General features: G+C 40.0%; 1 long non-coding RNA gene across 1 annotated transcript; it reads left to right on the top strand.

Annotated features, from left to right (window-relative positions):
• The first annotated feature begins 19,444 nt into the window (after positions 1-19,444).
• LOC121400604 lies at positions 19,445-48,169 on the top strand. Its single transcript, XR_005965845.1, has 2 exons — positions 19,445-19,677; positions 47,859-48,169. It is a non-coding gene; the product is annotated as an uncharacterized LOC121400604 (long non-coding RNA).
• Positions 48,170-72,089: the final 23,920 nt, after the last annotated feature.

Here is a 72,089-nt window from a genome sequence, read left to right as displayed (position 1 = left end):
CTGGGGCTAAGTTAGAGTTCAGAAATTGTTGTTAGGGGCCCCTAAGGTGTTTTATCATGTACTGGGGGGGGATGCTGAGGCGGCATATGGATTTAAGGGTATATTTATGGTATATTTGAGGGTTTGACTTACCATGTGGACATGGTCTGTGGACAGCACACAACTGCTGACAAAAAGACTTGAGTGGAGCTGTTCTGGGTTCTTTCAGCTCTTTTTTTAAGGTGGAGTGCATTTGACTGGAGCCCTGTAAACAGCCCTGTAAACATGCAGGGTTGGACTGGTGGTTGTAATGCCCACTGGAACTACCGCCGCACCTTCACACCTCCCTACAGGTGGCACCGCCCTACCCCCTCCCACGCGCAAATGAAACCCACTTTTAGCGCATCGGGGGAGATCAGCTGCCTGGGGGAACATCTGGGGTTTTTTCCGGTGTCCCACCAGCCCAGTCTGACCCTGCAGTCATGTACACAGCAAAGCCACAGCCCACCTCTCCCATAGATCATAATGCACTTGGTTCTAACAACTAAAACAGTGATCGTATAGTGGTAACAACATTTACATAAAACAGTATACAAAAATGGATATAGCATACCTGTAAACCAGCAGGGAAAAACACTGTTATGGTCATATAGAGTACCTTGAATTTGTAATCAATTGCAATGGGTTGAAAAAAAATTTGCACTGAAAGAAAAACACTTAAAAATTTGCCATAGGCAGCTTGACTTACATGAACTCAGCAGCTTCAAGATGCTGACATTTTAGATTCAAATTTTTCGTGCTTCAGAAATAATAGAAATACAAGTTTTTGAAAGCATAATTTGATTCAAATGTTGATAAATTATCCCCTTAGAGTTAGGAAAATGTTGTTAAGTATTAGAAAAATTTAAGCTGAAGACACAGAGCAGTTAGTAGCAGCTACTTGTTGGGGCTACAAAATACCCTGCCATAGACAATACTTAGAACTGTCTCAGCTAAAACACACATATGTCTTAGAAAAGCCATTATCAGTATTGTATGTTGTAGCCATGACAAGCAGCTGCTATTAGTAGCTATGTGTATTGGTTTAGTTAATGTGGAGAGATATGTTGAGACATAAGGATATCTGGATCTGGATATCTGGATTAATTCTTAGCAATGAGTCTGCAATCCCCCTGGGAGCTGCTTTAGTGAATGAAATGAATGAAAACTTTACACTTCAACATTACAAAAACGTTCACAAATAGAAAATAGAAAGTAACTGGGAAAAGTCTATTTCTTGTGATCTATCTGAAACCAAGTGCACTGAAAAAAATATTTTAAGGTGAACAACCTCTTGTTTACCTACAGGACAGGGTACAAATGGTTAGCTCCAAACAATAGCTGAGATCTCAAAATGATATAATTTATTAGAGAGCATCAAGATGGAGCAGAAGATGATTTTCAAGGAAAAAAAAACTTGCATTTTTGCCAGCTATAAAAATTTTGCAGTTGACCACATTTTGTTAAAGTTTGTTTGAATTTATGGTAAAGTTTGTTTCCTACAATCTACACCTAAACAGCGCATATGTCTGACCTGCTGATGTTTGTCAAGCCAAAACTGCTACACATCACCATAGGTAACTAGGGTAACTGCTAAGTAATCTTATTAGGTAATAGCAAAATTTATGATATAATGCTGGTATGCAAGATTCTTCGGTTTTCTAAAGTCAACCCAAAGTTCCCTCACAAGGAAACTTTGGGCAATTTTGGAAAATGGAACAACACGCATGCCATCCCACCAGTAATTCACATTCTTGCCGATGGGAAGGCCTTTCGAGGGGAATAGACAAACGCAGTGGCAAAGATTTATCGCTTGGCAACTAATCTCCTGATGTGCCACCAACCAACAGATGAGAGCAAATGGTGAGAAATTTTGTGAGATGCATTGAAGTCCATAGGTGGTTTTTCAATGCAACCTTTTAGTGCAAAATACACTGATGTCAATGGGCTTTCTTTAACACAAAATACATTGATCAATGGGCATTTTTCCCACAAATTCATACCTGGCAAAACATCACTCATTACTAATCACAACAGGAGGCCATTATGGAAGATTTTTATTCCCTTTGCTACTTTAAATAACAATTACAAGATGAAAATGCTGGATAAAGAATAAATACTTTCTTAAATGCCCATTGGAATCCAATTTGCAGAAATGTTCCTCTTTTAGCTGCATTATTTCATGGTAAAATTCCATGGGGGAGTAAGACTGATTCTCTTTTGAATTCACATAAAAAGTTTTCCACATTCGCTGATGTTTGTTTACTTGTAATGAGAATACTGAAGTGCATATTAAAAATGTTTTATCTCTGTATATTAATTTGCATTTTAACCTTCTTTGTCTGCTTATAATGTGCAATAATGCCTCCTACCTCCTGATGTAGTGAGTGCAGAACGATTGATTTACTGAAATGGAGTGGATTATGCATGCACATATGCACGCTTCATACAATTCTGTTCTCTTAATATATCCCATGGGAGGACATATGGTTTCACTGGAAATCCTTGGAATTCTTTATGAAGTTTCATTCCTTCTTGATCAGTTTTAAAGGGGATGAAAAGACTCCTTCCAAATTAAATATACATTATTTTTTTTCTCTGTAGATCTTCAGAAAATGAAGCTTTATACATTTTTTTCTGAGAACCCCTGCAGTGAAGGAGAAGGCCTCTACTCCGTTATGCCCCCTGAGTCCATAAGTTCTGACAGCTTCAACAGAAAGCCAGAAGTTACGTCTATGGCCACCTTTAAGCACAGAGAATAATTTTAATGGGTGAATCCTCCAGTCTAATTCAGGATCTACAGTTGGAATCAAAACTGTGCTACAAGCTGATAACAATTGGAATAATGCACACATTAGGCAAATGCAATGTCATTGCCATTTTAAGGAAATCAAAACAGGATTTGAAAATGAATGTAAATGTACTCAACAACAACTCAACTCCTCCAAATTGTTCTGCCATATAGATTAGAATATCACTGACCCTAACTCTTCTGCCTGCACAGTCAATCCTAATCCTAAGGAATTTGTAGTCAAGACTTGATGGAATGCTCCAAATAAAGATGTTGTTACATGCTTAAAGAATCCATTACTGTCCTCCCATGGGCCCAGTTTGGGATTAGACCGTTCCATATCACAGACCCCCACACAAATGAGGATTTACCAGGCAATAGGAGGAGATCCTATTACAGAGGCATAATTTGGTGTGGTGAGGAAGTTGGACTGTATAACAAGTAGTTGCACATTGCATGATTTGCTGGAGTAACACTTAACAATCAATCATATACCTGTATTGTCATTTACTGGTGTGTTCACGGAAAGCAAATATTTCTGTAAAATACTAAATCTGGAACAAAAAATGTTGCCTGTGATTACATTCATTTTTCCCCTTTGGGTCTAAATTATATACTTTTAGTTTAACTTTTATGTTTGTATGCATAACTCTATTTTAAAGTGCCAGATGGATACACAGCACTGTACAATCGTACAATGTACAATGTACATAGTACACACAGGGAGAATGAGTATTGTATTAAGTGCCATACATACAAAGTATAAATAGACAAGTGCTATGTGATATGATGCACAGTAGGAAGCAGGTCCCTGCCCCGTAGAGCTTAGATTGTAAATTGGTGAATAACATACAGGCACAAATAGTTGTGCAAAATGCACCATGTTTGGGCAATGACCCTTAAGTGTTCCTTACAAAGGAATTCACGGATGGAATTTCATAGGTAAGGAGCAGCAAGATATAAAGGTATAAGACGAGAGAAGGCAGTGGGTGTGGATGGTAGCAAAAGATGGTGGCTTTGAGAGGAGCAAAAGAGATGGCCAGCAATGTACAGTGAGATAAGTGAAGAAATGTATTGAGGAATGAAGAGCTTTGAAAGATAGCAAAATATTTTTTTTACGTTATTCTTTGCTTAATAGGCACCCATCCTAAAGATTTTTTGGATGTCTTAGTAGAGAGCAGGAGGATCCTAGCAACATGGGGGAATCTTAGGAGAAAGCAGGGGAATCTTCTAAACTCTGATTTTTTTTCTGTTCAGAGTTTTAAAGGGAAAAAACTTCATTGTTTGCAGAAAAATAAACTCAAATTTTTCGTGAATTATTAAACCCTGATGCTGCTTAAAATCCGATTAAAAAAAAGTACTCCATCTCAAACCTGCCGAGGTCATGTAGAAGTCAATAGCAGATGTCCCATTTACAATTGGAAGATATCATCATCTGCGATTGGTTTCATACAATAATCCAAAATTTGTGGTATTCGGGCAATAATAATTTTAGGTGTCAAATCCAAAATAATGTACGATTTAGATTTTTTCACAATTTTATAGAGTCTTTTCCCACACCAGATATTTTTTAGAGTGAATGTATTAATAAATACGGTAACAAAGTGCACGGGAGTTTGGATGAAGTGGTTTTAAGAAAATAGTGAGATATTTTCAGATTTTAGTAAATGACTCCTTTAGGGCTAGTCCACACGAGGAGATTCGGGGAGATTTTGTCGCCTGGCGACTAATCGCCTCGTCTTTTTGAGCGACTGAGGCAGTTCGGGGATATAGTCACTCAAAAGATGAGGCGATTAGTCGTCAGGCAACAAAATCTCCCCGAATCTCCTTGTGTGTCCTTACCCTAAGGGCTAGTCCACACGGGGAGATAGCCCTGCGTTTGCGGTCGCGGCGGCAAAGCGCCGCGCCAGTCGCCGCGACCGGCGCAGGCGACAGTTTTGTATGGGCGCCTATGTAAAAACGCCTGTGCTAACCACACGAGGCGATGCGCTTTTCAACAGTCGCCTGAAAAAGCCTGGCGAGGCATTTTCAGGCGACTGTTGAAAAGCGCATCGCCTCGTGTGGTTAGCACAGGCGTTTTTACATAGGCGCCCATACAAAACTGTCGCCTGCGCCGGTCGCGGCGACTGGCGCGGCGCTTTGTCGCCGCGACCGCAAACGCAAGGCTATCTCCCCGTGTGGAATAGCCCTAAGACTGATTGCAGGGAAGGTAGGTGGGAGTCAGACCAGTTGGTAGGAAATTGCAGTAATCTAAACGGGATAGGATATGGGCATTGATTAGTGTTTTAGTTGTTTCTTATAAAAGAAAGGGGGTGTATCTTGGCAATATTGCAATGGGAAAAGTGGCAGGTTTTCATAGTGGCATTAATATGATAAGAGCAGGAGATGAACTGGTTATAGAAACCCCAGGCAGCATGTAAAATTAACAGGGTTCATGCCATTAATAGTAATTGTGAAATACAAAACATTCCAGGAGTTTAGAGGCTAGGGGTAGGACTGAGACAGTTAGATAGACAGTTTAACTTAGTCTTTTTAAAGGGGTTGTTAACCTTCCAAACACTTTTTCAGTTGTTTTCAGATTGTGTACCATAAATAAAGACTTTTTTCAATAGCTTTCCATCTTTTATTTTTTACTGTTTTCCCAAAATTGAAGTTTAAAGTTTAATGTTCCTGTCTCTAGTGTTTCAGTCTGGCAGCTCAATAATCCAGGACCATTCCGAACTGTTACAATTTGCTACATTTAATTGATACATTTAGTTGATACATTTCTTGGCAGTAGCTGTGGAATATTAGCAACTATTGTATCTAACAGCAACCTTTAAAGCAGGGGTCAGCAACCTTTACTATCAAAAGAGCCATTTTGCCCCCTTTTTCCACTAAAGAAAAATAGTCTGGAGCCACATAACATAAAACAGATTATAAACACTAAATAGCAAATTTGACCCGTTTCGTTTCCTCAAAAATTTGCCGCTGGCGAAATGTCGCTGACGCCTATTAAAGTCTATGGGCATCAAAAAAATGTTGTCGTGCGGCGTCATTTTTCTGGCGAAACAAGGCAAAAAAAAAAAAATCGCTCATCCCTATATAGCCCTATTAAATGCTAGTGTTCTCATCTGTTTAATGTAAATTCTGTTTCTGAAGTTCAATGCTGATCTTCACTCTATTGTCTTGAGTTTGTGACCGCGTTAAGGACCGTGATGAATCATCTTGCTGTGGCTCGGTCTTGCCTGTCACTCCTGGGATGTCTATACAGCCCTCGCGCCTGCTGGCGCCTTCCTGAATGTGCGACCGCGGTAAGCCAACCGTTAACTTACCCCGGTCACACACTCAAGCAGTCGCCAGCAGGCGCGAGGGATGTATAGCCGACCTGATAGGCAAAGCCGCAAGACTGAGCCGCAGCAAGCAAGATGAAGAGCCGCATGAGGCTCCGGAGCCGCGGGTTGCCTACCCCGCTTTAAAGGGATTGTTCACCTTCCAGGCACTTTTTTTGGTTGAGTTGTTTTCAGATTGTTCACCCAACTTTTTTCAAATGCTTTCCACCTTTTGAGTTTAATGTTCCTGTCTCTAGTATCTCAGTCTGTCAGCTCAGTGATCCAGGAGCAGAATCTGAATTGTTACAATTTGCTACATTTAATTGATACATTCAATTGATACATTTCTCAACAGTATCTGTGGAATATTAGCAACTATTGTATCAATTCTAACAAATTCCTTTAATGAAACTCAGAGATTTTGCTCAGCAGGGACAAACATAACAAATGTATCAACTAAAGAGTCAGCGACCCCCCCCCCCCCAGAGCTGCTTTAGGTGAAAAAGGAAACTTTTTACTATTCTTTATACTTAATATTAGAAAGACAGTCACAAATAAAAAAAAAAATAATACAAAGTCAACCTAACATATCTTAACAGAACCAGCATCTATGAATTCACTTTACTATGAGAGGGCAAACTGAAGTAAGTACCAGATTATATATTTAACATCACTCAGGAACCCAGTTTGTCACTTGAGATGAGAACAGCAGGGGTTTGTGGCAGTCTTTGGGAAAGCAGAAGGCACTGGTAAGTCTGGCGTCCACAATGAGTTCCTAAACTAGTGCCTAGAAAACTTTCATATTCATTTAAGACTCTTTAGGGGGAATGTAATTAAAGTTGCAAAGAAAAAAAACAATTCACACCAATAAGAATAAAAATCCACATCTCTCAATGTAATATTGTTCCTTAAACTGTCATTGCACTGCATTGCGAATTTTAATTGTGCACTCTTATGAAGTGCCTGATGGGGTCATAATCTTTTGGAGCAAACAAGTTTTATTACATTTACTGCTCATTGGCGCAAACTACAATATTCGCAAACGGTCTTCCACTATCGGAAGTGGTCCCTAAGCAGTTTCCGGGTTTGCAAAAGCTATATTAAATTTGTGCAAAGCAAAATTTGTTTGGGCAAAGGCATAACTTTTCACATTGCAAATAGTTTTTTCATTACTGACTTATATTACATTCCCCTATATGCCTTTGGGTCATTGGCACATTAACTGGTTTTCAATATATGAAAAAGTAAAGATGGAGCCATCTGAAAAAAAAAATAAGGGATGGTGCTGGGAGAGCAGTTCAAAGTTCTGGCCAGAACTGAATATTATGTATGATGCAAAATAAACTAGAAGAAGCCTTTAACTCTTGGAACAGCAAGGGTTAAAGATGCATTAATATAATGAAGTCTTAGGGTACAAGTTGGTTCAGTTGCTCACCTACTAGCTCGACCCATCAGGATCAGTGTTTCACAACAGCACTGAAATAATCCTCTGTCATTTGCCCACTTTGCGCTTTCTCCTGCACAGCAACTTATGGGTGTGTCCTGGCACTGCTGCAGTCCTGCTACCTGGTCCAGATACTCTCTCTAGGGTACTTGTAACTCCTTTTATAACCTCTCCAGTCATGGCTGTAACACTTTCCTTGCACGTGCTGTTCCTGAGCCTGCCCATGTGCTCCTTCCATCTGCTGTTCACATGCAGACTCCACATCACTGCACTCAAACCCCAATGCTCAGTTCAGGCTGTATTCCATAGGATACCATGTTATACAGTACATTTCCTAGATCAAGGAACTGCCATACATCTACCATTACCCCACTGCTGTTCCCAGTAGAAAATACAAATTTAATTCACAGATAACTCAAAATGTCTGCCCAACTTTGCATGTTACATATACAGTAAATATTACTGACTCTGTTTACTGACAATGTTTCCAATGTACAGTAGCTTTATCAAACAGGTTGTATATTTACAGTAGAAGGTAAATACAAAATGGTTACATATTTCCAGTGTAAAAAATAAATGTGTTGAGGGGCGTGGCTGGCCATGAGACTGGCTGCACGCCATTTCTAGGAGCTCCGTGCTGGGACCTAGCAAATCCCGAATATTAGCTTTCTATCATCATATTTCCAGTAGTGCTCGGGATTCTATTGCTTTGGGGAGCCTTCTCACCCAAATTATGGGCAAAAAGAAGCAAAAGGAGCCTAAGAAGACGACGATCTCTCCATATTTGCATCGCACGCCAGGCCTAGAGACCAGGGGCGCAAAGCAAGATGGCGCTACGCCCTCTCCGAAACACTTAGACCCGTCGGACGGTCAGTCTCTTTCTCCCCCTTCACCAGAGACCCTTCAATGGGATGACGGGGAAGACTCCCCCGAACTTACCCCGCAGAAGGATGATCCAGTTGGGGATCCCGGAGCCGAACCGCTAACCGCTCAGGTACTGCGTACGCAATTAGCGCAATTACAACTGCAACTTACTGATACCATAACGCAGGCCGTGAGGACAGCTGTCTCTGTAGCAGTTAAAGACCTTCAGCGGGATATTGGTGAACTGGGGGAGCGCACTGATAAATTGGAGACATTTACAGACGATATTGCGCAGAGATTGGCAAATATGGAGGAAGATAATAGTTACTTGAGAGACGAAGTTATTACGCTACAAAACCATTGTGAGGATCTGGAAAATCGCTCTCGCAGACAAAACCTGCGGTTTAGGGGAATCCCTGAAACTATTGGGTCGGCGGATTTGCCCCTTTTCTTACAAGACTTTTTCAAGTCCTTATGCCCTGATCTCCCTCTAGAATTGTGGCGACTGGACAGGGCGCACAGGTCGTTGGCTTCGAGGCCTCCTGACACTAAACCCCCGCGGGATGTGATAGTCAAGTTTCACTACTACGAGAGCAAGGAAGCGCTTCTGACTAAGACTCGCTCCCTCACCGCAGCAGACTTTCGCAATATCAAGATCCAAGTCTATGGTGACCTATCGCCAATGACTTTGGCTAAAAGGCGGGAGCTCCGTCCTGTAACCCAAGCTTTGAGGGCCCAGAAGATTCCTTACCGATGGGGCTTTCCATTTAAATTGGTTGTTACGCACAACGGAAAATCCCATACATTACACAGTCCTCGTAATGGGAAGAGGTTTATGGCTTATTTGGGTCTCAAATCAAGAGATTTCGAACCAACTGAGACAACGAACCGGGAACGTCCTCCTCTGAGCCCACAGTGGTCCAAAGCCTCCAGCTCACCTCGGGCACCTAAGCTTGCTTTATCTCCTTCGCCACCTTGATTTGAAAGAGAAGGTACCCCTCTTCCATGGATCTAGCTATCCTGTGATTGCCTACATGTCCTGGCACTGGCCCTGAATTTGGAGGGCAGTTAGTTTCTCCGGAGTGGCACCACTTTCCCCCATTTAGGGAGCCTTTTGTGCCTCCTTTTCCTCTCTTGCTGGTCATTTTGAGAGGCTATAGTTCTTTTTTTTGATCTGTACGGGAAGTTTTGACCCCTATTCTACGAACGGAGCTTCAGTTTTCTTTTTGCCTTATGGGTCTGGAACGCTACGACAACAAAGATGTACAGGTTTTTCCTAGACTTTTTTTTGTTTTTTGTTTTGGGACTCCCCTTTTTTGTTTTGGGACCCCCTTTTTGCTCTTCTGTTTTTTTTTCTCTCCCATTTTTTTATTTTGCTATTTGAGTGGGGGCTACAATTGCTTGTCGCTCTAGCTACGGCTATACTTGTGTTTATTGTACTTCTGATGTTTACACTGTTTTTATGTGTGCCAACTATATTGCTTAATATCTCTGTGAAGGTTTACCCTCTGGGTCGAGATGGTGTTCTCCTACTGACAAGGGGCCACGGCTTATTGGAAGCTATTGATTTCTCCCATAGAGTGCATACATCCGCAATGGCGATTTATAGTACCAATGGCTAGGATCATTTCTATAAATGTTAAGGGTTTAAATAGTATAGGGAAAAGCTACTTAGCGATTAAGGAGCTGAAGGACTTACACGCAGACATAGCATTTATTCAGGAGACACATTTTCAAAAATCGGGCCCTCAGCGGTTGTTTTCAAAGCATTATCCTACGGCCTACTATGCTTCTGGTGCTACTAAAAAAGCCGGTGTAGCCATATTAATACATAAGGATTGCCCACTAGCGGTGGAGACGTCTCTATCTGACCCAGAGGGATACTATATCATTTTGAAAGGTAAATATGCTGACCTGCCTATACAGCTGATTAATGTTTATGTGCCTAATACGAATAAGCTTAGATTCCTGAAACGACTTCTAGGGACTGAATTATTTGACCCATTGATGTACACGGTGTTTGGTGGAGACTTTAATTTAGTGTATTCGCAGCACTTGGATAGGTCGCATCCTTCCCTTGACCATACTATACAATCCCAATCTGTAGAATTTAGGAAATTCCTGCGTCAACACTCTTTCTTTGATTCTTGGAGGATTGGTCACCCCAGTCAGCGCCAATATACTTTTTATTCGTTTGCTCATAAGGTACATACTCGAATTGATTATTTGTTTATTTCGCATCCTTGTTTGCATTTAAAATTTACCACTGACATTGCTCCGATTACGTGGTCTGACCACGCCCCAATTAGTTTGACCCTACACATAGCCAAATTGCCCCCTAAGGACCCTCATTGGCGGTTGAATGAAACGTTGTTACACGATCCTGAGGCTTTCCGTTCCATAGAAACACATTTAAGAGAATATTTCCAGCTTAATGCAGGCTCCGTATCAACGCTGGCAACACTATGGGAAGCTCACAAAGCGACAATTAGAGGCCATATTATTGCTCTTTCCACACATAAGAAGAAACAATTTTCCCAAGCTCAATTCTCTGCTTATAAAACCCTGCAGGACTTGGAGCTCCGTTATCATGAGCACCAGACGGATTCCTTATTGAATCAATTAATCGCCCAAAGGAGGGAATTAGCAAACATTAAACATCGGGCTGCTGAGAAAGCGCTCATATGGACCAGGCAATCTTATTATGAGAAAGGGGATAAGCAGCACACGTTGTTGGCCAATAAATTGAGAGAGCAAACTGTACGTTCCCGGATTACTTCCATACACACTGATTCTGGCCATTTAACTTACAATCCAACCCAGATTGGGGACCAGTTTCGTAGTTTTTATTCCAAACTGTATAACCTGGAGGCCGACCTTCCTCCTTTAGATCCGACCCTTTTTCAAACTACTTTGTCTGATTTCTTACTCCATACCGACATTCCCCATTTTAATGCTGAAGATCTGGAACAACTTAATAGGGTGATATCAGCTGAGGAAGTTCTCTCAACCTTGAAACACCTACCTAACGGCAAGGCCCCTGGCCCTGATGGCCTACCCTATAGTTATTACAAGTTGTACAAACATATTCTGGTACCGTATTTAGTCCCCTTGTTCAATAGCTATTTGCAGGGAACGCCAATACCCACTACCGACCTTACTTCATATCTTACTTTACTCCCTAAAGACGGCAAAGATGCTCAGTTTTGCTCTAATTACCGACCTATTGCTTTGCTTAATTCTGATTTGAAGCTTTTCTCAAAATTACTGGCAAACCGGTTGGCCCCGATCCTCCCTAGAATTATTCATAATGATCAGGTGGGTTTCATACAAGGTCGGCAAGCGGGTGACAACATACGCAGGACGGTTGACCTTATTGAAATTGCCAATAAACGTAACGATCAAGTGCTTGTGTTGAGCTTAGATGCCGAGAAGGCGTTTGATCGACTGAGATGGCCTTACCTTTTTTCTCTGCTGCGGCATCTTAATTTATCCGGCCCCTTTCTGACGGCTCTTACCAGCCTATATAGCTTCCCGACGACTTACTTGAAATTTCCTGGCCAGACTGATAAACCTATTTCGATTAACAATGGGACCCGACAGGGTTGCCCTCTGTCCCCCCTGCTTTATGCAATCAGCATTGAGCCGTTGGCCAGCTATATTAGAAACAGTCCGGATGTTACGGGAATCTCTGTCAAAAACTGTAACTATAAAATTGCATTATTTGCTGATGATGTATTATTAACGCTGACCAGGCCTGTCATTTCCCTTCCAAATCTGTACACAATATTGGAGAAGTATGGGGCGCTCTCGGGCCATAAATTGAATTTGAGTAAAACTGAGGCTTTGCCCTTGAATATCCCACCGGTCGGCTTGAATACTCTGAAGGCTGATTTTCACTTCAACTGGAAGACATCTTCCATAACCTACTTAGGTACTCAGATAACCCCACATTACAATGCTTTATTTAAATATAATTATGCTCCTTTGATACTTCAGACTAAGAAATTGTTGACGAAATGGGCTGGTCACTCCCTATCCTGGTTTGGTAAAATTGCTTCTATTAAGATGAGTATCTTGCCTAAATTCTTGTATTTGTTTGAAACCTTGCCAGTAGCAGTTCCCTCTGGTGTTCTTAAAGAAATTCAGACTATCTGCCACCGATATATATGGAATTACCGTAGACACCGGATATCGTAATCAGTACTGCTTTCGCCCACCGATAGGGGAGGCCTGGGAGTTCCATCTTTTGCCAAATACTATGAGGCCTCGCAGCTGAGGCAACTCTTGGCATGGTCACATTGGGTACCCTATACCACCTGGGGGCAAATCGAAAACCAGTGGCATGATAGAGGGCATTTAAATGCGTTTATCTGGAACCCGACTGGGTCTACCCCATCCCTGCAGGACTTTCTTTCCTCTACAAAGCTAACTCTGCAGATATGGGAAAGGCTTAGATGGAAATTCAAACTCTCCTCCGATCGGCCTCTAGGCACGATATATCTCAATAATGCCTTTTTTCCACCCAGCCGTTCAGTGGACTTTTGTTCTAGATGGTCTGAAACTCGTATACATACTGTCCATGATCTATTGGACTCAAAAACTAAACGGATTCTACCCTTGGCTGATCTAACTAGGAGAGCTCCCCACATTCGTTTGCATCTATTTGAATATTTCCAGGTTAGACATTTTGTTGCCCCGTATGGTACCAGTGCACAACATACCACACTGACCGAATTTGAGAAAGTGGCCAGAGACGGCCTCCCCCAAAAGGGTTTGATATCTAGAATATATAAAATGCTACAGATGAGCCCGACTCGCCACTCATATGTGCTGAAATGGGACAATATCTTACCTCAGCCATTGACTGAAGCAGAATGGTTTGCTATTTGGCAAAATGCTAAAAGTATGGTTACATGTGTTAAACAGCGAGAGAATATCTACAAGATATTGATGTTCTGGTACCATACCCCGCAACAACTAAACAAATTTTTCCCTGATCATCCGGATGTTTGCTGGAGGGGATGTGGGGAGGTAGGTTCGCTCCATCATATTTTTTGGTCTTGTCCTATTTTACAACCTTTTTGGGAGGAGGTGACGAAGCTATTGAGCTTAGTCTTAGGCCAGCCAGTTATGAAGGGCATTCCTACTTTTTTACTTGGGAAACCACTCCCCAACATCAGGCGGTCTGTTCAGAAATTAGTAAACCACATACTGACGGCAGCTCGCCAGGCAATTGCAGCGAAATGGAAGATGTTTCAATCACCCACCCTGGCTGAAGTGCTTACTAGAGTGGAATCTAATAGGAATTTCGAGTCTAGGATTGCTTATATCCGGAACACTATGGCACAATTCCTGGAAATATGGTCTTCTTGGGACCTGCGGAATGTAACTTAGGTGTAGAGTTATTTGTTCATTATTGAATACCAAACCAGGCTGGGGAGTTCTGGTCTGTGACCTCAGCCCTGTTTTGTCTGTTTTCTTGCTTGGTCTGCTTCTTCACTTTGGTCATTGTATTGGCTACCCTTTTATATCCCATGGGTAAAATCTGACCGGCAAGTTTATATAAATACTTAAGTATGTATGTATTTCTTATGTTTTTTCGTATATCTTATTTTATATATTGCTGACCCACTCATTTTCTTTTCCTTTTGTTGTTTTCTTTTTCTTTTCTTTTCTTTGAATGTTTTTCTTCTTTGTATATTCTTTTTTTTGATGAAAACTTTCAATAAAACTATTAGTTACAAAAAAAAATAAAATAAATGTGTTTTTCTCTCTTTATTAGTATGCCTATATTATTCTGCCTGAACCCAGTAGCCAATCAGATGCATAGTCAAACAACTGAACAGGGTTTTACTTTGCAAGAACCTTCTTAATTCTCATCATGTGACTGCATCAGGCAGTAAAGTGTCTGCTTGAATTTTATTTTTTACTACTAATTAGACAGTAATGGACAGAATGGCAGAGGGGTAGCTCTAATTATAGAGATAAACACAACTTGACAGTAACAGATTTATTTAAAAAAACACCGCCCAGAGTGCCTACAGTGTCTAGCAGGGATGAGTGAAGCAGAGGGTGCCAAAGTAGTATGATGACATGTATTACTGTCTTTAACTGCAATTACAGCTCCATATTAGTTATAGTCACTTTTCTGTCTTCTAAAATTCCCAAGTCTAGGCCAACTCTTCAAAAGGATAGATCATACGCCATGTGCAGATTTATTAAATTAATTGCAAACAGATTTGCTACAACGGTAAGAGTGCTCAATTCAATTAGGTAGAATAATTTTATTTAGTGAGTCATCTTGAGAATTATTTTAAGCAGTCGTCACAACATCTTGTATTCAGTCTTACCAATTGTTTGTCTGTTTATTGTTTTGCCTTTTGGTTTTGTTTTGCACTAATTTCTCATTTATCACGAATAAGCAGATGTCCATTAGTGAATGGTCATGACTATAATACTAGCATAGGTGATGATATCAAGCATATCTGCGTCACCAATATACAGTATGTCTCTTAATAGTTCATAACATGCTAATTCTGTGTTTATTAGTTGAAATTTATTATGCTTAGTGGTGTCTCATTTGATGTAACTCTAATATTGAAAAATAAAAGCCAAAGAAGCTGAAATTATAATGTACATTAATATATCAAGGAGTGCAGAGACGTGAAGACAAATTATTTATATATTTTTCAATTATTCCTTTTTTTTTGCATGGTGTCAGATGAGGGTCACCACATGAATGACCTATATATAGTTCTTATTAGGTATATTACCATAAGAAATACAATTTATATCATTAACAAACACATCTCAGGCACATCTATCGCACTTTTATGTATCTTTTATGTTCTCATTGCTTTGAGATCAGATGATCATAGTGTTGCAAAGAGCATTGTCTAAGAATACTAGCAACGGACCTGAACAGAAGTAGCAGCCTTTAATTTATCAACTGAAATGACAAATGTGTGCCTACTGTGTGCTTGACCCTATTTAATCAGTAATTAAAGATCCTCGTCTCCAGGGTGAGACATCTACTAGCGTAAAGCCTCATTACATTTATAGGCAAAGTGAAAGCCTCATCTGCCACAGAAACACAGGTACTGGGGACTGGACAATAATAATAATAATAATAATAGAAAGGAGGCAGCTGTGTGTGTGTAAATCACATTCGTATGTGACTTGCATATAAGTATCCATATACATATAAAGAAAAAAACAGCATAAAATGCAGGAAAGCCTAAAATCAGGGTTTAACTGTAGTCTGTGAAGTTGACGACAATGCAGATGTTTTCTGCAATTTCATTTCAACCTTAACTGACCATAATATGTCCATAGAACTTATACTGTATATAAAAAAACACTAGAAACCACATTTGATAATAGCAACTTTGACATGAATGTTAAAATATATATCTTTTTTTTTTATTTCTACTCAGGTAAAGCATTGCTTTAGTAAGGCAGGAACTATCTAAAGCTGGCCATAGATGTTGAGATTTTTAAAAGATCAGATCCTGATCGTGAGACCACGATCTTCTCGGAACAATCGTACGAATTGACCATCAACTAAAAAGACCAATTTGCCAGGAAAACAAAGGGGAGCTGCCTGCTTGGCCCTGCAAACATAGATAGATTGCACTGGACCGACAAAGATTTTTTGACCTGGCCGATCAATTTCCTGACAGATGTTGGCCGAAAAATCATAAGATGTACAATCGTTCGAATCCCACTAACTGCACGATAATTCCGAAGGATTGGTCGGACTTCCCTAAAATTGGTCGTTCGGCAAGAAGAATCGTCGCGTCTATGGGGAGCTTTATTTGTAGACAGGGGACAGGACGTCCTGAGGCGGCTTGTGACTGCCGGTCCCCGCTCTTTTTTTTGGAGCAGGGAGGAGATCGGGGGGGGGTCCTGGGGATCCACACGCTACTGCAGAGATGCACAGTTGCGCTCTCTGTGCTAGAAGAACTGAATTTCCAGTTTGAAAACCAGAAATTTGCCTCTTAAAGTGACAAGGAGTGGCATTTTTGCCACCCCTGGTAACCAGTGTGGTTCTCCCCCACTCTCTCAACTCGCCTTATTTCTGTAGCGCCCCTGGACACTATGGATCTGTATTAAATTCTTAGCACAAGCACTGATTCAGTCTTGCTACTTATAGACCAATGCACCAAATACATTGAATGGCTCCTTTTATTACCCTTTAAAATGTAATTACCCTCTAAAATTAGATGCCAGTCACACAAGATTGTTGCTGGGGTATTAAAACCAACATACATTGCCTCTTGCATGCAATCGTTGTGTTTTATTTAATACAACTGTGCTGTTTAAAGTCTCCAGTGTATGTGTGTGTGTATGTGTGTGTAAGCCAAACAATTTTTTTAAACGTATGGTCAAAGTCTAGGTGCAGGAAAGTTGACAGCTTTTCAAAGTTCTTTTAAAAATCTTTAATAAAAAATAATGATTATACTATAATGTAACCCTTTTGTGCACAGATTATAAAATCTACCCTACTGACATGGAAGTAGCAGTCAGTCCCATATATTCTATATCTCAAGATTGCAGGGAAAACTATGGAAAACCACAAGTTGAATTTCCAGCACAGAAAGGGTAAAATCCATGTGAAACAGGCTTTAAAAGCATCACATTATCTCTTATCATATTCACCGATTCCTGTATAAATCCACTATTCTGCTTCATCAATTATTTTGCAGCATGAATATTAAATGGCCAGTGTGATTTAGAATTAAGTATTTAATTGGTATGCTAATAATTATATCATAAAGCTTATCAAACAACATAAATTTAAGGAAACAATTGTTATATTTTTGTATTTCTTGCTAGTAATTATCTGAAAAAACTAAAATTTTTTGGAGGTTTTATAGATATTTGTATTTTTAGAGCACCTAGACTTTTTTTTAAGTTTTTACTTTTTGTATTTGGATCTTTTAATAACTTTCATGGCATTCGTGATTTTAGAGAAATAGCAGGGGGCAAACCCCCCCCCCCCCACACACACACACACCTTATTTCCCAGCTGTGCAGAACTCAAGCAGCTTTGTTTGTGTCCCTGTAGAGCAGTCTGCAACTGTGTTGAGCTTCGTATTGGATTTTATTTTTGCCTTTACATCCCTCTTAATGTTTCCAACTCCAGTAGCAGGGACAAAGATCATGGAGTCAGATTTAAACAGGGATTGTCATTGAAGGATTATTTTGCTGCAGCTTCTGGTTCTGCAGAGTTTGAGAAAGTATGTATAAAACAATACAAAAACTATAAAATCCACAATAAGATTACATGACAACACAGGACCCAGTGCAGTCTGCATATTCTGATTATTAATCAGCATTGCTGAATCAGCTTCTATGGCAGAAATTATTTCACTTGGGCTGTGTTGAAAATTTATGACAATCCCTAAGCAGCAGCTCAAACCTCAGTGAGCATGTGTACAGTCTTGGTCTTGCAAACATGTTTAACAAAGTTACAAGATGGTGACCCATGTGGCAAATTTTAGAAAGCATAAATAATTTGTTTTATTAGGCTTGTGGTGCAGTAAGTTCATGTTTATGTTTAGTATACAAAATACAGCATTTCTAGCATTATTCTATTTTACACTTTAGTTTCAGGAATAGAATTCCATATCTTTACCACTCACTGTAAAAAAAACCCTTCCAAAATTTTAGCCGGAACCTCCTTTCTTCTAATCAGAATGGGCGACCATGTGCTACCTGTAAAGACCTATTGCTAAATAAAGCATTAGAGAGATTATTATATGATCTCCTTATATATTTATACATAGTTATCATATCTCCCCTTAAGCGCCTCTTCTCCAGCGTGAACATCCCCAATTTGGCCAGTCTTTCCTCATAGCTAAGATTTTCCATACCTTTTACCAGCTTAGTTGCCCTTCTCTGCACCCTCTCTAATTCAATAATGTTCTGTTTGAGCACTGGAGACCAAATTTGTATGGCATATTCTGTACAGTGGAAGAATAACGACCTCCACTCATTCATTATTTTTTTAATTCCAAGATATTAAGGGATACATGTACACCTTATATGAATGCATTTTGTTGGTCAGTATCCAACCATTCTGATCACCAAAGCAATCGTGACATTGAGCTACAACCACCTTGGACATGGTGGTAGCTCTAGGGTTTCCTCAGAGGGTTACATCATCACTAGGAGAACCAGACCTGACGAAGGTGGAATGGATGCTAATGAAATGTTTAATGATTACTCCAGAAGTAATACAACCTCTGTGAAGAAAATGCTAGGTTCAACTTGCAAATGAACCTTGTGTCAAAACACAATTACACTTGTTTTGATACTCCAGTCACAATTGCAGCAGACACACCTCAGCGCCTGCAATTAAATATTATGTGAAAAACACTGCGTTACAGGTAACAGATATTGTCATTTGCATCCAAAATCAAACTTTGACCATTGCATTTGTATTTATAAATGATTCCTTAGAGTCGTACATTAAATCGCTTATTATAGTCTGCCGCTGCTTGATTGCATGCACCAAGTTCACAGAATAGTGGGAACATTGCCTATTTACTGCCTGCTGTGAAGAAAAGTAGTATGGAGGCTCTCCGTACAGGATGATATTACTATGGCTAACTTAATAATTATAAAGATGGAAAGTGACTGTAAGCTCTGTATATACATATTCCCTTTGATTAATCTACTGAATAACCTTAAAAAGCCAGAGATGTAGAGAGGCAAGGCATAGAGGTATTGCTCATAACCAGCCTAATGTCTAAAACATGGTATTTTAAAGGGATGGTACACCTTTAAGCTAATTTTTTGTATGATACAGAATAGCCAATTCTAAGCAACATTGCAATTGGTCTTCATTAATTTTTATAGTTTTTGAATTATTTGCCTTCTTCTTTTGAATCGTTCCAGCTTTCAAACAGGGGTCACTGACCACATTTAAAAACAAATAGTTTTATATTTACTATACTTTGTTTTCCTCCGTAACTGTTTTGTATTTTCTGTATATCCCCAGAGAAAATGTGGAAAGCAACAAGCTTGCAGTAAAATGGCAAAATATTGGCAGTGGATGTTATATGGCAAGTGTTTGCTGATGGAATCCAGATCAACTGTAGGTGCAGAGCTACAGGGAGTGAGTTTTGGTGCTGATCTTACACACGAGTCTAATCTGGTACAAAAAGATGCTCCCAGGTTCTATCCACTACCTCCTGTCTCCTCACTCCTCAGCACCCTGCTGCCCCTAGAGGATAAAGGTAGGAGTTGGCATGCAGTGAATCAAAATTTACAACACTAGTCCTGAATCCATCCAGGGATAAAGAATCCATAAATCATGTCAGGCTGGTGTGTGTGCAAGAGGCTCAGGCACTACACTTACTTACAGAAGGAATAAGGCAACTGATAACTTAAAATAAGGCAGCGAATGACAGCAAGAGCATGATAATAGAATGATAAGAGCTTATCTGGGAGACAGGGAACTTTAGATAGCTATATACTGTATAATACTGAGGGGATCATTTTTAAATGAGCAGGTGCTATAGTAGAGATATAAGGAAACACTTACATTTTGGGGAATATGATATTATTGGAAAGTATTGAATATGTTGAGAGAGTCATAACTATTACAAACATTTACAAATGTTAAGCCTTGTTTGAAATATGTCCTAATAAGAAATGCACAGGTGTTTACAACCTGCAGACCATAAGTTACTGTCTCACTGAATCCCTAAGATGGGCAGTGGCAAACCTGAAAGAAGTCTGTTTATAGATTGCAACCTCTTCTGCTCTAATTCTCTGTAACTAAGTGTTTTTACTGCATTGTTTGATAGTTTTTGGGGCATACACGACTGCAGGGATAACTAAGATCTCAGATTTTTGGCAGTTGCTTCTGTCTTATATCTGCTTTCCCTCTTTGCATCTGTCTGTCCACCTGCATATCTAATCTATCCTGTTTGTCTAATTTATTTGTCTTTCCTATCTACCTCTCCCTATTTATGTCTGTCTAATTTATTTAACCTGTCAGTAAATCTAATCTTTATGCCTATCTATCTCTCTGCTTGTCTGCATTTATCCGTCTTGCTGTCTGGCTATATTTAACTCTCATTTTTGATTGTCTGCCTGTTCATCTTTCTCTCGATTTTCTTTCTATCGATCCATCTATTCAGTTCCATCTCTTCATTTGTATCTAGCCATCCAGTTAATGTCGTTTTGAATATGTATCTTTGTGCATGAGGTCATGGCATTTCCAAGCTCACAAATCTCCTCTAAAACACTGGCAGTCTTTTACTAAGCATAAAATCTTATTCATTAAGTGAAAAATGATCATCAAGACACACATAGTATAGCAATTTGGCTGGTTAGGGATTTGCTAATGAACTAGGATTTTCGTGACACAGAGGTAAAGTTGATCTTTCTTAAAGGCCAGGTCCACAAGGGCTATATATAGTATTCACAAGATCTTATTCCACAGTACCTGCTGACTTCCCTTGTGAGTAAGTGGTTGCCAACATGAAACAAATTAGGAGAATTTAAAGTAAGAGGGGGAAGGGGTCAGGTTAGCAAGCCAATAAAAACTATTGGAAATCACTGGATTTTTACAGAATTTGTCACAGCTGGATATTATTAGATGATGATCTGCTTTGTTCCAGGATATCTGTTAGTATAAATGCTCCTGGGGCAAATTATTCCCGCACATCTGTATGCAAGCATGTACCAGTGATGCCATAGATCCCTATATGCCTGACTGGGCATCAGCCAAATGACAATCTATAAATAAGGAGGCTCCGTTCTTGTTTCATGTATGCATTTAAGCACCATGGAATACATTTTGGGAACACCCAGTTTGCAGCAAAACAATATATTGGTTTGTTTAACAACTTTACACTTTCACTTGAAGGGGCAAAGTCCAAGACATGTAATAGAAAGAAGCACTAAAGAAGTAGAGAATGTTATTCTGCACAGTATGCAGCAATAAGGATATTAAGGATATTTTAAGGTTACAAATAATATCATTCTTTTGTGGGCTTTTATATTCTCTCAAGTAATGAAACAGCATATGAATGAACAAGAACAGTTTCTTTTTCTAGATGTTTCAGTTTTTTTCCCTCATGTGCCCATCTATTTCTCTAGTCAAGCATAATAGCAACAAATCTTATGTTATAAGCTGCAGTGGAGGACTGGAGCTTACTTGCTTCTGTCCATTTTCAACCGTGACCTTACATACTCTGACGTAAATGAAGCCAAGTAGGATGCAAGAGATTGCTATTAATCGCCAGGGACATTTTGCTTCGGGCAAATTTCAACACAAGTACAATTTCAAGTACAATTTTTTTCCAGTATCAGCTTTAATCAGAAGCATTCGATTTCAAACTCTGCAGGACACAAAATCTGTGTGTAAACATAAATCCCACTTTTGGAAACCTAAATGAGAATATGATGAGTTAATTAGCGAGTAATGCAGACCAAGTAAAATATTTGAAAGGGCCGTTGGATCATTGGCAATAAGGTTGTTACCAGCTTAGTAATGATGGGTAGACACTAACTTCTTTTTCACAAAGCAGTGTATTTTCTACATGGGTCTAATCATGCAGGCTAATTAAAGTACGAAGTGAAGATAAAGCCTCATAAAAATGTTGAATTAAGTTTATCTTTTTCCTGTTCCCATCAGGAGAGAGTTCCTTATCTTTTTCTATCTAGCATCTTGCTTCTGCAGTGAAGAAATTCTAAAATTAATTACAGCGTCATGCTTTTTTTCATATACAATGATTTATTCAATTGTGGGTTTTATTAGACTTGCGCACGTTAGTGAATTTGCGTAGTTATGTCCGTAGCGAAAATTCGCCAGGCGTAAGGGTGCGAAGTAACACTAGTGTATACAATAGAGGAGTCTGGGTTCACAGGCTCACTTAATAACTGCACGAATGGTTCAGCTCAATCTAGTCAGTGGCTGACTCAGGATATGATTCAAAAAGCTTTAATACAAATTAATGTAAACAAGGCTCCAGGGCCTGATGGCATACACCCCTGGGTTCTAAGAGAGCTTAGTTCAGTTTTAGACCAGCCCTTATTTCTGATTTTCTCAGATTCACTGTCATCTGGTATGGTGCCTATGGATTGGAGAAAAGCTGATGTTATTCCAATATTTAAAAAGGGATTACGATCTCAGCCTGGCAATTATAGGCCAGTAAGCTTGACATCTGTGGTGGGCAAATTATTTGAAGGCTTGTTAAGGGATCACATTCAAAATTTTGTCCTAATGAATGGCATTATGAGCAACAATCAGCATGGCTTTATGAAGGATAGGTCATGTCAGACGAATTTGATTGCATTTTATGATATGGTAAGTAAGATTCTGGATAGTGGGGGGGCAGTAGATGTGATCTATTTGGATTTTGCCAAAGCGTTTGATACTGTGCCCCACAAACGACTGCTTTCTAAACTAAGGTCTGTTGGGTTTAATGAAGTCGTTTGCACATGAATAGGGATGTAGCGAACGTCGGAAAAAAAGTTCGCGAACATATTCGCGAACTTGCGCAAAAACGCGAGCGGTTCGCGAACCCCATAGACTTCAATGGGAAGGCGAACTTTAACATCTAAAAAAGACATTTCTGGCCAGAAAAATGATTTTAAAGTTGTTTAAAGGGTGCAACGACCTGGACAGTGGCATGCCAGAGGGGGATCAAGGGCAAAAATGTATCTGAAAAATCTGCCTGTGTGTGCTTGGAAGAGATAGTGTAGGGGGAGAGCTGTTAGTGATTTCAGGGACAGATGATAGTAAGTTTGCTGGCTAGTAATCTGCTTGATACTGCTCTGTATTGGAGGGACAGAAGTCTGCAGGGATTTGAGGGACATTTTAGCTTAGGTAGCTTTGCTGGCTAGTAATCTACTGTTCTCTTTAAACAACTGCCATACGTTGACCTTGTAGGCATTGTTTGCCCAGTTTTTTTGGACGCAGCCACTGAAGCACAGTTGCCAGAAAAAATATGCCATATAAATGCTGAAAATAGTAATTTTTCGCCATACGTTGACCTTGTAGACATTGTTTGCCCAGTTTTTTTGGTTGCAGCCACTGAAGCACAGTTGCCAGAAAAAATATGCCATATAAATGCTGAAAATAGTCATTTTTTGCCATACGTTGACCTTGTAGGCATTGTTTGCCCAGTTTTTTTGGTCGCAGCCACTGAAGCACAGTTGCCAGAAAAAATATGCCATATAAATGCTGAAAATAGTCATTTTTTGCCATATACGTTGAGTCAACGTATGGCAAAAAATGACTATTTTCAGCATTTATATGGCATATTTTTTCTGGCCTCTGTGCTTCAGTGGCTGCGGCCAAAAAAACTGGGCAAACAATGCCTACAAGGTCAACGTCGTTGACCTTGTAGGCATTGTTTGCCCAGTTTTTTTGGCCGCAGCCACTGAAGCACAGAGGCCAGAAAAAATATGCCATATAAATGCTGAAAATAGTCATTTTTTTGGTCGCAGCCACTGAAGCACAGTTGCCAGAAAAATTATGCCATATAAATGCTGAAAATATAAATTTTTTTGGTTGCAGCCACTGAAGCACAGAGGCCAGAAAAATTATGCCATATAAATGCTGAAAATATAAATTTTTTTGGTTGCAGCCACTGAAGCACAGAGGCCAGAAAAATTATGCCATATAAATGCAGAAAATATGCATTTTTTTGGTCGCAGCCACTGAAGCACAGTTGCCAGAAAAAATATGCCATATAAATGCTGAAAATAGTCATTTTTTGCCATACGTTGACCTTGTAGACATTGTTTGCCCAGTTTTTTTGGTTGCAGCCACTGAAGCACAGAGGCCAGAAAAAATTAAACCAGTAGGGTTTGCACCCTAGTTTGTAACGGTGGCGGAGGGAGGAGGACGCTAAAGGACAGCTGTGTGTGGAGTCATGAGGCTTGAAGACAAGGACAGCTGCATAGAAGTCAGAACAAGTCTTCCGGCGTGCAGTAACCCTCCGAGATCCACCCCTCATTCATTTTAATAAAGGTCAGGTAATCGACACTTTTGTGACCTAGGCGAGTTCTCTTCTCAGTTACAATCCCTCCTGCTGCACTGAAGGTCCTTTCTGAGAGCACACTTGAGGCTGGGCAAGACAAGAGATTCATGGCAAATTGTGACAGCTCTGGCCACAGATCAAGCCTGCACACCCAGTAGTCCAGGGGTTCATCGCTCCTCAGAGTGTCGATATCTGCAGTTAATGCCAGGTAGTCCGCTACCTGCCGGTCGAGGCGTTCTTTGAGGGTGGATCCAGAAGGGTTGTGGCGCTGCCTTGGACAGAAAAACATTTGCATGTCTGACGTTACAGACTGGCCAAAGGGCTTTGTCCTTGCAGGTGCGCTCGTGGCAGGATTACTGGCACCTCTGCCCCTGGAATGTTGATGAGTTCCTGAAGTGACATCACCCTTAAAAGCATTGTACAACATGTTTTGCAGGCTGGTTTGTAAATGCCGCATCTTTTCGGACTTGTGGTATGTTGGTAACATTTCTGACACTTTATGCTTGTACCGAGGGTCTAGTAGCGTTGCGACCCAGTACAGGTCCTTCTCCTTAAGCCTCTTGATACGGGGGTCCTTCAACAGGCATGACAGCATGAAAGACCCCATTCTCACAAGGTTGGATGCAGAGCTATCCATCTCCGCTTCCTCATTATCAAGGACTGCATCATCCACGGTCTCCTCCCCCCAGCCACGTACAAGACCAGGGGTCCCCAAAAGGTCACCACTAGCCCCCTGGGAAGCCTGCTCCTGTTGGTCCTCCTCCTCCTCCTCCACAAAGCCACCTTCCTCCTCTGACTCCACTTCTGGCACCTCTCCCTGCGTTGCAGCAGGTGCCTGGGTTCGTTCTGGTGATTCCGACCAGAAATCGCGCGCTTCCAGCTCCTCGTCACGCTGGTCTACAGCCTCATCTGTCACTCGTCGCACGGCACGCTCCAGGAAGAAAGCGAAGGGTATTAGGTCGCTGATGGTGCCTTCGGTGCGACTGACCATATTTGTCACCTCTTCAAAAGGTCGCATGAGCCTGCAGGCATCGCGCATAAGCACCCAGTAACGGGGGAAAAAAATCCCCAGCTCTGCAGATCCAGTCCTACCACCCAGTTCAAAAAGGTACTCGTTGACGGCCCTTTGTTGTTGCAGCAGACGTTCCAACATAAGGAGCGTTGAATTCCAGCGAGTCTGGCTGTCAGAAATCAAACGCCTGACTGGCATGTTGTAGCGCTGCTGAATGTCAGCAAGGCGTGCCATGGCTGTGTAGGAACGTCTGAAATGGGCCGACACCTTTCTGGACTGGGTGAGAACGTCCTGGAATCCTGGGTACTTGGAGACAAAACGTTGGACTATTAAATTTAACACATGTGCCATGCAGGGCACATGTGTTAAATTGCCCAGTCTCAACGCTGCCAACAGATTGCTTCCATTGTCACACACCACTTTTCCGATCTGCAGTTGGTGTGGGGTCAGCCACCGATCGGCCTGTGACTGCAGAGATGACAGGAGTACAGATCCGGTATGGTTTTTGCTTTCCAGGCACGTCATCCCCAAGACAGCGTGACAACGGCGTACCTGGCACGTCGAATAGCCTAGGGGGAGCTGGGGGTGCACAGGTGTGGAGGAGGAGAAGGAGGACCCAGCAGCAGAGTAAGAAGAAGAAGAGGAAGAAGACGAGGTAGAGAGCGATGGAGGAGTAGAGGTGGTGGCAGAACCGCGTGCAATCCGTGGCGGTGACACCAACTCCACTGTTGTTGTTGAGCTACCCATTCCCTGCTTCCCAGCCATTACCAAGTTCACCCAGTGGGCAGTGTAGGTGACATACCTGCCCTGACCATGCTTGGAGGACCATGCGTCAGTAGTCATATGGACCTTTGGCCCAACACTAAGTGACAGAGATGCGGTAACTTGGCTCTGCACATGTTGGTACAGGTGTGGTATTCCCTTTTTAGAAAAAAAATTGCGGCTGGGTACCTTCCACTGCGGTGTCCCAATTGCTACAAATTTGCGGAAGGCCTCAGAGTCCACCAGCTGGTATGGTAAAAGCTGGCGGGCTAAGAGTGCAGACAAGCCAGCTGTCAGACGCCGGGCAAGGGGGTGACAGTCAGACATTGGCTTCTTACGCTCAAACATGGCCTTCACAGAAACTTGGCTGGTGGCAGATGACTGGGAATGGGAACAGGTGGTCAAGGTGGAAGGCGGAGTGGAGGGTGGTTCAGACGGGTCAAGGAGAGCAGAGGTAGAGCAGTAAGATGCTGGACCAGAAGGAGTGTGGCTTTTAGTTTGCCTGTTGCCTTTGAGGTGTTGCTCCCAAAGTGCTTTGTGCTTGCCGCTCATGTGCCTTCGCATAGAAGTTGTACCTATGTGGCTGTTGGGCTTACCAAGGCTCAGTTTCTGACTGCACTCATTGCAAATTACAATGCTTTTGTCAGAGGCACACACATTAAAAAAATCCCACACTGCTGACTTTTTGGAAGTGTGCGATCTGGCGGTAACAGTAGAAGTTGGCGGCATTGGCGGCAATGGCGGGTGCGTTGGCCGGCTGAACACAGGTGCCGATACATGTTGTTGCCCTACTGATCCCTGCGGGCTGTCCTCCCTGCTTCTTCTAAGTCTTATTCTCCTACTGCCTCTCTGACTCTCCGTCTCTCCATCTGAACTACCCTCCTCTTGCTCTCTTCTACTAGGCACCCACAAAACATCAATCTCCTCATCATCATTCTCCTCAGATGCATCAATTTCTTCTGACACATCACAGAAGGAAGCAGCAGCGGGGACCTCCTCCTCATCACTCATTATGTCCATCTCTATCGTGTTCTCTGCCAGAATTAAATCTGGTGTAAGGTCCTCATCTCCTTCATCTTCTTCTGGCAATAATGGTTGCGCATTACTCAGTTCAAGAAACTCATTGGAAAATAACTCCTCTGACCCCAGTGAAGAAGGGGCACCGGTGGTGGAGGAAGTGTTACGTGGGGTGGCCATAGCAGTGGAGGATGAGGAGGATGTTGTGGTAAAGTTAGAAACGGTAGAGGATGGGGTGTGCTGTGTAAGCCAGTCAACTACCTCTTCAGCATTTTGGGAGTTCAGGGTCATTGGCTTTTTAAAACTGGGCAATTTGCTAGGGCCACAGGATTGCATAGCAGCACGGCCCCTAGCACGGCCTCTGCGTGGCGGTCTGCCTTTGCCTGGCATTATTTTTAAAAAAACAACAACAACAAAAACTCAGTTGGTTTTTCTGGAAACGATAATACACACAGCTAGATGGCAGTTTGAAGAAAACAGTGTGCAAATAATGCCTACAAGGTCAACGTATACACTACTACAGTGGTGGATACGGATTACGTAAAATATATGAATGCTGCTTGAAAAAAAGTAACTCAAGTGGTTTTTCTAGAGACGATAATATTATCAATATTTAGACAAAATGTGAACAAGCTCACACAGCTAGATGGCGGGTTGAAGAAAACACTGTGCAAATAATGCCTACAAGGTCAACGTATACACTACTACAGCGGTGGATACGGATTACGTAAAATATATGAATGCTGCTTGAAAAAAAGTAACTCAAGTGGTTTTTCTAGAGACGATAATATTATCAATATTTAGACAAAATGTGAACAAGCTCACACAGCTAGATGGCGGGTTGAAGAAAACACTGTGCAAATAATGCCTACAAGGTCAACGTATACACTACTACAGCGGTGGATACGGATTACGTAAAATATATGAATGCTGCTTGAAAAAAAGTAACTCAAGTGGTTTTTCTAGAGACGATAATATTATCAATATTTAGACAAAATGTGAACAAGCTCACACAGCTAGATGGCGGGTTGAAGAAAACACTGTGCAAATAATGCCTACAAGGTCAACGTATACACTACTACAGCGGTGGATACGGATTACGTAAAATATATGAATGCTGCTTGAAAAAAAGTAACTCAAGTGGTTTTTCTAGAGACGATAATATTATCAATATTTAGACAAAATGTGAACAAGCTCACACAGCTAGATGGCGGGTTGAAGAAAACATTGTGCAAATAATGCCTACAAGGTCAACGTATACACTACTACAGCGGTGGATACGGATTACGTAAAATATATGAATGCTGCTTGAAAAAAAGTAACTCAAGTGGTTTTTCTAGAGACGATAATATTATCAATATTTAGACAAAATGTGAACAAGCTCACACAGCTAGATGGCGGGTTGAAGAAAACACTGTGCAAATAATGCCTACAAGGTCAACGTATACACTACTACAGCGGTGGATACGGATTACGTAAAATATATGAATGCTGCTTGAAAAAAAGTAACTCAAGTGGTTTTTCTAGAGACGATAATATTATCAATATTTAGACAAAATGTGAACAAGCTCACACAGCTAGATGGCGGGTTGAAGAAAACACTGTGCAAATACTGCCCACAAGATCAACGTATACACTACTACAGCGGTGGATACGGATCTCGTAAAATTTATTATGGCTGCTTGAAAAAAGTCACTCCGGTGTTTTTTCTGGAGACGGTAATATTATGGATATTTAGACAGAATGTGAACAAGGTCACACAGCTAGATGGCAGTTGGTTGAATAACACACTGGGCAAAAAATGCCTACAGGGCAAATAATGCCTAAAAGGTCAACTTATACACTACTACAGCGATGGATACGGATTACGTAAAATATATTATGGCTGCTTGAAAAAAGTCACTCCGGTGTTTTTTCTGGAGACGGTAATATTATGGATATTTAGACAGAATGTGAACAAGGTCACACAGCTAGATGGCAGTTGGTTGAATAACACACTGGGCAAAAAATGCCTACAGGGCAAATAATGCCTAAAAGGTCAACTTATACACTACTACAGCGGTAGTAAAATAAAAAAAAGTAAAATAAAAAAAAATGAATATTAAAAAAAAAAATTAAAGTTGGTGCTGCTGAACTACTAGGAGCAGCAGATTAGCACACCAGTCCCACTCCCCAACACTGCTAGACTAATAGCACTGGGCTCTTATAGTAGTAGTAGAAGTAGTAGTAAAACAACAAAAAAATAAATAAAAGCAGTCCTTACAAGGACTACTGTTATTGCAGCAGTCAGCAGATGAGATCAGAAGCAGGACAGCTGCCCACTGCAGCTACATACAGAGCACTGCAGTAGAAGGTAGATTACTAGCCAGCAAAGCTACCTAAGCTTAAATGTCCCTCAAACCCCTGCAGACTTCTGTCCCTCCAATAACAGAGCAGTATCAAAACGATTACTAGCCAGCAAACTTTCAACTGTCCCTGAAATCACTAACAGGCAGCAGCTCTCTCCCTACACTATCTCTTCAGCACACACAGGCAGAGTGAAAAAACGCTGCAGGGCTTCGGTTTTTATAGGGAAGGGGAGTGGTCCAGGGGAGAGCTTCCTGATTGGCTGCCATGTACCTGCTGGTCTGGGGTGAGAGGGCAAAAAAAGCGCCAACAATGGCGAACCCAAAATGGCGAACGTCGCGCGACGTTCGCGAACTTCCGGCGAGCGCGAACACCCGATGTTCGCGCGAACAAGTTCGCCGGCGAACAGTTCGCGACATCTCTACACATGAATAGGAAACTGGCTACAGGATCGGGTACAGAGAGTGGTTGTTAATGGGACATTCTCTACTTGGAGTAAGGTTCTTAGTGGGGTCCCCCAGGGCTCAGTATTGGGTCCACTTTTATTTAACTTGTTCATTAATGACTTAGGGGAGGGTGTTGTAAGTAATGTATCAGTGTTTGCAGATGACACAAAATTATCCAGCCCAATTAATTCCATCCAGGATGTGGCATCCTTGCAACAGGATCTTGACAAACTGGCAATCTGGGCAGCTAAGTGGCAAATGAGATTCAATGTTGATAAATGTAAAGTCATGCACCTGGGATGTAAAAATATCCAAGCCACTTATACCCTTAATGGGACTGCACTAGGCAAATCCATTATGGAAAAGGACCTTGGAGTCCTTGTAGATGTTAAACTTGGCTGTAGCAAGCAATGCCAGTCAGCAGCATCAAGGGCAAATAAGGTCTTGAGCTGTATTAAAAGGGGCATAGAGTCACGGGAGAAGGGGGTCATTCTTCCACTGTATAGAGCACTTGTAAGGCCCCATCTAGAATATGCCGTACAGTTTTGGTCTCCATCACTCAAACAGGACATTATTGTATTAGAGAGGGTACAGAGAAGGGCAACTAAGCTGGTAAAAGGTATTGAAAATCTTAGCTATGAGGAAAGACTGGCCAAATTGGGGATGTTCACGCTGGAGAAGAGGCGCTTAAGGGGTGATATGATGACTATGTATAAATATATAAGGGGATCATATAACAATCTCTCTAATGCTTTATTTACCAGTAGGTCTTTCCAGCTGACGCGAGGTCACCCATTCCGATTAGAAGAAAAGAGGTTCCGCCTAAATATTCGGAAGGGGTTTTTTACAGTGAGAGCTGTGAAGATGTGGAATTCTCTCCCTGAATCAGTTGTACAGGCTGATACATTAGATAGCTTTAAGAAGGGGTTGGATGGCTTTTTAGCAAGTAAGGGAATACAGGGTTATGGGAAATAGCTCATAGTCCAAGTTGATCCAGGGACTAGTCTGATTGCCATTTTGGAGTCAGGAAGGAATTTTTCCCCCTCTAAGGCAAATTGGAGAGGCTTCAGATGGGTTTTTTGCCTTCCTCTGGATCAACTGGCAGATAGGTAGTTAATAAACATAAAAAAAAAAAGGTTGAACTCGATGGACATGTGTCTTTTTTCAACCTTACTTACTATGTTACTATGTTACTATGTTACGCCAGCGTTCGTTATTGAATTTGCGAAGTAACGAAAATGCCCAACGCTAGCGAATTGACGGTAGCGTTCGGCGCTTCGGCGCTTAGTGAATTTGCCCCATAATGGGAGAAGTCCCAATGATTTTTTTGATGTGCGCTGGGTTTTTGGCAATACCCGGAAGTTTTCAGAGTTTTCGGGCATAAAATCCGAAAATATTATGAAAATTGGATGAAAAATCAGAAAAAATCATGAAAATCGTTTTTTTCACGATTTTTCCCGCAAAAATGTTTTCAAGAAGGTGCATTAATAAATAAGCCCAAAAAACCCGTGCAGATTTGGTCTGCATTTTTTTCAGAAAATATTGAGATAAATTCGGACTTCGGATAAATAACCCCCTTAGTGTAGAAAATTATTTAAGCATTAAATAAACATAATAGGCTATTTTTCCTCCAGTAAAGATTCATTATTTGTTAGTTTGGATCAATTATTACAAAGTAAAGGGAAATAATTTTAACACATGTAGATTATTAACACGTAGATTATTTGACTTAAATAGGGTCTATGGGAGACAACCAGAGCTATTTGGATAACGGGTTTCCAGATAATAGTTCCCATACTTGTACCTGCCAAGTTTAATTACGAAGGCCACTACGGCTGGTAAATAAAAAGGGCACATCTCGTAGGGTGCTAGTAATAAAATCATCTGTGAACGAATATCTCAAGCCTTTAAGGACATCACTGTAACCAATTCAAAATGTAGCTCAGATATGTCATATTTTTCAATAAAAGTACTTGTGCCTGCACAGTAGCTATACAATACATGTTCTGGTCTACACTCTAACAATATCCAGATTTGCTTAGATTTGTAAACCTACTAAACATTCAAGTTTTTGAAAATCTAATTAGAATTCGTGAAAAAAAAAGTCGAATTGTGGCATAAATTCGAACATTGATAAGTCACCCCCTAACTGTAAGTGAATTCTGAAGTAAAGAGCAGTCTACGATATATGACAGATCCCACAGCCACAACAGGGCCTGCAAATGGTCTGATTTATGGTTCAGTAGTTGCATTGCCCTGTACTCCAGAATGTCCCTGTCAAGCTTATCTGTGTCTTGCTCCTCTTCCTGCCTGTTTGCTGTAAACTAGTCAGTATGTATGCACAATGTGGAATGGATCAGCTCAGGTAGTGGGTCCTGATATTTGAAGTTTGAGTTTTGGATGAGACACACCACTGGTACTCGGGAAGATAATGGAATATAAATTTAATTTTAGAGAAGCTGAATTGTTAGAAGATAGACTTGGGAAAGAACTGGGAAAGAAGACAGGAAAAAGGTAGGAAGACAGAAAATAAATATTAGTGATGCTGAGAATTATAGTGGGTCAGCTGTGTGTAGACTTCAATATGTGTATTTACCGTGGGGTGATAATGATAGTATAGTATATCATGTAATCTGAAAGGAAAGAAAGTATTTCTCTGATAGAGAAAATGGAGAATTGTTGTGCGCCATATTCTAGATGGCATAAAAATTGCCACTTACCACTCCTCTATATAGTGGAAGAATAACCACCTCCATGCATTCATTTTTTTGATTTCAATATATTAAGGGATCCATGTACACCTTATATAAATGAGTTTTGTTACAACAGCGCCACCTGCTGGTCAGTATCCAACCTTTCTGATCACCAAGCAGTTGAGGAAGTTGTGGAAGCTAGGAAGTGGTTCAATCCATTCATATTAACAGCAAATGTATCCCATACAGGTAGTTATTCACTTTGGTAACAACATGAAACAGGTTGTTATTCTTTGCTGGCCGTAAATAAAAGAAATAGGTATAGCTTTTTATACATGATTCAGCTTGTATAGGGGGGCATTCCACAAATGGATTAGATGTTTAGACAGAATGGTTGCTTAAGGGTTGGGGAGAGGGAACCCTTACTCATTATAAAATGCTGACACTATAATAACTTTTCCCTATGCATAGTAAAGTAACATTAATGAAATAATTCAGCATCTAGCTCCTGACGTTCTCGACTAAAAGGCAATTAGGTTACAGTGTCCTTCAGGGGCGGGCGTCCCTCAAGCTATAAATTCTGCAAGCCTCTAACAAATAAGAGGGCTCTAAAGTCTGTCAAGCAAAAACATATGGAAACAGGCTGCATTTCAGGGTCCATTAGTTGCCGACTTTCAACGTTGACGCCATCAGCAGAAAGGCTGCCCTGTCTCTCCATAAATTTTTCTCCATTTTCTTTGCTTGTCAAAGGGTCCCCAGGCCCCAGCACATAGTACAGGAAAAACACACCAATGGTTCCGTCCTTACATAACTTTTTTATTGTCAAAATGTACTTAACATTCTTTAAAACCTGGTGTTTAACATTTTACAAAGCCTCCAGTTCATAAGTGAAGGATGTTACGATGGAGATGAAAAATATATCTGACATGATGGATAGTTAAATGCAGGACCGGAAATCTATCATTCTAATTGTTTGTATATAAGCTAAGTGCAATGCGCAAAAACTATTCCAATAATTTCTCTTATCGTGTCCAAATGGAGCAAATGCATTAGGCCTGCACTTGAACAAAGCTAATAGACCCAGTATTTATAAGAAATTAAAACAAAGCAGCAATTTTCCGTATTGATTGGCCACAATTTTTACCTGCTCTCAAAAATGTGTAGGGCACAAATGTGTATTTTTTTAATAATTGATATGTTGTAGAAGCATTGTTAGAGCTTTTCATATGTGTACAATATGACAGCATTTTCCACTGTAAGATTTCTCTGTGTCTGTAAGTAAATGATAACCTGCTGGGCTTTAAGTCCAGCTGAGAAGTCATTCATGGTTGAAAAACATGGTGCATTGTGTGATGATACAAGGCCTTCCCATTTTAAACATAAGCATGCTGTTCTCTAATGTAATTCTGAGAATCAATGCTGCACCACATAATGATATAATGTGATTACAACGATACTTCCCTTTGTAATGATTATTACTATTCCTATGTTAATAATACTTGTGTTTTTGGCTAAGGTGATTCTAAGAATAGTGAATAATGAAGAGATGGTTCATTGGCTTCATTTAAAGGCATAGTCTACCCTAAAATGAAGTTATAGTTTAATGTAGACAGCATTGTTGTAGGTAACTACAACAATGCTCTGACGCTTATTATTTCAACTGCTGTCTGTTGCTGTGGTTTAAATCCTTAGGAACCATAAGGCAGTCTTAAAAGAATGGAAGAAGGAGAGGCAATAAAAAGTAAGAATCAAAATAAAACTGAACACTCTGATTTGTTTCTTGGTTGCTAGGATTGTTAGAGTTGGTGACCCTGACACTAGACAGACTTTTTACTTACTGGTGGGAAATAGGCAAACTAAGAATACCAATTATTTAAAAACATACAGAACAAATACTGAAGAGTAATGTAAAAGAAGAGTATTTAACTCGGGGCATCATCCCAAGAGGTCTACGAGTACAAATTTTTCCCTCGTTTGAGGATACTCCACAGACCTTTAAAACTCAATGGGAAGGGGCACTAAGTGAATGCTCTTGTAAACTTATGTCCCTCCTCAAACAATATAACATTGAGGAATTAGAATCAATTAAGATACAACAAAAAGGACTCTGGGATCAAATTAAAGAATATGAACCGAGTGAGGAGTTCAAAAAGATGGATAGTGACTTAAAAGGTTTTATGGACAAACTCAATGCAGAAGTTATGCAGGTGAAAAAACGTAAATTTGAGAGAGACACCCTTGACTATGAGAATAAACACGTCTATTTATGGAACAGTTCGAAAAAATGGAATCAGGTCACTCAGAACAGGAAGGGGAACACGAGGGGTTTTCAGAGGGCACAACAGAGATCGGGCACGTTGGGAAATTCGGATCGGGACACTCATTCTGAAAGTGAAATGAGTGGTTCTGACACATCAACCTCTACACAGAAACAATTGGACAGGAAAAAGCGTAAATTTAACACTGTTTTTCACAAGGAACAGGTCACGTCACAGGTGGTGCAGGAGAGAAGCGTTAAAGCTTCATCCCTGCCTAATCCTTCACAGAGCACATCAGCATTTTCTGGCACGAGTTTTTTACAGTCACTGAGCCTGTGACGAGCACAGGCAATAGCACTTTTGAATCATCTTATGATGACACACAAATTATTAATCTTTCTAATTTCACTCTCACCCCTTTTTTCACTAATGTACTACGGAAAGGCCTCACCTTTGTACCGTCTAAATCAATTGACCACTTTTCATTAGTCAAGGATGTTCACCTCTTTGCACGGAAATTACTTCTAAAATTACAATGGTCCAAGGCTAATCGCCAGACGGAATTGGACTTAAGCCAATTTAATCTAAATGACTTTAAAACCTTAAAAATCTTATTTGAACTATGGGATGATCCCCGAGTGGAGGAGGAACAAAAGGTGTTACAGGATATACAGGATTTGTGGTTAGAGAGTTCAGGGGATAACCTCAGGTTACCATCTTGCAAGAAGAAGTCTTGTAGGTATCCCAGCACCACTGAAAATGGAGCTGTTGACACCTTCGTACGAAGGGTCACTGAGGATATTTCATCTCTGACTACAAAGGTTAGACATTCTAATCTCACAAAAGAGGAAGATAGTGCATTGAGACTATTGAGGGAGAACCCTGATATAGTCATTAAACCATCAGACAAAGGTTCTAATATTGTAATTATGGACTCCTCTCAATATGTTTCAATGTGTAAAAAAATCCTGAATAATAAAAAATGGTATCAACCAATCCTACTACCAAAGGTACAAAGATACAAGGAAAACCTGTTTAATTTGATAGATCAAGCACAACGTGATGGTATCATTGACCCAAATACCACGGATTTCTTGAAGGTCAAGTGTCCCCGGACGCCGACGTTCTATGCCCTCCCGAAGGTCCATAAGTCCATTCATGAACCTCCGGGGAGGCCTATAGTGTCGGGTTGCGGGTCCCTCACTGAGCCAATCAGTGGCTACATTGATTTGGTCTTACAGCCATTAGTGACACAACTAGACTCGTTTGTTCTAGATACCTCTCACTTGTTGAGAGAAATAAATGGATTGACACTGGGCTCTGACTGCATTTTGGTAGGCCTGGACGTTGAAGCGTTGTATATGAGCATTCCACATTCATTGGGCATAGAAACTATAAAAAACGTTTTTGAACGTATACACCAACCACTCTCTGAGGAACATTCATTCATATTGAAAGCACTAAGTTTTGTGTTACACCATAATGTGTTCATCTTTAATGGTGTGTATTATTTACAGCGACAGGGCGTGGCTATGGGCGCTAAATGCGCACCGAGCTACGCAAATTTATTCCTGGGAGAGTGGGAGCGCTATGTTTTTTCGGCGGAAGAATACGACGAGTATCTGTGTCACATTTTACGGTGGCACAGATATATCGACGATATCATGATCATTTGGCAGGGCCCTGAACGAAAATTAAAAGAATTTGTGGCTAAATTGAATATAAACAGCTTTAATTTAACTTTTACCATGAATTACCATTACAGCAAATTGGAATTCCTGGATATAGAAATAAAAAAGGACGAAAGGGGCCAGCTTTCCACCAATCTCTTCCGCAAAAAGACAGCAGGGAATAGCCTTTTACATGCTGAATCGATGCATCCACCCAAATGCATAGAGGGCATCCCTAAGGGACAGTACCTCAGATTACGGAGAATCTGCTCCACAGAGGAGGATTTTAAACGGGAGGCTTACCAACTGTATCTAAGATTCAAAGCACGGGGATATAAAACACGTAGCTTACGTAGAGCCTACCAATTTGCCTTGTCTCGCAGCAGGGACGAGGTGTTATATAAACACCAACAGTGTGACACCTCACATGTGCGGCGAAAGGATGAAGATAGGACTAGATTCATCCTAACATATGGTATGAAAGATCAGGAAGTCCGTGCCGTGATCCAAAAACATTGGCATATTTTGTTTAATGACCCGAATATAGGGAAATGGGTTACTACCCGCCCCTTATTTGGCTATAGAAGGAACAACAGTATAGGGGACCTGCTGACTCGTAGCCACTTTCAAAAGTATTCAGGAGCATCTTGTTGTAAAACACCAGGGAGCTATAGATGTGGAGGCTGTGATCAATTCCAATATATTAAGATATCGAGGGAATTTGGCAATAGGAATGCTAAGTATAACATGTATCATTATACAAGCTGCACCACGACCCATGTCATTTATTTGTTCACATGCCATTGTGGCAGTAAATATGTGGGCAAAACAAAGAGACCTCTGAAAAGACGCATTTACGAACACATGCGTGACATAAATAATTGTAATTTACTGTCATCAATTGCCAAACATATTTACTGCATACACAATGGTGAACATAGGGGGTCTTATTTCCAGGGCATTGACCGCCTGCATGGTGACATAAGGGGCGGTGACCTGGATAATAAGCTACTCCAAATGGAAACTAGCTGGATTTTTAAGCTTAATACATATAGGTCTGAATATGGACTCAATGGCCAATTGAATTTTCAGGCATTTATAAACAAATGAAGATATACAGGTACAGTCTCCTATGGTTTCATTGAAACAACATTTTTTCTCCTTCCCCCTTTTTTTCTTTCCCTTTTTTCCTTTTTCTTTTTAATTTCTTGTTTAGGTACAATTTTGGTTTTTGTTTTTTGCTTTTGTTTTTTGTGTTTTGTTTTTGTTTTTGTTTTTTGTTTTGTTTTGTTTTTGTTTTCATTATTTTCCATTTTGCTATTTTTTTTCTGCTATTTTTTTGCTGTTTTCGTTGTGTGTTGATTATTCTAATACATTTAAAATAGATCCAAGTTCATATAACTTGATTGATTATATATGCATATCATTATGAATATAAGAAGAAAATCTGATACACTTTTCAATTTGATTGAACCATGCCATATACGTAGTCTAGATGTAACAGAGTGATTTTGAGGATGTTTATTGTGAATAAACTATTCGTCCTATTGATTGAAGTGTCCATAAGATACATTTTATCTAGGACATATTCTAAAGGATACAAGAAATATTATGGCAGAAAGTGAAAGGAACATTTGTAACTCTGCCTGACAAGCCGGGTTCTTTGGGACTTGCAACAAAGTAATGACATGGAAGATAATTCACTCTGGTCATGTGACGACAAGCATAAAACGACGTCACGTCCGGCTCTCCGCCTCTTGACAAAGCCACGTTTGGTGGCGAAACAGCTGTCGGGGTTTCGCGCTGCTAGCTGAGTAAGACGGGATCCCTCTCCCGACCGGGGACTTGGAAGGCGCCGCAGGGCTCTCCAGCAAAGCACACTTACAAGGGAGCGTTGAGTTACGCACGGTGCAGACGCGATTACAACGGTCTGTATAAATCTATTTGGGCAATAAGAGGCTGGGATTGGCAGGACTTATTGGACTGACACGCAAGGTGACTGTCACAATTTGCATCACCTTGGGCCGTGGCCGCACTGCGACCGCTGGTAACGGCGGGCGGCCATCACCACTGAAATCATACAGCACTACACGGCTAATTCGGCCACAAGTAGAGCCATCCTGAAACCTCTCCCCGATCTACTCCGCTCCCAATACATGGAGCATTGACCCTCACCACACCCGACGTATGGGAACTGCTTATCAGCAACGAGCAAGTTGTAACATACTGTGGTGAAACATTGTAATTGATTTGGACGGTGTGGATTATATATGGCTTATCTCCTTTCCCTGTGACCAATTGGAGTTGAAGTACCTACATTTACATATTGGAGTGGAATTTTGGCTGTTTAGCCACATCACATAAGTGAATATCCATCATAGTTATATATAGGAGCTCCTCAGAAATTGGTTATTTAGGGTACAGGGATCCCTACACCCAGCGCAGCGCCATTTCTATGTTTTAAGTGGTTTTAACAAGTATGTGGCATGGTAGTTAATAAAAATTGCATTTTATCTTAAATCACAACATGGTTATGTGACAATTCTGTATAATTTGGGCCTATGGGGATAAGTCCCATTTTGATATTTTGTGTAGTTATAATGTAAAAGATACTTAGAAGAGATAGATCTATAATACGGTGCATTAACATAAAGATGAATATTCCCTTAGCAGTGTAGGGGTCTATAGGGTTAACTTCCACTATTTTCTAGAAATCCCCTAGTGTGGCCAGCTAAGAGTTTGGTCTAAATTGGATATGGGAGGTGGAGTGAGTCCTTTTTTTCCCTGTGAAGTCTGCCCTGGCAGTTCCAGATTTGGCCAGGAGGTGTCACTGTTGCATAAGCCGTTTTAAAGAAGAGGCACCATGTGCTCAGTCTCTTTGCCTTCCACCTCAAGAGGAGTTGGATGCTGTGGGAACATAATGGAATTTAGGCCCAAGAGATGGTGAGGCTCTTGGACCTTGGAGGGTCCTTGGACTTGGACTCAGGGTACAGGGCACCCGAGCAATTTGTAGAGTTCGACCGGGAGAAGATAGCTCGCGGCAGCAGAGGAATGTAAGGGAAAGCCTGCAGGAGGATTTCTATGAAAGAGGCTTGGTGTGCTTACTCTTCTGAAGTGTTGGCTGCTTGGCCTGAAGATAAGGAAAAAGGCTTTGGGGCAGATTTACTAAAGGTTGAAATTGCAGTCGCTAGCGAAAATTCGGCAGAAATTCCATCCACAGGAACATCGCCAACTTACTAATAGACATAGAGGACAATTAGAGTTTTGCGCCTTAATGGCAGGTGAATTTTTGCTCAGACGAATGATCCTTACTCCGCAAATTCACTAAAGTACGAATTTTACAGAACGTTACCTTTTTCGCCAGAGTATCCTTCTTCAGCTTAGACCTGGTGATCTGATAAGATGAAGCTACATACTCCTTAATCTTATGTCAGTGACATCATATCCTTTACGCTGAAAAGTTACTAAAATGATGAAATAAAACTGCCATCTTTTCATATTTTAAAATGGGATTGTCTTTAAAAGTTGTAACTATTACAAATTTTTGTTTTAACCTTTTTTTAAACATTTGAGGGGCACGCCACATTTGTTTTAGGGTGGGCTTGTGTCTAGGGCATTAGAGGATCTCTTTTGCTTTCTTTTTTTATCTTTTTTTTAACATCTCTAATAAAGACATATACATGACCTTTATGTACCCGCCCTATTCAAATTGACCTAAGTGCAATTGTACTAACAAAGTTTCACTAGGCAGAAACGAACGTTAACACTAGTGAAACTTCGCCAGCATTAGGCTGCTGAGACACAAGTTCGCATTTTAGTGAATTAATATAGTGATAGCGAAATTTTCTCCTGGCGAAGTGGCACAAAGTTTGGCGAAGCCCTTTCGTGAATTTGGCATGGTCCCTGGCATGGAGATTAAACATTTCTTTGTAGACAATTTGGATTCCTGTGGGAGCAACTGCCTTGTCTAAAAAGAGAGGTAATTTGGGACAGGAAGCGCTAGCTGGGGTAATATTCAGATCTCTTGGGAAGGGACTGAACTGTAACTATATTTGTCCACCCAGAGTGGAGTGTGGGTCTGTGTCTTGGGGTTGAGGCTTACCACATGGGTACCCCAGTGCAGAGTTTATATTGTGTGAATTGTAGTTATATTTACTACTCTTTTCAAGTTATTTAAAGTTGTATTTGCTGCAGCTTGTGTGGTTTATTTGTGCTAGTGGAATTCCCCTGAGTGTAATTCAACAGTGTCCACTAGGTGGAGGCACTGTGTTAAAAAATCCCATTATCTTCCATATAGCAAAGGGGATTCAGGTGCTTAATTGAGAAGAATTAAGATAGACACAAGGTGTCATGATTGGGTTACAGTAGTACTTTTCTATAAATATGCTGTGGTTTACACTGATTCGCCTGTCCCCCCCCCCCACACACTCTAATAAATGTTGGAGGGGGGCACCTGATGCCCTTTGAATCCCAGTCTGAACCTGCAGACAGCCTTAGGCAGCTAGTAGTAAGCTTCCTATGTGCTGAATGAGGGGACACAGTCCTGGCTGACCACATTTATAAAAAGTAACATGTCGGATATACAAGAATATCTACATACTCCCTAATTCTGCCAGAGTGAGTATAAAGCAAACCATACACTGCTCACTTTCCCTCGCCTACTACCACTTCAGTGATGGCAAAGTATACTATGCATCTTAGATAAGGGAGCCTTGAAAATAACTGTCAGCCTTCCGTACTAAGGGTTGGGTGTCAGGGGTGGCATTGTAGTTTGATGACTGCTAGAGGACCAGAGATTGCATATCATTGAGCTAGTACAATAAATGAGTGACGCGGAGAGTCATAGGATACAATGTTGTATTTCCTACGTATTAAAATAAAATTTCAAGTCATTAAGGATGAAAATGTCACCATCCATCTGGTTTATTTAAGAAATGTATGTGTATGCCCTGAGAGCATAGAGAGAATGAGCTCACAGCTTATGTTCCCTTACAATATGCGGTGTTATTACTAGCGGTAGGCACTGTTATGGTTTTGTCATAATTGACAGAAAATGTATGCTATTTCAACTAGTTTTTAGCACAGAAAAGTCTTCCCCATTATACCATTTATCTAGATTTCTTGGGTGCACTTTCAAATGCCACAAGCTGAAATACAGAGATTCAAAAATAGCTTCACCAAAGATAAGGAAATGCTCACTTACATCTTATATGGGTTTGAAAATGGATGAATTGTGGTCCATTAGCTCAAGGTGTGTTAATCTAGATTGAGGATTGGTCACGCATTCAATTTGTTATTTTATGAATTAGCTGCTCAGTGTGGCATACATTATATGAAATATGCAAGGATGACTTATTTTTTAAGATATTTTTAGCGAATCATTTGAAAGTGTTAAAATGAAAATTCAAAGTTGTAATATTTTCATTATCTTCAGAATGTAAGGAAAAGGGTAAAGGCATCACTATCAGTTCTATCTATGGCATCCTAGATAACATCATTTCCAATCCTTCTTACATTCTACCCTGATTAATAAACTAAAAATATGCAAAATGCTAAATATTCTGTCCAATATTGTCATCTTTGCCCTTTTTCAAAAGTGCAGTTTCTTAATCATAAAATACTGCTAAACAGTGACATGGTTGAATTTCATGTGTGATACAGCACCAATTCACAAACCTATTATACTGTATGATTTCTCATGATTCTTGCATTGAAATGATGTCTGTTGCAACTCAGTGCTACTAAGTAGATGCCATAATTGAAACAACCTTTGTTACTTTAATTATATTGTCCCCAAAGTACAGTAGTTGGGCATCAACTGCGACATATTTATGCTCTCATGGGATATTTTAACCCCCTTTTTAATGAGAGTTAAAAAAATATATTTTTAAAAGCAAGTGTGACACTTCTCTATGAAGAGTGTGTCTGCTCTGTAGTGTTGCAATGGTGGAGAAAGGGCATTAGGCCTCTGGGCCTAATGAGGAAGCCAATTATAACTGTTATATTGAGAGTACATATCTGTGTCTCTAGTTCTCTAGGTCTCATGTTCTCATTAATTTAAGGTAGGGAAGGTTATTCATAAGAATTTCATATGATACAAAATCATGGAGCAGCCGCCTTCTTCATAAACAATGAGGCAGGATAAAAACCTGTTTACAGCAAAGTGATGTGCTGACTCTTTACTGAATTAAAAATAGCATACTCTCAAAAAATATTCATATACATTGCCAGTGCCTGTACTAAGCATTGCAGCGCCTTGCCCTTTATCAATGCAACTTTGCATACCCCAGGGTCCTTGTTATAATATAGTTCATCATTTCTCATTTATACCCCCAGCATCCATGTTAACCTTGATCAAAAAAATACACTGGTCACTACACTAATGAGTGTTCACATGATTAGGTAAAGGGTAGAATCGTATGGGAACACATATTTTAAAAATAAAAGCTGAGTGCTGGTGGGCCATATGTTGCCTTTGTTATTTTGTTGGGGGTATTATTAATGTTGGGGGTATTATTAATATGTTCCCATTGTCTAAGTACCTGCATCCATCGCTACAAGATCTTAACCCTAGAAGGCTTAGCTATTCCTGATCTTTCCTGTCTTATAAATTGAAATAAGCAGTAGATTTTTTTTGTAAAAATACTGTCATTATTATTATGTTTTATTTGTACATTCTGACTCATTTAGATCTCTTTTACCTGACACAAATATATATATATATATATATATATATATATATATATATATATATATATATATATATATATATATATATATATATATATATATATAATATTACATGTGTTATATATATAAATTATATTTTTATATATTATACTGTATTTTAATTTTATATCTCATCTTATATTTAATTGTTATATCTTATCTTAAATATGTCATGAATTTCTTGCTCCCTGTGGTCAGCTTGTGTTTATAAAATGTACTACTTTATAAGCAGGCATAGGAATGCAGCATGTGGGTACAGTAGTATAGGCACAAGTGTAGGAACAATTTTTCCCTAGTTCACAAGTCAACTAAAACTGCAAAAGAACATTAGAGAGAACTGCTGCTACTGACAGTTATCAAAATGGCATAGAAGAAAAAGTTCTTGTGACCAATTCTGCCATCACAATGAAGACACGGAGTACCAGACAGATGGCAAGATGACTAAATGAGTTTCTACTACCTAACTTCATATTAAGAAAGAGTTCTGCTCACATATTCCAATACAATTTTTCCATCTGTATGTTAAAATAAAATGACTTTCCAATTGTTAAACAAGACCCATTTCGAATCTGTATGTAGGACCTAATTGTTCAGTTGGTAATTTTTTTATCCGTCCTAAAAATGGCTTCTTAGTTGCTGTTGGACAGAGCACTGGCTACATACAATGCTTTAAGTTTGTTGTTCAAAGAATATTATGCAAAGGCCCAATGTCTGCTGAGTTTATTCATCTTCTAGCCCATCAGAATCAAGAACATAGTGCCTATTTGTTATACGTTCAGATTTTTTGTAGCTATTAATAACTGCTGATTAACTCCATTTATGTATATGCATATACCTGTATTACTATTGCATATGTGCTTAATCAGTCATCCTCATTATTGCTATAGATATTCTGTTTGACTACGGATAGGGCTGTCTCCATCTTGCCCCCCCACCTCACTTCCAGACATGACAAGATGTTCTAATGAGGTCTTTTCACTTTGATTGCAGGAACAGCTTTTCTTGCAGAGTCTTGTATTGATCATTTGCAAATAGCTTCACATCTCAATATGAAATATTGAATCTGCAATTAGTGGTAACTAGACTGTTTAACAATAAGAAAGAAGAGAGCGACAGGGGAAATGAAAAAGGAAAAAGAGCAACTTGGCATCACAGAGTATGAATAGTTTAACATAAGGCCATTGGGGTACAAGAACAGCAATCATTGCTGAAGAGGGTCCTGCCACAGCTGGGACCCCAAAAGATAACATTTAATATTCCTAAGTCAAAAGGTGGCATATCTGATTCACTTGTGCAGGGCCTTAGATAAAGGATTTTCTGTAGGAAGAAACACAGGGTCATATAAATCAGGGGAAAAAATAATAAAATCTTAGATCATGGGTAGGAATCAGAGAAAGGCAGAAGAAACATGATACACACATTTAGACAAGCTGCTAATATATTGCTGTGCTTCAGAGATGCATTAGAGTGAAGTTGTAACTTGTTATTGATTTTGTGGTATACAGCAGAAGAATTACAGTAGGGTTATTGGATAACTTAGCGCAATCTACTACGTTTACAATCTTAAAGACTTTGGTTAACGATGGTTGTATCTTACTATATATTTTTATTGTTACTAAATTTACAATGCAGAGTAGACATATTTTCAATCAAATGTGAGTGCTGTATGGTCAGTGAGGGAAGGTGTTTGGAATGGACACAAAGGGAGCTAAATTTGAAAAAGAAATTGCTGTTGGTGCAAGAGGATTCATGTTATTGTGCTTGTGAATCATTCATACTCATTATTTATTTAGCAATTACACTTTTTTCCCTAGAATAAAGTTACTAGAATATTTTACAAAAGACAGTCACTAGTCCTCCCAGAGTGAGGAATCAGTATTTTCCACGGTATCAGTGACATATCCTAATTCTTTGGCTACATATCTTGATACATGTAAGTCACTTTATGCAGGTTCCCATCTTACCAATGCCAGACATCATCTCAAAATCTTTCTAATGGATATATATTATAAGGGGGCTGCTTTTGCCTAGAAGATGTATTGGAGCTCGTTCTATTAAAATCACCAGAGATCCTGTCTCTCTACATGCAGAATTTTTGCAAAAAGCAGTTATTTAGTTAGATTTTGTACTGGAATCAGTTATTTGTGTGAGCTCTAATACATCTGCTAGGAATGGGAGCCCCCCCAATAAGATATATTGTATCTAACTGTCAATGACGCCCAACTGCTGCATGAAGACAGAATGAAGAGAAATGGATGCTGAGAGAGGAATAGTGAATATAAACTTGATTATTTCAGAAACAATGCAGAGTTTTTAATTGATTGTATTTACAAAGTTTCTTACTTCAGTATAAAGAAAGCTTATAGTACATTTCTATTTTTCGCGATAGTCCCCTTTAAGTATGGCCCATAAAACAACGATGAAAGACACAGAAATACAGAGGTTAATGTGTCCCTTCCAAGTGACAAAAGCACAAGGGGACAGCTCAATGCACCTCCCAAGTGACAGAGGTGCATCAGAGCACCAAGACAAGAGGAGGTTAGGTTTCCTTTGAAAATGTGTAGTGCATGGACCTTATATATACAACTGTGTTAAAGCTTGCACAACAGGACACTTGGTCATCAGAAGGGAATGCCATCTTCCCACCCCAAACACCTCTACTTGTTTTTTGTTTATTTTCATGTACTAGTTGCTAAATTTTTCCTAGAAATAAGTATGAGTAGTTAGAAGTGGGGGTTTAGTACAGGACAGAGCGCCAGCATATTGCACAGCGCTGTTGCAAGGGCATGTACACACAGCAGCTCCGAGGATGCATTTCTGTGTGTTTGCAGTGCTGTGAAGTTATGCATCCACCCCACTTCACTGTATAAAATAATATACATTGAAGGGAAAAAAGCTGTGAACAGCGAGGCATAAATAGAGGGGCTATAAAGGGGAAATAGCACTGCTAACATTCTCAAGGTATAAGTACTGTAGATTAGAAAGAATAACATTCCCCGTAGAAAAAATGTAAAGAATATTGGAAGAGTTCCAAGACCTATATAAATAGGCTTGCCCCAAGGTTTTTATATTGTCCCGGAAATTCTTGGTGATTTCAATTAGCTTTGCAGGGTGTACAAGCCTGGTGAGAGGACAACCAACAGCCTGACACAGAGACTTAAAGGGGTTGTTAACCTTTGAGATAACTTTTAGTATGATGTAGAGTGATATTCTGAGACAATTTGCAATTGGTTTTCAATTTTTATTATTTAAGGTTTTTCGGTTAATTAGCTTTTTATTCAGCTGGCAACTAGGGTCCAAATTACCCTAGCAACCATGTATTGATTTGAATAAGAGACTGGAATATGAATAGGAGAGGCCTGATTAGAAAGATGAGTAATAAAAAAGTAGCAATAACTATACACGTGTAGCCTTACAGAGCATTTGCTTTTTAGAAGGGGTCAGCGACTCCCATTTGAAAGCTGCAAAGAGTCAAAAGAAAAAGGCATATAACTATAAAACTATAAAAAAGAAATAATGAAAACCAATTTAAAAGTTGCTTACAATTAAAGTTACTTTAGGGTGAACCATTCCTTTAAGGATAAGGGCACACCTGACGATTCGGGAGATTTATTCGCCTGGCGACTAATCGCCTCTTCTTTGGGGCGACTAATCTCCCTGAACGGCTTCCCCCTGTCTTCCACCGGCTATAATGAAACAACGCCTGCGGTATGGCACACGCGCCGATTCGTGTTTCCTCGTGAGGCAACTTCAGGCGACTTCAGAAAACAAATCGATGTGTGTGCCATGCCACAGGCATTTTATCATTATAGCCGGCGGAAAACAGGGGGAAGCCATTCAGGGAGAATAGTCGCCCCAAATAAGAGGCGATTAGTCACCAGGCGACTAAATCTCCCCGAATCGCCAGGTGTGCCCTTACCCTTAGAATAACAAGAGCTTCAGAAGAGGTTATTCTTATCAGCTTATTTTAGTGCAATGATAGAACAAGATATTATATTTTGTGCCCATAAAAGAGATAAACTTCTGTGTTTTGCTTTGTGCTACTTTAATGTTGTTTCTTACTAGTTCTCATTGTGCTGGTAGTTATTTCTCTATTCCCAATATGCACAGAAGCATAATTAAAAAGTAAAATAATAATGATCTTAACATATATTATACTGGGCTCAGTGGTATAACAAAGATATATTGCTATACCGGACGTCCATAAGAGAGAGCTCTCTGCTCAGTTCTGACACAATGGTCATCACTCAATGTACAGTTGCTTCTGGCAGACGGGAATATATACTGCTGCACCAAACAAATTCTTATTATCAATATTAAAAGCGTCCAGCTGAGAAATAAGTGCAACAGCTCCTGGAATGGGGAAGGAGCGGGGGAATGGAGGGTCTTGGATGAAGGGGGGTGGCGACAATGAATGCAAAGGAAACTTGATTAAAAATAATCTGCACTTTATTAAAAATAATTCTGATTTATTTCTCCCTCAGCAGAACATAAATCGTTTGAGTAGATGGGAGGTGTTGTTGCTGCCCGGCAGACGAAAAATCCTGTGCCAACCTTCCCTGCAGAGTCACTGAGAGGAATGACCTGGCATCATCCTTCTGTAGAGAAATTACAAATCCCTTGGCTCAGCATGTTTATAACATTTGCAAATGTTTGTACACACACACACACACACACACATAAATGCGCAAACTCATATAACCCTGTGGCAGAACAGCTTGCTATTATTTACATGCCAATGTGTTCTTGAATATATTTATTTGGGGGTGTTATAATAAAAAACAATCTTATTGGACTGAATCTGATGGCATCTGACCCTCTTGTTTCCAGACTATCACATTCCTTTCAAGTATCACAAATGAGACATGATAGCCACACATTTGGACTCACCCTCCTGTTCTCATGCTGAGAAGGCATTGTCGATAAGTTCTTGATAGCAGACTAATTGCTCTAAGTATCCCCCAAGTACCCCTAGAAAAACTGAGGTAAGATGGTTTAGAATAAAGTATTGTGCTTATTTTGTAAGGGTAAAGTCGAGACTCGATACACTTGGCTGTGAGCCCATTAGTAACTCAACTTTTTTATCCATATTAATGAGTATGTTTATTGCCTCAAAAGATAAATAGGGGCATGCTACACAGTGTTTTACAGTATAGATCTGGTTCTTTTCATGATATGATGCAAATGGCTCATGTTTCAGTGTCGTTTATGCCTCCTTTGCAACTTTATGTGACAATTCATCATTGACATATGGTTTTTGCCACCATTACTTGCTGTTCTGAAGGTGTGCCAAAATGGATGTTAACAGGCCAGCATAATGTAGCGTAATGGATAGATTTATCTTTTTTTTTATTTATTTTTTTGCTGTGCTGCAAATAACAGAAACAAGAAAAAGGCAGCAATCTTAGGCGTTGATTTATGGCACTGAATTTTAAGGCTAAATCTGTGATTTTAAACCAGCAGTGCAAATACACATAAAGGAGTAATCTGCATGTCTCCACCCATTAATCTTTATGTGAGAATAAAAGCATTTAAAATCGTCGAATTTAAAGGGGCACTATCGCAAAAATGATTTTCACTAAATTCAGTATAAGCTTCAGCATGCTGAAATAAGAAACTTTCTAAATACAATCAATTAAAAATTCTGCACTGTTTCTGAAAAAATAAAATTCATCTTCACTGTTCCTCTCTCAGCATCCATTTCTCTTCATTCTATCTTCATGCATGAGTTGGGTGTCAACTATTCATTGAACATCCCAATATATCTTATAGGGGCGCTCCTTTTGCCTTTAAGATGTATTCAAGCTCATTCTATTAAAATCATCAGACATCATGTCTCTCTACATGCAGAATTTGTGCAAACGGAAGATATTTTGTTACTTTTTGTTTGTACTAGAATCAGTTATTTAAATGAGCTCTAATTAATCTGCTAGGAATGGAAGCAACCCCCTATAAGATATAGTGGATCTAACTGTCAATGAATATCTGACACCCAACTCCTGAATGAAGACAGATGGAAGACAAACAGATGCTGAGAGAGGGATAGTGAACATAAACTTGATTAGTTCAGAAACAATGCAGAATATTTAATTGATTTTATTTACAAAGTTTCTTATTTCAGTATGACATTAGTTGACATTAGTTGACTTTCATTTTCAAGATGGTTCCCCTTTAAGAAATGCTATGTGTGGTGCAAGGCGTGTTAATACCTTCTGTTTAACAGCAATCTTATGTTTATGTCAATACATCCTGGCAATGGCAAGATACTCCTTAAACAGTAGGGAGCTGCACACTACACTAGGTGGTTACAAACTTAAATTATCTGTCAAATTGTTCTTGAAAATTCAGCATTCATCTATAGAATAACTTGAAAGAAAAATTACATTTAAGGACTTTACCTTGGGGCAGGGATGAGGCATAGTTGACAATATTTGATGAGTCTTGAGTTTGGCCTTTGGAGCTTTCCAAATCATTTTACAAGTATGGAAGTAAGAATTGTTTGTGAATTGTCTGAGATGAGCAACAGCTGAAGCCACAAGTCGGACAACTGTGCTTTGGTGCATTTCCGTTATTAAGTCCCAACATGCTGATTGTGCTTTTCCCTGTGCACAGTGGGGGTAATGATGTGTAGAGATGTAGGCCCCTTAGGCACTGAAAGAGATGTCTTCCCGCTGTATTTGCTTTAAAATAGATGGTATTCTAACAATTACACTGCATCCATGAGCGCTCCCACTAAGCCCACAATTAAGATTTGGAATTACATTTAAAAACAAGCAGAAGTTTACAAACTGCAAACACATTTCTAAACAGTTCTTCAGGCTCTTAAGCTCTATTTTGTAATTAGTGATTTAAATGTTATTGTGTAAGCAGGAAAGTTAATGAGCTGAACAATGGATAAACTATAGCAAAGTAATAGTATAAATGCAGTGGGGTCTATATACAATGCCAATATAAATAACTGGTGTGTAGTTTTTGAGCAGCTTAGCTGATGCCTGCTGGGCCCTGCTAGTTGATTTGATGCAACTGTACAGGTGCCCACTGTAATCATGCTGCTATGTCCGGGAACAACATCCTGCTGCACAGATTTGAAACACCCTAGCTGGCTTAACCCCATAGACTTCTTTGTATAGCATGAGCAAATTAGTATAACAAAGACACAAGTCTCGCTTATGAAGCCAGAGACACAAGCACAAGGGCATTGGGGTACAATGTTGCATTTTACATAGGACTATTAGGGCATACCTGTTCTCTGCACATCTTGCCAAAGGCCTGCATGATAAATGATAAAGGAGCCTTCATACCAGGACATCGGTATGAGACTTAGCAAAAACCGCTGTGTTTGCAAATGTATGCACATTTAAGGTAATATGAATTTTGGCCACCTCTGTAGAACTTCCATTATACTTTTACAATAAATTGCAATTATTATAAGAGGTTATAGTGCTTCTATAACCTCCTATAATGTATTCATGTTATTATAATCCAGTGGCAGGGTGGATACACGTTACCTTGTGCAACATAAGTGACAAGTATTTGGCATTAACATGATAAGTCTGATACAGTAGTTGTAAAAGTGCATTCTTGAAGTCTCCTTTTGAGTTATCCTAAAACTAAAAGCAACATTTACTGTGGTTCAAAAGCATCCCCTGAACCCAGTATGAGTGAATATGTGTGTGTCCCACTATATTGTGATAGAACTCATATTTATTCATCTACATTTAGTAAGGCCATTCCTAGAAATTGCCCAAGACTTGTTATATTGCAGTTGTCAACAGTGTGTATTTAATATAAAAAAAGGACATTTACCAAGGGCCCACCAGGCCAAGGAGCCACTCTCATTCCTAAGGGCTCTTACACGGCCGTTTTTACCTGTGCTCCCCCTACGTTTCTTCTGTTCAGGAGTAGATGCACTCAATTAATGTGAAGGGGGCTGTACTCACACAGACGCATGTAAGCGCCAAATGCAGGTTTGGACGCAGCATGTTGCATTTCACCTGCGTTCAGCGCATACATGCGTCTGTGTGAGTACAGCCCCCTTCACAATAATTGAGTGCATCTACTCCTGTGCTCCCCTGCAGCTGAACAGAGGAAAGCGCAACGCAGGGGAGCGCAGGAAAAAACTGCGTAAGAGCCCTTATTCAGCAATAACAACTTTCAAAATGAACATCTCCCAGAAATTGGAAAACCCCATCAATTAATCATCTGTAAGAACACTTCAATCTGTTTATAATTAAAATAGTTTACTGCTTTACAAATTCTAAAAATAGAAATAAATTACACATTTTCAGTGAATTTAAATTGTACACGTACAAGCATGGAGAAAACTACTTTCAGTTGCAATTACATTTACCAATACCTTTAAATCTAAAAGTTTGTAATTAATGTGGTTTAATTGGAAAGGTGCTTTGAATTAACTTTGCTTTCATTATACAAAGTTTTATATTTGGGCACAAAACCCCTTTTGATATCACAGTAAGGCAACCCATCAGCAAAGTGGCACATACATTGCACTGCACAAAAAGAAAAAGGGAATATAACAGATTAAAGGAGAAGGAAAGGGCATGCCAAAAGTTAGGCACCCACAAGTGATTGTACAGTATATACTTACCTCACACCCTGGGCCGGTGCTCCTATCAGCAGTAAATTGCACCGCCCCAGGGTTCCTCCAGCGAGCACCACAGATCGATCAGCTTCCGGCTTCTTCACACGGGTGTGCATGCGCAGTATTGCGAAAAGCTGAATTTTAACTAAGAAGTCCGCTATTTCATTCTACAGCGCATGCATCTGCCCCTGGAAATTTGAAGAAGGAAGCCGATCACTCCGTGGTGCTCACTGGAAGAACCCCTGGACTGGTGCATTTTTCTCCTGATAGGAGAACCGGCCTAGGGTGTGAGGTAAGTACAGGTATATATATAATCACTTGGGGGTGTCCAACTTTTGGCACCCCCAAGTAAATAGGCCTTTTTTCTCCTTTAAGCAAATAAAATAGTAGTAGTATGAGAACAGACTGTGAACTTAGAATATTCTGTTTTGTCAGGCTGATTTTCTAGAAGGCAAAGATAATGTTTTTAAGTTAGCAACCGCTTTACTGTTATATGTATTGCATATGTTTGTAACAGAAATCACGCTGATTTGTTGGTGAGTAGATGGGTGATGAGTGGTTTATTGAAAACAAAGAGGCTGGCACTGATACCAAACCAAAGCTTTCAAAGTTATAAAAGTAATTTATTGAACAGCAATGATAGGCCTGTAATGTGCCAAGTGTACATATCTCAGACAAACTGGATGGTCCATTGTTCTTGATAAGGGGGATGTTTGCCCTGGGCTACCAGTGCATGAAGCTAGGAGCTGTACTTCAGCAACTGTACCCCTCTTTAACCAATATCTGTCAGTCAGATTCCAGCTGTGATTTTACTACTGTGAATATCACATTCAGAAGATGCCTTACAGAAGTTTTGCTTGGGGATTTAATATTTCTGACGAAAAGAAAAAAATGAAGATGAGAAAAAAAATGTAAACTGTAATTTAAGAGAAAAGGGTAAATATCACCCCCTCCCTTTCCATTTCCAGCAGCCTAACAGAACAATGGTGAAATCACCATGTAACTGTAATTCAATGAAAAGAGCAACTGCTAGTGTCATACAAAGCAACATATGAAGAACTGCAAGAAAGCATAGAACTACTGGCAATGGACCAGGGGGTCCCCAACCGTTTTTTATCCGTGAGCCAAATTTAAATGTAAAAACAGTTGGAGAGCAACACAAGCATGAGAAAGTCCATGGGGATGTCAAATAAGGGCTGTGATTGGCAGTTTGGTAGCCCCTAAATGCACTGGTAGCCTACAAGAGGCTCTGTTTGGCAGTACACTTGGTTTTTATGAAACCAAAACTTGCCTCTAAAACCAGGAATTCAAAAATAAGCACCTGCTTTGAAGCCACTGGGAGCAACATCCAAGGGATTGGTGAGCAGCATGTTGCTCGTGAGCTACTGGTTGGGGACCACTGCCTTAGTGCAACCCAAAGTTAAAATGTGTCACTTATTCCCTGGGGATATAGAAAGAATTCCAGTGGCACACTGAATGCTGAAAGAGTGTAAAATTTATCAACCCCAAACACATACAGAAAAAGGCAACGTTTCGGACCACTCGGGCCCTTTGTCAAGCCTGGTGTAACAATCATGTAATCCACCTTTTAAAGTGTGAGGAGGGGGTGTGGATAAAGTCTCCTCCCCTTCCTAATAAGTGACATCACTACCCAGGTGATCGTATTAAACCATTTAAAGTGTAATCCAAGTCCATGAAGCTTCAAAGTCCAAAGTTCATTGTGAACATAAAAAAAGGGAAAAATCCTTAGTGAATCTCAAACTTGTTAATAAACATTAAAAGCATTCTAAAATCATTGATGCAGAGTCCATTGGAAAAAATTTTGAAAAAATATATATTTTGAAAAAATGTTTGAAACAATCTTGCAACATAAAGGTTATAAATAGTATTTGCCTGAGACGCCAGAGTGACCCATTCCACATACTGCACTCAGCACCTTCCTGAGACACATGATAGTATGTTGGTAATGATGTCAGCACTCAGTGTGTTTAATACTAGTAACCTTAAAAGAAAAGAAAAAGAGAAAAATATGAATATACATATACATCTTTTACATGATTCTTAATTCCACATCATATCATACTGTATGTAACGGAATTAGTCACCTACCGAAACATAAACATAAACATAAACATAGCATAGTGTGTATTCCCTGTTAAGACCCCTAGGCCATATAGTGTCCAACTTGTGGATCCATTGCATTTCAAGCTTTTTGAGCATCATAAGTCTAGCTCCACCCCTTCTTGGTTCATCCACAGAGTCAATGATCTGAAATTTAAGTTGGCTTACAGAGTGCCTTGCTGCATGAAAGTGTGCTGGGACTGGCAGTGCCGTGATATCTCTACGGATAGTGGATTTGTGTTTACAAATACGGTCACGGATTTTTTGTGTGGTTTCGCCTATATAAAGCAGACCACATGGGCATTTCAACAAATAAATCACATAAATCACATATGTTGATTCACAAGTGCAGTAATTCCTTATCAAATATTTTTTACCTGTCTGAGGATGGAAGAATGAGTTGCCCTTTATAACGGAATTGCATTGTACACAGTGTAAACAGGGGAATGTGCCGAATTTTGGATTTTGTAAGAACTGTTGTTTATGGCCCTTTGTGCTTCCAATCTCTGCCCTAACCAATTGGTCTTTTAAACTCATACCATGTTTGTATGATAGTAATGGCTTGTCTTGGAAAGCTGTGATGTCTGGGTGGCATGACTGTAGTAAGTGCCAGTGTTTACGAATGATATTGCCAACTTGTCTGCTGGCGGTGGTATAATTACTGACAAAGGCCAATCTTTCACTGTGCTTATTATCCCTTTTAGCAGGAGTCAGTAATTCCTCCCTGCTTTTGTTTTGCAATTTGTCCAAGTTGGACCTCAGCACCTCTTCTGGATAGTCCCTTTGTTTGAATCGGTCTTTCATCTCACTCTCACCTCTTTTGTAATCTGCCTCCTTGCTCACAATCCGTTTCAGTCTCATATATTGAGTTAAAGGCAAGGAAGCCTTGAGTGAGTCAGGATGGAAACTACTATAATGTAGGAGGTCATTTCTATCTGTTTCTTTTCTGAACAGATTTGTGTCTAACACAGGGCCAATTCTGGTGATTTGGACATCCAAAAAACTGAGAGATATCTTATCAAGGAAACTTGTAAATTTCAGTGTTACTTCCATGCCATTTAGAAATGTGTAATCTTTCCAATGTACCATCCCAAATGACCAAAAGATCATCTATATAGCGGAGGTATAACATACAATGCTGTAGGTACAGTGGGTGTGTATATACCTTAGTCTCTTCTAGGTGGGCCATATACAGATTCGCATAAGTAGGAGCGACATTACTGCCCATGGCAGTGCCGCGTTGTTGTATATAAAAGGAATCCTCAAAAAGGAAATAATTCTGGTGAAGCCCAATCTCTAGTAAATCCAACAAGAATGATTTTCATGGGGTGGTAAAATCGGTAGTATCCAAATGGTGACGGATAGCATTAACACCAGACTCATGCGAAATAGAAGTATACAGGCTGGCCACATCAAAACTAACCAAGAATATCTCATGATCTGGGAGGACTATGCTGCTGAGTTTGTTAAGTAAATGTGTTGTGTCCTTAACTAAAGATTTGGTGTTCTGCACCAGAGGTTGCAATATAGTGTCAAGGTAAATGGCAAGGGGGCTCAATACTGAGTCAGTTCCAGCAACTATCGGGCGACCCGGGGGTTTCTCCAAATTTTCCCTGGGGAGACGTCGTGCAGTACCTGGAAGTTGGGAGCCTCAAGACTGGGTAACCCGGAGTGTAACCGTACACAGCATTACAGAAATCCAAATCCATGATAACAATGAAAAAATATTTAATAAACTTAAAAGTGATTACAACTCATGATGTTCACAAAGTATTTACAAACTTGTAGTAGAAAGCGGCAGGTAGGAATACAGTCCGTAAACAGGCCAAACAGTAAAGGCAGACGGCAGACAAACAAAGTCGAGGGACAGGCCAGGAGACAGAACCGGGGAATCCACAAGCAGAGCAAGTAGGGGTACTAGGGTACAGGAACAAAGCAGGAAGGAACTTGTAACAAGGTGGGTCACAGGAACTTGGAACTAGGACAAGATCAGATGAATTCAGGAACAGCAAGGTCACCAGAACAGCTTAATGAACAAGCACCAGGAAGAGGTCAAGTGCAGGCTTATAAAGGGTCAGGATTGGATCATGAGAAACAGATGGGGATAATGAGATGGGTGGAGAGGTAAAGCGGAAGACTGAGGTATATCAGGGATGCAAATGAACCTCCAATGGCATGACAGGCATGACAAGTCCAGAGTTCGAAACCAAGCACTTCCTGACAATCACAATACCCTGCTACAGCTATTGTCCAACACACAACCCTCTGGCTCATTCTGCTAACTCTTTTCGACAGGTATTTATTTGATGGTGGCATGGTTTTGTGCAGAAGTGCTCTGTTTAAGTATTTATAGTTTGGCTCTTTTATCACTTATGCTGCGCACACAATCAAATTTTCTCCTCGCATCATTCATAAATTTGCTGCTTTTCTATTGATTGAAGACACAGATCATTTCTTTCGACTTCCATCCAACCTCCAAAAGAAAAAAAAACTCTAGCAAGAGATGCTTAAAAAACATGAGATTAAGACAAGATGTGTGAATCCCAGAGGAGACTTGACATCCATTCTTTCTTCTGAAGCAGGTGTGCAAAGCACTGGCACACAGTATCACAGAGACAATTGATCATAAAGCAGATCCCATTGCTGGGCTGCTTTGTTTCTTGCATGCAAAAATTTACATGACTAATTGCTACGTAAAGGAGACATATAGGATAAATGGAAACCCCCCTAATTTTGTAGGCAATACGGTATAATATATGGTGTTGGTTTTACTTTTGGCTGTAAATTAATTTTGTTTTTAAAAATGGAAACTTCATTGGAGCTCCCCATAGATGATCTCTGGTCTCTGTCCGAGTTTCGAATGAGGGGTGGGCTTGTCCTAACTGTCCCTGCCAGAAGCACAGTAGGAGATGGACAGCCAATCACAGCCCTGCAGTCATACAAGCAAAGATAGGCTTCAGTTCCCTATCAGGTCCTGCTAGCTGCTGATTGGTTCCTATCCTACAGTACATTGTGCTGAGTGCTACCAGTTCCTCTGCACAACCAGAGAATTCGGGGAGCAGAAAGAGCAAGAGAAGGAAGGGATTATTGGGGTTTATGCAGAAATATTCAATAAATCAGCCAGAAACATTACTTACTTTTTAAAGCACATTTCTTCTATATTTAAAAGAGTTCAATGCACTGGTACATTGCTGTTTTTTTACACAAAATGCCTCCTTTAAATAAGCTTCAAAAATAAAAAAATGGACTCTTCTTTGTTTATGCTAATCACCCCTATTAAAGTCCATTTCTATGATCACTTTTGAACTGGAATAAGAATGTTTAACATTAAATTATAAAAACTTGTACATGCCTATAGGTACAAGACACTATTAGCCACTTATTTCATCCTAATTATGGAAAATATTGAGTAATTTCCAGTGCTCTTTTGCCATATAAGGGTCAGCAAATATATTTTGTGCACAATTTAATGCAGACAGCTCAAAGTTTTAAAACAGGTGGCTCTGGAACATTCTAGAACATGTGTTTAATTTGTCTGAGCAGAAAATCCTTAAAATGTTGTCTTTGGTCACTAAGACGGGAAATGTGAAAAGTAATGCATTTTTTATATTTTAAATTTAAAATTTTATTTAAATTATTCTAGGATTAAACAAAGTAATGTTTGGTTAGTATCCTATATAATAAAATCCAAGTGTCTCTGCGTCCAGTCCGTCCCTGTGTCCGTGGAAATGCGCTACTGCGCATGTGCCAATGCGCTACTGCGCATGTGCCCCTGTGTCCGTGGAAATGCGCTACTGCGCATGTGCCAATGCGCTACTGCGCATGTGCCCCATGGCCTGTCTTCTTGCCGGTTCCTGCAAAGTCTAGCGGGTGTCTCAGATCCAGTCTGTACGAGTCTGAGGATAGAGAATCTGTGGGGTCTCAGCCCAGAGCAACTTGGCCACAGATCTAATTGCCCTGAGCTGATCGGCGACCCCTGCAAAGTGAGAGATAATCGGGTGCCACTGCCCAGTGTTCCCCGGGGTCGGGGGCAGAGATGTACGCCACTGGATTGGCCCCGTTTTACGCCTCTTACCACTTGAACCTGTGGCCGGCGTATTGCATTGGCGCAGCCGCGAGTGGGGCCGTGGGATTCGCAACTCTGGACACTGCCAAGAAACCCTCCTTCTGTATCGCTGACATTTTACACGCTGGCGACCCCGACAGCCCCCCGTGCTCCTCAGCCCTGACTGTGGGGGTCATGTACCCGGCCCAATACCAGTCTGCTGCTGGCTCCCCACTCAGACCCACCCCGGTCACCCCTGAGTCCGGCTTCCACCACAGACTGTCCCCTCTGCCCCACTACCAACCGCACCGGCTGCGGAGTCTCTGGCAGAGCGAGAATGCACGGGAGCAGCCAGCCAGCGCCCTCCAGCAAAGACCTCAAGTTCGGCATCCATCGGATCTTATCTGCTGAGTTTGACCCCGAAGTGAAGGAAGGCAACACGCTGAGAGGTAAATCCCACCACCAGACTGATCCCCATAACTCTCCCTCCCGTTCTACCCCCTTACACTGGCCACATACCATCCAACTGCCACTTCTTCCCCAGGCTTCACACTGACCATTCTAATAGCACGTCTGACAGTTGCACAGGCCACACAGTGGAAATCGCATCTACTCTGCTGGCATTCCGACTGAAAGGCACCGCCACCCAAATAAATAAAGAAAATGCAATTCTAAGCACCTCACCAATGTTAACACACTCCTGGCCACCAATGTTAACCCCCCTGGCCACCAATGTTAACACCCCCTGGGCACCAGCATTAACCCCCTGGCCACCAGTGCTACAAAGGGGGCCCTGCCTACTAATGTTACCCATTCTGAAATGTTGGGAGGTATGTGACGACATATGTTCTAGCGCCCGTTAATTTAACGGGCTTAATGTCTAGTAATGTTAATAAAACAATTAAACAGCATATACTAGCCATATCACCATGTCTCCTCCTCCTCCCCCTTCTCTTTAATATTAATCCTTCCTATTCTTTCATGTTGTTTTCTTCTACTTTTTTACCTTCACTTCTATTCTCTTTAGTCTTCCTTTTCTGTCATCCTCCTGCTTTTTCTTCTCTTTTCCCAGTCTGTATCCTTCTCACTCATTCCTCATCCTGTTTTGCTACTTGCTATTTGCTTTTTTCTCTCCTCTTCTTACTTCTCTTTACTTCTGATGTTGTATTCCACTTCCCACTGCATTTTTTCACGCTTCCACATAATTCTCTTTTCCTCTGTCCAGCACTTTATTTCCTACAATCTGCTCTCCACTATTTTGGTTGTTGTGGTTGTTAAGGCATCTTCCTGAGCACTAGACAACAACAAACACCCACAAGTATGCATATCCAAAATTGTTAAAATGCACTTTTTTCAAATCTTAAAAACATTAAACAATTAAACATTTGTGTTCTATAAAATGTTGGGCAAAGTAGTGGCTGTTGTTCCTACACTGTCTATGGCATGTTCTCAGGTAGCAATACCTTCTGTCCAGGAAGAAGTCTAGCCATACACTAGAGATAGATTAAAGGAAAAAAGCTTTGTAACAAAACTAAGAAAAAAACTAAGAAACCATTTTATGCCAGAAATCTATATCTGACACTACATTTTTCTAAACGCCTTTGGATATTAAATTTTCCTTCAGTTCAACGTTATAATCAAAAATATGTTTCAGCCATTTTCCTATTGAGTGACCAAGTTAGTTTCTCTTTTACAGTGCAAGTCTTTTATTTCTAAATATGCCATTAGTTTGAGGGTTACCCCGTTATCAGCTGGAATGAAAACAGCCAGAATGCAAAAAGAAAAATATAATTTTAGGGAAATGACAGTAAAGTGAAAAGCAAATCATAGTGTGGGAGTGATTCTGTGTATGTAATTTGATCTTGCTCTACTGCATACTGCCTGTGGTGGTGTGTTTGATATTATTATTGCTTTCAAAAGCAACAGAAATGTAAGTCCTTGTGGATGTACATATGGTGGATGTACCCCTGGGGGTCAGAATTGTAAAGGAGCTCTAAGGAACTCCCCCGTGTCCCCTTACAACCAAGCAGCTATTAGTAATCAGTTCTGTAACATTTCTGCATAACTACACATAGCTCAGGAGAGTAACAAATAAAGACATTTGCAATTCTAGTGCTCTGCTGTATTCAGCAAAGACAACTGTTCATGTATAAATCTAGGATCCAAAACATATGCCTGGATGGCAAAACAGACAATTGGGGTATTGAAATCTTGTCAGCTAATTATGATTCTTTTATATACCCTACCTACATGCCATGCAAAAAAACATTTTTGATTTAATTTTTTGATTAATTCGCCTGGCAAAATAGCACAAATTGTCTTCTCCGCCTTTAAGTAAGTAGTCAACGTTGTTGCGAATTATCATTTTGCCAAATATTTGCCAAAAAAAATACAATTCTACCTTTAGTAAATGTGCCCCATAAAATATAAATATCACAATATGAGGCTGATTTGTAACAAATACAAGATTCCTCTGCACTCAATCCATTATCAATATATTTAAAACAGAGACATTTTGTGCATACTGCTACTGAAAAATGCCTTACCCTTTAAACAACACAGGGATTGTTTGTCCATATATTGCAATATATTTAAGCTGGCCAACTACGTCAAAGTCATCCCATATCTGGCCAGTCCTATGCTCAATTTTCATCTGATTCATTAAGAATTCTATGGTTTAATTATACATTTTATAAAAGGGACGAATACGTTTTACCTGCAACTTACTAGCTGCTTTCAAAGTAAAATTCCCAAACTTGGCTGCCCTTTTATTAGACACCAGTGGGATCACCTGACTATAGCTGGGAAGGGTGGGAGCTACAACATGGAGCTGGTCACTGCTCCTGTAGAACTATAACAAACAAGGGAAAGTTGTGCTCACCACTAGTTTTTAAAATCATTAGGCGGGGGTGCAATGAGGGTGTGACCACAAAATACATATAGACAAATACAAGATTCCTCTGCACTCAACCCATTATCAATATATTTATGACAGAGACATTTTGTGCATACTGCTACTGAAAAATGCCTTACACTTTAAACAAAACAGGGATTGGCCAACTACGTCAAAGTCATCCCATATCTGGCCAGTCCTATGCTCAATTTTCATCTGATTTGTAACAACCCTTACACTTAGCTTTTCAACAGCTGCTCAGAGCCCACTGAGCATGTGACAGACACTTTCCAAGATGGTGACCCCCTGTGACAAGCTTGAAGTGCTGGATCATTGCTGCTATTGAGAAGCTGAAACTTCCGGATGATGCCATGAATTCAGTATGTAAAATATGCCATTTTTAGCTATATTCATTGTTAGGGTTTAGTCTTCCTTTATGAGTTCTTAAAAATGTGCTATGGGGTTTAAACTAACGGACAATTATATTGTTAAATTCAACTTTTAATTCTTATGCTTAAGTGTAATTTCATTTCAAACTATTATTACTTTCTGTCATTTTTTAAGGCAGATTACACTGAGAATTTTTCTTGTGCTCATCTGGACGATTCAGCTAACTTTTGACATACCTCAAAACGTCCCTATATGTCTGCTAATACCAGTATGAATAAACTATTGGATGTCAGTCCTTAAGAGGGCTGCACATGGTATGAAAGACCAGATATGCAGCATTTGCACTGGTCAGATTGATTGGATGATTGATGGAAGTATAAGAAAGTGAGGCTCTTGCATTTTTGCAGTCTGTACCACTATATGGGGTCATTTGTTGTCTCTGTTTTCAGTTTGACATATAAACATTGATGTGATCTTATAACAGGCTGACTAACTATCATCACATTCAACTGCTTAAAAAAATAGAATAAGTAGAAAAATAGAAATAGAATGTTCCCAACAGTATATTTTTAGGAAGACTTTGCTAAATGATTAGTAAAGTAAATTGCTTTTCTGAGAATATTTAGAAAATGTGCTCTAATAGCAAGAATGGAACCGAGAACAAATCAAATAAGTAATCATTTATACCAATCTGCAGCAACCAATGGCTTAGAAGTTACTAGTCCCAACAAAAAATCTTTTTATCCCATCTTCTTAAAGGCAAAATATACCCCCCCCCCCCATTTCTGACATGGCACAAGCTCATTCAGCTGGGCTTATATAAAAAAGCTGTATAAAAAGTAACTGAACTCCACAGATTCCACTAAATGGAAGGCAACCATGATACATGTCCAACCATTTCCCAACCAGGGTAAGCACCTTGCTATATGATTTTCATGGTGTACATGGTCATAGCAAGCATGCACTTCCATACCCTCCGTCAGCAGGTGGAATCCATTCATTTTATTCAATTACCTCACAATTTATTTTATTGTTAACTTGTGCCACAAAAGACAGGAAACTCCAAATTTTATATATTATTATTTTGTCTTCTGTCCTTCATTTCAATTGCTGGGGATGCAGCACTGGTCAGCAATGCAATGAATTGAATAGGCCAGTATGGATAACTTCCTCCATTAATTACTGTAAATTGGCCACCGTCCACTGCAAAGCGTGTCTACTGCATCAATAAAAATATGCACATGACAGTTTATCTGTAGTGAACTATCAACACTTTCTCTTGTAACTCCTTGACACTGCCTGTGAAAATCAAATAGCAGCAGGATAATCAATGATTATTTTAAGGTTTGTATAGACTGTAGAGGGTGTATTTTTGTGTTTTATCCAGTAAATATACATCATATAACTCCTGTGAAGTACACAGTGATTTAATCTTTATTGCAGAGTCAAGATGGATGTCACCGGTGTTCATAAATTCAGCAGGGGATATTTTGGGGCAAATTCACTAAAGCGCGAAGTGGCTAACGCTAGCACAAATTCGCCAGCGTTACGTCATTTCGTTACTTCGCCGATTTACTAACGGGTGCTGGCGTAAATTCACTAGCGAAGTGAACCTACTCTAGCGCTACTTCGCACCCTTACGCCAGGCGAAGTTGCGCTATGGCGAATGGGACATAACTATTCTAATTCACTAACTTGCGCATTTTACTGAACGTTACCTCTTGCACCAGACTTGCCTTCGTCACCTCAGACCAGGCCAAGTGCAATAGAGTAGATAGGGCTTGTTTAAAAAAAAACAAATTCAAAAAACGCTGGCGTCTTTTCCTTTTTTAAGGGTGATAGGCTGAAAAAGATCGTTAATTTTTTTGGGGGTACCCTCTTTCCCTACTACATTTCCTAACATATGGCACCTAAACTATACAGTGGGCACATGTATAGGGCAAAATAACAACTCTATTTTATTTTATGAAGCTTTCCCAGGCTTGTGTAGTGTAATGTATTTGCTGCTTCATAAATGTCCATTGTACTTTAACTTGGCGCCGTATGCAAATTAGGCATCGCTAGCGTAACTTCGGTTTGCTTTAGGAATTAACGCTAGCGCAACTTCACTACCGTTCGCCTCCCTGAGCGCAACTTCGCATTTTAGTGAATTTGCGTAGCGCTGGCCAAACTACGCCTGGCGAAGTGCGGCGGAGAGTGGCGAAGCTACCATTGGCGCAACTTCGGATCTTAGTGAATCTGCCCCTTTGTTTTGTGAGGCAATTCAACTGTACAAATTCAGCATGAAGTGGCATTAATACAGGTATGGCATCATTTATCTGGAAACCTGTTATCCACAACAGCTTCAAATTACAGGGATTCCATCTCCCATGGACTCCATTTTAATAAAATAATTATTTTTTTTTTTTTAATTATTTCCTTTTCCTCTGTAATAATAAAACTGTACCTTGTATTTGACATAATCAATCCTTATTAAAACAGTCCTATTGGGTTTATTTAATGTTTAAATGATTTTTAGTAGACTTAAGGTATGGTGATCAAAATTATGGAAAGACCCCTTATCTGGTAAACTCCAGGTTCTGAGCATTCTGCATAACAGATCCCATACCTGTATTTCTAATGGCCACGGCCACTGTCTGGGAGATGTACCACAATATTTAATGAACAACATAGACATGGTTGTGTCTCTTAACTTCCCTTGAATATGTACATTCAACTTTTTAAAACCAGAAAACAGTAGAGAAGGAAAATCATTAATTTTCTTGCCAGGTGTTAATTAGCAAATACCGATAATATTATTATTGCTATACATTAGCAAATTGCAATTAGCTGGGTTCTTCCTCTGTGAAAGCCATCTCATGTCTAATTATTGTGTGGGTGGAGGGCTTACCAGAATTTGCTCAGGGTGAGTGTGCCCTTCTGCAGAGGAAACATATGGAGGTACACATTATTACTGCAGCAAATTGCTTGTAGTTGCAGCGGGATCACCTATTAGCAGAGGTTGTAGGGGTTAGCTGTAACACATGCTTGGAATCGGTTTATAGGGAGAGGGAGTCATATGTTTTATCCAGGAGGAGTTAGGCTGGTGAATGCAAACATTCTGCTGTTGGATAGGAATTTCATCTCTAGTACTGTTCTGCATAGTGTCACATACAAAGAAGATGCAGTTGTGCATTGTCTGCATTTGTTGTAGAAGAATAGAAAACCTAATGATTTAACCATTAACAAAAGCACAATGTGCCCCTGCTTATTCCTCAATGCACAGTGCAGGGCTGCTGGAAGTATAATTAAAACTGATTCCTGACCTGTTCGTCATAAGCAGCTGTGCTCCATAATTATTTTAACCCTTCCCATTGAACAGCCATGATATAAACTGCTACCATCTCGCCTTATTATACACGTTATGGGATAGCTTTAGCCCATTTCTGAAATGAGTTACATTCCTTTCCAATCCCTCACAATACATCTGCTGTTCAGGAGATGGTTGGGGCTTAGGGATTTGCCCTACAAAGACAGATGTTCCTGGTAGTTTTATCTGTGTATTGAGGTGATCATAGGAGTTATCAAAGATGATACCAAAAATATACTGTACCAAATGAGAAAACAGCTGAAATGGCAGCACTGTGTAGGCATCCTGAGATAGACAGTGCATCCTGGGATTAAAAGACAAATTATAGGCTGCATGCAAGTAATAAACAAAACATCTGCCACATGCTATGTTTCTAGGCATAGTCAATGATAAGACAGTAAATATATTAGAGTACTTATTACTGCTCATTGCAGTGTGTTTAATTTCCTTTTATTTTTACAACTTGAAATAAAAATCTTCTCTTTTACCGTTAATATATTAAGGCAACTAGAACTGTAGGGGTCCTTTGGAGAATGATCCAACAACTCTATATTTTTTTTGTTTTATGAAACATACTGCTTTTAGGTTATGGCTGAGCAGTACTGGGCAAGCTCTTAATAATGTCAGCCCTTGCCCGTGGGACAGATTTCAGGTTTCATTTTAAGGGTGTAATTTTCAGATCAGTCGAAAGCTTTTGAACATCTTGCAGAGAAGATGAAGGGGACGCCATTTCTTAACATTACAAAGCAACTACGTCCTTCTGAGAAACCATTAATCCAACCTACGCTGGGTTGCACACAGACCTCCTGTCTGTCTCTCCTTTGGTAATTACATCTCAGTTGCTTACACTGGCAGGAAAAGCAGAATCCATATGAAGAGAGGGAGCAGAGGAAGAGAGAGAGACAGAAGCTGGGCCAGCTGAGTAGCAGCCAGAAAGCAGTGTGCATGTGGGAAAGCAGGGGCAGACAATCTTATCAACCTGTGCGTGAGGTGAAGAAGATAGAAAACACCACCCGGTACTTGCCCAGAATTCAACAAACATGAAAGTAAAAAGTAATCCACATGTATTCTGCCATCATATACCACCTGTTAAAGTTTATTGGGCTTACAGATATCATCAATTGTCAGAAGTCTTTTGTTAAGCAACGTTCATATTCAAGTTGGAAGGCAGGGTCAACTGGTGCAGCACCAATGTTAATTGATGAATATTTGGTAAGGGATGATAGCCTGCTCATTTAGCTGGGTCTGTGTTTAACATTATTGCAGTGCAGGAAATTTAAAAATCTCAGCTGTCAATCATGTTGCCTTCCCCTTCACTATGCCTTAGAGGTGGGGTAGGCAATTACTTTCACTATGCATTCTGTGCCTCCTCTATGTCACTGCATTACCAACATTCCCTCCTCACCATCTAATTGTGTATCCAGTACATGAACATGTGCATCAGGTGCCTCATTCTGGTGCATTAACAAGATATTGTCATGATGCAAAACTTGTCTTAATAGAGACTGCAAAATTGTGCCTGTCTGCTTGATGTGACTGTGAATTCCAAGACTAAAATAAACACAATTAAAAGAACTTATATAGTGTAAGCAAAGTTTATTTTGCTTGACTAACATCATAATGTGATTTTGAAGAATTTCTTAGGATGACAGGTCCCTTTTAATGCTCTTTTTATACTGTCTTCTATGGAGGGCTCAGGAGGAGTTATCACCTTTGCTGTATTAAGTCCTGCTGCTCAGGTCCACTTTCACCTCTCATAGCTAACAACATAATCCCCTAGTACACCTGCCATGCTCCCTTCTTATGTAGGGCAAAAGGTTAATTGTGAAATCCCTGCAATCATACACATGCTGCAACTATGTTTGAGGAGGTGCGTTAGACTTTTCCACAATAAAAGCTCTACCCCACTTTTCTTTTAAAGGCAACAGTTGCTTTGAATGAGTAGTTAGGTATTAGATCTCTTAACATTGTAAAAGCATCTATTTGCCTAAGAGCACAAAAAGTGGATGAAATGAAAGCATATAATACCTAAGTGCACAAAAAGTGAATAGAATAAAAGCAGGCATTTTCAGGTAGATCCCTGCTCCATGTAGCCGCAAACAGATTGGAACTGTACTCTCCAGTGCAGATAGAGGAAGCTGCTGATTTGAGCTGATCCACTTCTCTCTGCTTCATTAAAATCTGCAGGCAGAGAAGAATCATTCCATACATTTGTGTGCCCTTGCCTTTAACACAGTAGATCCGCTGAGATCTGACTGTAGATAAAATATGTCACACTGCTAAAAATGATTTCATCTAGTCTTACTTTTGGACATGGTATGATATTATGACATGATATATGATATTAGAGTGAAATAAGTTCTAATGGTTCTTAATATAAGGAAGAGGTGGCTGACATTTCAGCCTGCTTATAAAGCTGTATAGGGCCTGGTTTCAGATCACATTTGTACATCTCTTTAGTCCTCTTGAATAGTTAAGTCCACCGCATGAATGCCAGGTATATCCTGAATGCCACAGACAGATGGTAAAAGGTAGGAGTTTACATCTTAGCTGCCAATTAAATTTTTCTCCCGAGAATATTTTAATTTGGACAGAAACAGTGAAGCAAGGAGGACGTCGGCAGGAAATTAAAGTGCTTTGTTTTAAGCATGGGAATCTCGCATGGATAACTATCCATATAACCAGAAAAATTTCATTCTCAGGATTTTTCAGTCACACAGATCATTGCCTGAATATCTCAAATAAAGTAGACAGACACAGTATTGCATGTTACTCACACAAAATACTACTACTAGGAGTTTCAAAATATAACATCCTGGCCTGTTTTTCTACACGCAGAAAGTTTTTGGAGAGTAGGGTTAATTTACCAAATTGTCTATGCATGTACAGTGCAAACATTTGGAGCAATTTGCCATGTTTTACCCACTTTTCCATTACAATTGTATTTATGCAACTCAACTTGCATACTACTGTACATACTAAAGCATGTTAATTAAACAAGAACTTGATTGAATGCCATTTTAAACTGGTGAATATAGTGATGCAGCTTGCAATCATAAATCATTATGCTTTATAAGAAATTCAGTGGCTCACACTGACAGCAGGATCATGTTTATTTGTAGTATGGAATGCCTACAATGTGGGGCAGATTTATCAAGGGTCGAAGTGAAATCGAGGGAATTTTCGAAGTTGAAAAATTCGAAATTCAAAGTAATTTTTGGATACTTCGACCATAGAATAGGTTACTACGACTTCGACCTTCGTTTCAAAGTAAAATCGTTCGACTATTCGATGATTCGATAATCAAAGTACTATCTCTTAAAAGAAAACTTTGGCTTCAATACTTCGCCAACTTAAACCTGCCGAAGTGCTATGTTAGCCTATGGGGACCTTCCGGAGCATATTTCTACGTTTTTTGTATTCGAAGGAAAATCGTACGATCAAATTGTTCAAATTGTTCAAATTGTACGATTCGAAGTACGATCAGAGTATGATCATGCGATGCAAAAAATCCTACGAATTCGACTTCGAATTTCGTAGTATTCAATTCGATGGTTGAATTTCGAAGTATTTTCCACTTTGAAATTCGACCCTTGATAAATCTGCCCCTTAGATGTCGCTAGTATTTAAGAAATGCATCTTTTGTACTATATTATGTATTGCAACTGTATTTTTCCTACCTAAAACAGATGTGCCACTTGGTATTTTGAATCTTAAACAATCAACACTTTAATTTTCCAGAAGCATCCCAAAGGTTTTCAATTTATCATAAACAAACTATACACTCATAATTTTATCATAATAACATATTCTAACAGAAAAGAATATACAATGTCAACTATAGACCACCCAGTCCTTCCAGGGGACCTTTTGTCTCTCCATACACAATGATCTCCTCCTTACAGATAATATGTTACTATATCTGTATTTGGCTTTATGTTAAGACTGCATGACATATCTTACAGTGTGAGGTAGGTAGAAGAGGGTACAAATATAAATGGAAAAGTCAATAGAAGGTCACAATTCAGAAATTTGATACAAACTAGAAAATGTAGCAAGACTCCAAAGAAATTCCCTCTGGAGTGCGGGAACATTGGGAAGTCCTTGGGACAACATGTGTGGGGAATGTGATAATGTTTGAATACATAACTAGTTGCTCTTTTCATGTTGTGCCTGAAAAGGTAGCCCTCATGGGAAGGAGACTTGCCGTGTACCCATCTCACATGTAGTTTATGAAAGAAGCTTTGTGCCCAACGGTGTTGAGGGAGAAATGGCAGAACAGGCTGGCAGCGCCAAGGAGACAAACTCAAACAGAATAATTCAGCATGTTTTTACAGGGAGCTGAGAGAGATAAGTGAGTTCTAATAGTTATTCAGAACAGAAACATGGCAGGAAAGTGCTGGCAGCAGGGGTTATGTATACTAATAGGATCGCCTCCTCACAGCTTCCATAATGCATCTCAAATAAAAGAGCAGGCACACCATATTGCTAATGATGAAGACTGCAGGTAATACTCCTGGTATTAAATTGTTTAAAAAAAGAAAATCTTAAGACAAAATATTTCAAGTAATATTTGGTCGGACATAATCTAGAAACGTATATAAGAGAAACATTCACAATTCACATAGTTTATGATAAAATGGCATGGATTTAGTGGAGGCTGAACACAATGTCACAATGTCACAATGTCACAATGTTTAGTGTTCCCTCTATGCTGGGGCCATGTTTACACACATAAGATTTATACTATGTATACATGGGTCTATATGAGATCAGAATCCATTACAGTGTCTATAACTTTTTTCTGTATCCAGACCCGAAAATATAATATACGAAATGGAGCGCAGATTGGAAGTTCCATTATACAGACCAAATGTGCAGTGGTATAACTAGAAGCTATTGGACCCCATAGCATAATCAAAACTCTTGGAGGATGACACTGAAGATGACATTGTAAATAAAGGAAACTGCTCAGCAGTCACAACACTGCTGCACCCTCTTTATTCCTGGCCCCCAGGAACATAGTACTTCCCAGTGAGAGAAATCTTGTTTAAATATTTCACTAATCTTTTAATCAAAGTGAAACGCTTGTCCTTTTTTTTCAAGCAAAGCATCATTGGAAATCACTGCAAAGAAAGAAACACACTCCTAAGGGAGCACGATTGCAAAACATCTGACACATGTATACTGTATGTAGTGTGAATCATGTTTAGATCATCGTGTGCAGATGAGGGACATCATATTTGCTATTCTCCGTCTGGTGGGAATTATGTGCCCCAGCATGCTGTTTGACAGCCCTATGTAGAATGTGAAAAAGATATTAATAGCTTCTCCCACTGAGTCAGTGCTTCACCAACAAGCTATGAAATAAATTGATTCATTTAAAGTTGGAATTGTAGATTCATCAGTAGTTTTAGAACCCATGTGTGTCCCTTACCACTGACAAAACTTTGACTGCCTAATTTGTATATTTTTGCACACTATTTATATGTTACTCTGTTGTTTCAGGAAGCCTGAGCAATTGTGCCATTTAATGTTGTGGATCACTGGGGCACTCTTCTAACTAATATTGAGAATTGAGATACTTCTGTCGTGTAGTGCTGACATTCAATGATCCATGTAATACTGATGGCCACTGTTCCTTTTAATACGCACTGTACAGTTTTATGTTTTGGCAGGTGGTCCAAGGTCCTTAATGCTGTGGATCCTGTACTAGACCGGGTTAAATTGTATTACTGGCTTCTGTGAGTGAATATGTTATAAGTTAATTTGATTTTGTGGTATGCATGGGTAATATTTGCAAGGCAACCTGCATTGTTTTGCTGACCTATCTGTAACATTCCCAACGTTTTCTCATTTACTGCCCTATTTAGAGAACTTGCAAAGATCTTTCAGTGGTTTTATTATGAAAGCCTTTGGCACTAATATTGGCCACTTTGGAGTACAAACTATACAATGACAGATGGTAATGGATAAAGTGACATGGCATATAACTCTGATTTCTTGATTATTTTTTTAGGCCACAAATTTTACATTTACCTTAGGCTTCATATTTTGGTAAGAGGGATCATATCATTGCACAACTTTCAGCTCTTAGCTGGATGCTGTAGGCAGAAATTGGAAATCCCTTGTGTATATACTGAAAGATATGTTAAAATTGCTACCTGATATATGTTTTTGTAATTCAGTGTCGGTCACCAAGAAAAAACCCAGTGGGCCCTTCGCCAAGACCCGCTTTTATGGCTCCTCCCTGAACTCCCTTCAGGCCCCCGGTTGCCGATGCGAGCAGGAAAAAATGGTCGGTGTGGGGGGAGGAGGGGGGGTTGCGGCATGGGGGGGGCCTGAGATGTCTTCGCAGTTGGGGCAGGCGCCCTGGGGGGGTTTGGTGTCAACATTATTCTGCAGTATTGTAGATGAGCTATAGTGAATGTTGCTCTGCAGAGGAATAATAAGCTATAGGCAGATCTGTGATGGTTAGGTGGCATAGCATTGCAATGCTTTGTGGAGTGTTTATCTTGAGAATGTCCTGCGACACCCTGCAGAATAAGCTGATTGATATTATTCTCCTTAGCATGTGGGCTCACTGAATCTTCTTCTCTCAGGATGGCAATATTTGCCCAGATTGTCAGGAAGCTGCAGATCATCTCTAATTAGAAGGACACGTATGTGGTGTTGAATAAAGGCGAGAGGATGGTATGCTGGGGATTGATGAGTAACTTGGCAGGGGAACATCTCATTAGCACCAACCACGTTCAGAACTTAATCTTACAGACCAAAAATAAGATTTAATAAAAAGAATTGTTCAGCTCCCTTATTGCTTGTCTCTTCTCCATATATGATACACTCATGCATTCCACTTATGCAGTCATAGATGAAGGTACATATTAACTGCAATGATTTTAGAACTGAATTTTGTGGTCTGTGCAACAGTGAAACAAAGGCAAGTGGTATAGATCGACAAAAGGTCGGCCCGCACCGGACTCTAACCAGTCCACTCCCAACCCACACCCAAACAACCTGGCAAGCCTCCTCTATTTATAGGCCTGCACCCAACCTGTCCCATATCTGACATTATGAAAGGGCAGGGCAGAATCAGAGTGCCTATAAATAGAATCTGCTGGAGGTGGAAGCAGGGCACAGTAAGCAAGTGATGAGGGCAAAAAGAAGAGCTCAGACCAAACCTGCAAATCTTGTGTGGAATTTGGCCAAAACCCATCAACAGTCTTGTGGGTTTAGGGACAGCAAACACATCATTAGTGCAAGCCATCTGCATGGTATAAATGACATGTTACTGTATGCTCTGCTACCTGAGGCC

The sequence above is a fragment of the Xenopus laevis genome, chromosome 2S (assembly GCF_017654675.1).
Source record: "Xenopus laevis strain J_2021 chromosome 2S, Xenopus_laevis_v10.1, whole genome shotgun sequence".
Taxonomy (NCBI): Eukaryota; Metazoa; Chordata; class Amphibia; order Anura; family Pipidae; genus Xenopus; species Xenopus laevis.
Note: the sequence above shows the minus strand (reverse complement) of the source record. Positions and strands in the feature narration are given on the sequence as shown.